The 71336-nt window shown below is 44.5% G+C and overlaps 1 protein-coding gene across 3 annotated transcripts; it reads right to left on the bottom strand.

Annotated features, from left to right (window-relative positions):
* Positions 1-12568: 12568 nt before the first annotated feature.
* Positions 12569-54156, bottom strand: USP44 (ubiquitin specific peptidase 44). Of its 3 annotated transcripts, none has more exons than XM_075600391.1 (6): positions 53937-54156; positions 49235-50731; positions 19577-19775; positions 16847-16955; positions 14953-15158; positions 12569-13344 (listed from the first exon to the last, which is right to left on the bottom strand). In XM_075600391.1, the coding sequence occupies exons 2-6, from the start codon at positions 50666-50668 to the stop codon at positions 13223-13225; spliced, it is 2070 nt and encodes a 689-aa protein (XP_075456506.1). In that variant the 5' UTR covers positions 50669-50731; positions 53937-54156; the 3' UTR covers positions 12569-13222. The 3 variants fall into 3 exon arrangements, with proteins under 3 accessions (XP_075456506.1, XP_075456507.1, XP_075456508.1); XM_075600392.1 differs by having other exon boundaries at positions 16847-16925; XM_075600393.1 differs by having other exon boundaries at positions 16847-16913.
* Positions 54157-71336: the final 17180 nt, after the last annotated feature.

Raw genomic sequence — 71336 nt, 5'->3', positions numbered from 1 at the left:
TGAAAGATATTGCAGGCTCTGAAACGCTCAGGGACGAACACTCAAAACCACTATTGCAAGTTGGCTCTTTCAGAAGAAAGAGGACCCACACCTTGCACATGAGTCAGTCATTACAATAAGCTTCTAAAAGCATTCATCAGCTCACCTGGCAAACGAAGCCGATAGAGCAAACCTCTCCCCCGACACACTTGTTAGGACATGTTTCCTGCTTTCAATTACTGTTGCATGGGGTAGAAGAGTTCTTTGTTACACGCAGGTTAAAGCAGTGTAAGTAAAGTATACAATCTGTACTACTTTGGGCTTTTCCCCAAGTTTAATGTAAGCACACAATAATAATTAAAAAAAATAACATCTTTAAAAACCTGATCTTCCTGATCTGTTTTGATACTTCAGTATTTCTATTTAGCTCTGGTCACGATTTCTACGATACATCTGGAAATACTTCCATAATGGTAGCAGTGGTAAGGTAAGATGAGTTTTCAAAAGGTTTCAGTTCCAATTGAAACTTAAAGTTCTGATACAGCAAAGCGTGAAAATTATTTTAAAATTGCCTGACACATTATATTAGCGTCTCAACAAAGTGATCTTCCAAATTTTTGGGGGAACTAAACTCCCATGCGCCAGTTCCACTTATCTGGGGCTACACTAGAGCAATAAGAACTAATATTATAAAATAAAGTCAACCAATCAAAGCAGCGATCAAGGTTGCATTTCTTGGTTTTCTTTTTGGTTATACAGTAGGCTAGAAGCCGGGGGTCTCTGGAGCTGAACCCCATTCATTTCAGCTTCGGGGACCCACTGCGCCGATATCTCTGAAGTTTAAATGTCCAGGTCACGCCAGCCAACATGAGGCCGCACCGGATGACGTCGCGGTTTCCTATTGGCACGCGGGACATTTAACCGCTGCCATTATGGTGGGCACACAAGTTCCCTGGCTTCAGCGATACCTCTGTACGGGGTGCCAGTATCTCTGGAAGCAGGGAATTTGCAGATCTGAAATTAATGGGGTTCAGCTCCAGAGAGACCCCCTGCTTCAATCCTGAAAACAAACGAAAAACCAATGCAACTTGGGATTGCTGCTTTAAATGGGGATTTTAATTATATACACATTTCCCACCCCCACCCATCTCCACTAAGCAGACCCGATTAACACAGCCCATAGCCCACTGAAACAAGTATCTGAGAGATGTGTCCGTCAAGATAAAAATAAAACACAGTACAGTCCCAGAACATACTTGAAAACAAGCGGTAAATGAATAACATACACCAGAGGCGTGCAATCTTTCCCCCCTGCGCCCCCCTGCTCTCGGCGCGCCTCCCTCCCCCTTACCGTGGTTCTGGGCGTCATGACGTCACATTGCCATAGCAACGCGACATTTGACGTCTTGTTGCCATAGCGACTCGTCTCCAGATGCCGGCTGAACCACGGTAAGTAAGGTTTAGAGGCCTTCGCCGCTTCCCCGGCAATTAATTTAAGTGTCTTCGGGAAGCGCGCTGGGCCTCTAAACCCTGCGCTCCCGCAGTTATTCTCGCACCCCGTTGACATACAATAGCAAGAGATTGTGCTTCACTAATCTCTGATCATACCGGGAAAATACTAGGCTCTCCTGAGACCTTCAGTGCCTGGCAGGAAAGGGAGGGCAGACCCACCTTCCAGACGAATTCATATGGTTGTTACATGCCTGAAGAGGAATAAAAACCAAACTGGCTTCTGAACGGTTTGCACATAAATGACCTAATGCTGCTTGAAAATGAAGACCGCTATACATTCTGCATCAGAAGCCTAATATCCAGCACCCTCTTACATAACCACGTGTAAGGTAGTGCACACGTAGAAGCAAGAACAGTGACCAGCAAGAAGAAACATACCCTCATAATAGAATATAGGGGGAGATGTATTTTAACCCTCTTAGAGCTGAAGAAAGTTTTTGGCATTAACGTTCAAGCCTCGGTAACATTATTATTATAATAAACCTAGATAAAATAGTTTTCTGCACACCTGTAGATTACAAATCTATCCACGGTTTGAATGTTATTTCATCATTACAGAAATTTGAATACAAATACTAAAAAAATGCAATCAAGTGAATATGAATTTGCATAAATCCTTGATGTGATGTTCCCCACAGCAGGGAAGAGAGGCACAGCTCACAACAAAAGCGTCAGCGAACACAAGTAACGAGGGCAACTCCAGATCTGGGTAAAAATATAGATCAAGCTTTAATGGTCAGTACAGAGATAGGACCATGCACCAACGCGTTTCGTCCGCTTAGGACTTTCTCAAAACGAAGCGAAACGTGTTGGTGCATGGTCCTATCTCTGTACTGACCATTAAAGCTTGATATATATTTTTACCCATATCTGGAGTTGCCCTCGTTACTTGCGTTCGCTGACGCTTTTGTTGTGAGCTGTGCCTCTCTTCTCCTCTGCTGTTCTGAATCTACCCATTGAGGGCTGCACGGCGGAGAATCCTCTCACCTGGATACCATGGAAGGAAGGTAAAGGGCATAGCCCATTGTTTTTACCTCCATTGCTGGACTGTTCTTTGTTATTGCCCCAGGGGTGAATTTATACCTTTTGGAGACGTGGTTTGGTTAGCCGTGTGGGCACCAACAAGTCCTGGTCATCACCCTGGGAGGTCAATTTAGTTCATTTTATACACATTGATCCTGGACATTGGATTCACTTATTAAAGGAGATTATACTATTGGAGTCTGTGGAGGTGATGCACCAATATACCACACAGTCTATGTGATGTTCCCCAGCCTTAAAGTAACGAGAAAACCGAAGCATATAATTTGTACGTTAGTGCCTCAGCTGCATACTGTACAAGCCCGGGAAATAGCGACAAACACATTTAACAGTAAAAACTAAAAATATGCCTTCCTGACCACAACATGGTGTACTAATTTAATTAAATATGACATTAATACATATATTTTATAAAACTATAGATTAACCGGGCTCATATTTCACTGGTGTTCACCTATCTTCAAAGTCATAAACATTTGTAGGATGTGTCCCCAGCCCCCCCCCCCGCAGCCATGTTTTATGTCCATGGAGGAATACAATATACCCCGAACCAGAGTAACCAAGGTTTTTTTGCGCCCGTGGCAAGTTACTCCAACTGCGGCCCCTGCACAGCGCCACACTGACAGTATAGCTAGATACCCTAAAACACGGCACACTTCCCCACACTGCCAATTACATAATGGAGGAGGGGTCAGGCAGGTCTCCTCTTCCCGCTCTCTGCTCCCCCCCAGATGGGCACTGTGTTGATTAAGACTTGGTCCCCGCTGGCTACTGCAGCACTCGCTATGGCAGGTGCTACGGGGACAAGAGCCGCCCCTCAATGGGGCCGGGTCCGCTGCGAGGGGCGGCCGCCGCGCTGCGAGTTTTTCAAGCAGACATTAAAATTCCGATCACCTCTAGCGACAGAGCGCTAGGCCACACCCCCGACGGTTCAGCCAATGAGGGCGAACCTGCCGAGTGATGTCATGGTCGTGCCACCCTCCCCGCCTTTTCTCCTGCAGCTCACTGCAGACCAGGGGAAATCGGCTGCACGCGCCGCCAGCCTGGCAGACGCGCGTGCAGCGCAGGCACTAGGTCCGTAGCCTAAGCCGACAGCGATGCAACCACCCGCCCTCCCCTCACTGACTGGCGCTAGTGAAGCAGAGTCGGATGGACGGGTGCTGTAACCGGCTGCTCTACCGACAGCTTAATCAATACAGCACCGCAACACAGGCACCAGCTAGGCTGAGCCCGGGAAGCTTCCCTGCTCGCCCTCCTCTAGTTCCACCTCTGCCAGATTTAGGTATTTTATGAGGGCAAACTCCCCCCCCCCCCCAAGACAGGAAAAAAAAAGAGGACTCCACATCTCAACTTCAGGTAAGGATGACTCTCTCCAAATTACCCAGGACCCAAGAGTCCTCAATGGTTAGTGCCACCTCCCTCCCACGGTGGCTGCCATAGATTTATAAACCCCAGGACTCCTGGGATTTCACAGAGGGAATCCATGACCTAGTATCAAATGGCTGCAGGGGCAGATCGTCCATATAGGCAAATTGGCGGTTACCTAGGGCGCCAAGTTAAGGGGCGCCAAAATTTTAGGACACATAAAATAACGAAGGTGTCATTTCAATTCCCGTGTGCGTACAATAAGAATTAGAATGAATGTTTCAACATTTTCTGAGAATTTATTCATGTAAAATCTTTTATTTACCGCACAAAATAAATACCGTAAATCGGGGCCCAGTCGACCTCAATTTTTTCTACTAAAAATTAGTCAAAGATGTAAAATATTACGGTATTAAAGGAATTTTCACAGTAATATATATATATACTAGCTGAGAGCCCCCGGCGTTGCCCGGGATGTTGTGGTGTGGGTGTGGCATTTGGGTGGGGAGTGGTCCACGCGGCCCATGTGCGGTGGTAGTGCTGCTGTGGCTGTACTTATGGTGATTGTATCGGTGTGCTGATTTGGGAGGGTTTGGTGCGGATTGTGGGTGTGCCGATGGGGGAGGTGCAAAGGTGGCGATGTGTGAGTGCTGATGGTGTTGATGGGGGCTGGGAATGGCGGGGAGCCGAGAATGCCAGTGTGCTGGGGGGGCATGGGATACCGGTGTGCTGATGTGGTGGTGCTGGGGATAGTGTGTGTGTGTGTGGTGTGTGTGTGTATACGTGTGTGTGTGTATACATTGTATGTGTGTGTGTGTGTGTGTGTATACATGTGTGTGTATGTGTACGTGTGTGTATACATGTGTGTGTACTGTGTACGTGTGGTATACATGTGTGTGTGTTTACATGTTTGTGGGTGTATACATTGTATGTGGTGTGTGGGTATGTGTACGTGGTGTGTATATACATGTGTGTGTGTGTATACACTGTGTGTGTGTATACATTGTGTGTGTGTATACAATGGTGTGTGTGTATACATTGTGTGTGTGTATACATGTGTGTGTGTATACATGTGTGTATACACGTGTATACATGTTTGTGTGTGTGTATACATGTTTGTGTGTATACATTGTGTGTGTGTGTGTGTGTGTGTGTATACATGTGTGTGTATAGCGTGTGTGGGTTATACGTGTGTGTGTGTACATTATGTGTGTGTATACCTGTGTGTATACGTGTGTGAGTGTATACGTGTGTGTGTGTGAATGTCCTCCATATGTGTGTGTGTATGTCTCCATGGCTGTGTGTGTACGTGTACATGTGTGTGTGTTGTACGTGACCATGTGTGTGTGTGTGTGTGGGGGGGGGGGTGGTGTGAAGGTGGGGGGGGTGGTGTGAAGGTGGGGGGAGGTGGTGTGAAGGTGGGGGGAGGTGGTGTGAAGGTGGGGGGAGGTGGTGGGAGGTTGTAAGGGGGGAGTGAAGGGAAGGTGAAGGGGGGGGGTGGAGGGGAGGGGAAGGTGGGGGTGGAGGGGAGGGGAAGGTGGGGGTGGAGGGGAGGTGAAGGGGGGGTGGAGGGGAGGTGAAGGGGGGGTGGAGGGGAGGTGAAGGGGAGGTGAAGGGGGGGGTGGAGGGGAGGTGGAGGGGAGGTGAAGGGGGGTGGAGGGGAGGTGAAGGGGGGGGTGGAGGAGAGGTGAAGGGGGGGTGGAGGAGAGGTGAAGGGGGGGGGTTGAGGGGAGGTGAAGGGGGGGGTGGAGGGGAGGTGAAGGGGAGGTGAAGGGGAGGTGGAGGGGGGTGAAGGGGAGGTGGAGGGGGGTGAAGGGGAGGTGGAGGGGGGGTGAAGGGGAGGTGGAGGGGGGGTGAAGGGGAGGTGGAGGGGGGGTGAAGGGGAGGTGAAGGGAGGTGGAGGTGGAAGGGAGGTGAGGGGGTGGGTGAAGGGAGGTGGAGGTGGAAGGGAGGTGAGGGGAGGTGAAGGGGGGTGAGGGTAGGTGAAGGCCGCTCACTCACCCGTCCGGCAGCTCCCTCACCCGTCCGGCAGCTCCCACGTGGATCTGAGGCAGCGTGTTGTGGCCGCTCCCCCGCTGTGTCCCGGGCGCTCGCTCCCCCACTGACTGTAGCGGCGCCGGGGGAGGGGAGGTGAAGGGGGGTGAGGGGAGGTGAAGGGGGGGTGAGGGGTGGGTGAGGGGAGGTGAAGGGGGGGTGAGGGTTGGGTGAAGGGGGGTGAGGGGAGGTGAAGGCCGCTTACTCACTCGTCCGGCCGCTCCCTGAGGCAGGAGGCCCGCGCTTCCCCTATCCGGGAGCGGCGCACGTGAGGGGGAGAGCAGGAGGCCCGGGCCGCGCTTCCCCTCTCCGGGAGCGGCGCACGTGAGGGGGAGAGCAGGAGGCCCGGGCCGCGAGGGGGGAGGAGGCTGGAGTTTGCTGCTCTCCGCGGCGCACGGTGAGGGTGATGGTGCGGCTGGGGATGTTGCGGAGCGTGGGGATTTGGGTGAGGTGGGGAGGGGGGGAGAGAGTGAGGGGCACCGGGAGAGGAGGGGGGGGGGGGTGTGTGTGTGTGGAAGGTGAGCTGCGGTCCAACTGACGGGGGAGAGTGATATATGTGTGTGTGTGTGTGTGTGTGTTTTTAATTTTTTTTTGTTTGGCCCGTCACTCTGCCTCAGGCCAATGAGAGGTGCGGGGGCGGCCAGGCCAAGGGACCAATGAGATTGCCGCTAGGGACGCAGACATACAGTGAACTCAGAAATATATAGTAGATATATATAGTAGATATATATATATATATATATATATTGTTTATAATCTACTGAATACCATGGCCGCCCACAGGAATTTAAGTAGGATAGCTTTAAACCTGTTGTAATATTCATTTACAATATAACCCAGTGCCAGGTCACCTGTAGTTCGAGTCATGTCATGTTCTCTGGTCGAACGACAAGTTAACCACAGTTGTTGTACTAAGATGATTATTACAGCACAGGCTATGCAATAATGACAAATCTGAACATTCATTATAAATCCAAAATGTGAGTATCTTTAAGCGTGATTCAACTTTAGCGTTATTATCGCGCTGTATTATGAACTTTTCTTATAACTGGGTCACATTTAATAAATAAAGATCCATAAGAGACAAGTAACAGCGTTAACACTTGGTAGACTACAAAAGTGATGACGTCGGACTCCAAGCGGCCGGGAAACAGTGAGGAAGAGGACTACTTTCCAAACAACCGGTGTCAGGTAATAAAGTTGAAAAAGGTAATTTTGTTTCAGTGCAAACGCTGTAACTAACCGTTTTTAAAAAGGTGAGTGTATGTTACTAATCATTGAACCTTTAAGCAGTGAAAAGATGTGTTGGGATGGCTGCAAATCTGCAATGTGGTTTAAATCGCCAAGCATGTGGTGTTTCAGCTTTTTTTAATGCCCTGTAAATAGAGTTACATTTGATATCGAAATCTCAGGCATTAAAAAAAAAAAAAAACACCTTTCTTCACTGTGTATCTTGGCTGAAAAGGATGTAGCGATTCATTTTTTTCTGTTTCATTACAGAAGATTGGCCCATGGCAGAAGGAGGAGAAAGAAAGCCCTCAAGAGCTGAGAATCGTAAACGAAAGGCTGAGAAGGAAAAGGACCAAGCAAAACAGCACGGATCCTTCCTGAGGTTAGCCCACATCCGCATGTAGGCAGTTTGGAACAAGATGAAGGAATATTACTTCGAGATCAGGGTACCCTCAAATCCACAAAGTAAAACGGGTTGGAAACTCAAGATAATGGAAACTTACTCCTAGAAGAAAGCAGCTCACAGTATTAGACTGAAATGGAAGTGGAAAAAATGTATTCACCTTCAGAGACAAATGCAGAAATCTAAGTAAAAGAAGTGGAAAGAAGAAAGGACGAGCAAGTTACAGTATGGGGGACCCAGCTTCATGGCCCAGGTGTGACAACAGTGGGCGGCAAGTTCATGAATTTCCCTTCCCTAAAGAAAGAAATAAAATAAAACTCTCTGCTGAGCATAATGGGGAAGAAATTAATCGAAACTCGTTACAATATTCTGTGTCAAAGGACAGTGTTTTGCTTTTGCTGCAAGTTGTTTAGAAATCAAGCAATTGGTCCATCACTTACTGATAATGGTTCGAAGGACTGGGAAAAAGCATATCTTCAATTCTCTCTCCACATAAAAGAAGCGTAGAACATTTTTTAGGTTTTCAAAATTGGAAAGAACTTGAATAAAGATTGAAAAAAAGGAGAGAAAAAAAAAACGAGCATTGAAGAAAATCAAGGGAAAAGAAGAATATTGACAACAAATATTAGAGCGTCTGTGCTTTAGTGAGTTCTTGGTGAGTAACATTTAGCATTTCGCAGCCATGGTACAAATGATCATGAAACACAAGTTCATTACTTAGGAACAAATATGCAGAATGAACCGATTCAAATCCTAGCAAATGCCATTAAACAGAAAATGTTAGAAGCTGCCCTTTCTCTGCTAAATATTTTCAATCATACTGGACTGTACACCAGATGTGAGTCATGTTGAACAAATGACGATTAGCATTCATTTTGTGGATATGGAAAAGTGTGCAGATGAAGATAATGTTGAAGTGCTCAAAGGACATTTTTTAGGTTTCGTACTACTGAAGGAGATGACTAGAGCATTTATGACAAACTATTCTACAAGAGCTTGTCATTATCTATTGGGGAAGGAGTGGCTCAGTGAGCAAGAACAGAGTTTGAATCAGGGGAGCCTGTTTCAAATCCCAGTGCCGGATCCTTGTGACCTTGGGCAAGTCACTTTATCTCTGTGCTCTGTGTCTACATGCCCTGAATAAGGGCACTATATAAAAAAATATAAATAAATAACTTACGTGGCCAAGGATATGATAATGGGAGTAATTTGAAGGGTAAAAACAATGGTGTGCATTGAGAATCATGGAAAGCAATCCTAGTGCCTTTTTCGTTCCTTGCGCATTCTCTGAATGCGGTTATCAATGATGCTGTTTGGAGGCAAGCAGTTTCTTTGACCGGTGCAACGTGTTTGTGTTTTTCCCAGGCTCAACACGCTGTTGGGAGATTCTGACACGCCATGTGAATTCTGTAACTGCGAAGCCAGTTAGGCTGCAGCCATAGTGCGCGCGCGACGGAGCGCAAGCAGGCACACGCGCCTGTCGCCTGAGCGATTTGTGGACTTTGATGACGTGCGTGGTGGGGAGGCGTGGCGTCACCAGGCTGGTTCACCCTCATTGGTTGAGACGCTCACGTGATACGGCCGTCGCGCAAAAAAATCTGAATTTTTTTGTCTCCAAATCCTGCCGTGTCGTCGCGCATCATGGCCGGACTGGTGCACTTAAATGCATTTGTTTGTGCGACACGCACTATTTCCGTAGCCTTAGGCTGCGCTTATAGTGCTGGTGACAGCGACGTCCGTCGTGCAGCGCCTTAGCAAGTACATGCAGTCTGTTGCGGGTGCCCAGTGGGCGCAACCGCGATGGCGCTGCAGAGCGTAGGAGCAGTCGCCGGTAGTCGAAGGATTTTTACCTTTTCGGCGATCACCATGTGACTATTTATTTATAAAATGTTTTACCAGGAAGTAATACGTTTTCAAGTATGTCCTTGGTATAAAGTTCAGCCAATGAGGGCGAATTACTCACAGCCACGCCTCTGCCACGCCCCCTTCGTGTCCTGCACGAGCGCAGGAATCGCAATAGCAACGGCTGACGTCACGCGGCCGTGTACCCAGTCACATAGCCAGCACTATAAGCACAGCCTAAGGGCTGGGTCCCGCTGCGCGCGCGGCCGCGTGAGCGCTACTCACCATTTCCTTGTAGCCTCCCGAGCCGGTCACAGTCCCTCCTCACTGCACAGCTGACTACTTGCTGTGACGCGTCAGCCAGCAGGGGATCCACGAGGATCGTGTTCCCGTGCGGAGACGCGTCACATGCTGCGCGAGGGAGCCAATCACAGACTGGCTCCCATCAACCATCACAGACTGGCTCCCATCAACCAATGGCAAGCCAGCTAGTGATAGCCAATGGGAGGACATCATTTTAAAACCAGGAAGAGGGAAAACTTCAAACTTGCAAACAGCAGTTACAACACACACACAACCGCCGCCCCCCCCCCCCCCCCCCCCTTGGGCTGCTGCAGTGCTGTGAGCTCTATTGTTGTGCCCCGTCATAGCCGCACACCCCCCCGACCCGTTTGGCCACTCCCCCCCCCCCCCCCCACTCGCAAAAATGCTCCCTACGGACCGCAAATAGTTTCAAGTGCCTCTCCACGCGCCGCCTGTCTGCAGTGCGGGCGCGTGGTCTGAGGCAGCGGGGCCTTAGCCTTAGACAAGATGGGAGCGTCGCATTGATGCTTTGAGGCCTCTTCGCTGTGAAGTTGGAAACATTTATGATGCCCATATTGAAATTTCTGATACTACCTTTACTGGATCATCTGGCAATACGGCACATTCAGATGCACAAGCTCTTGCAAATGGCCTTTCCAAGTTCAAACTTGTGACTTCACTCATTTTGTGGTATAATATCCTTTTCGAGATTAACCTCACTAGTAAGCAGCTTCAGGAAAAGAACGTGAACATACATTCTGCTATTCAAAAACTGCAGCAAACTAAAAATATTCCGGAGGAATTCAGAAGTGATGGAGGGTTCGAAAGAAGACTTCCCCACAGAATTTGAACCAGAGCCAGTATGTATTTGGCAAAAGAAAAAGCAGTTTTCGTATGAAGTAAACACACCCATTCAGAACCCAAAACAAAGGTTCAAACTGTATTTCTACTTCGCAGTGCTTGATCCTGCTATTTACTCGGTTGACAAAAGATTTCAAAAGATGGACTAGCTCGAGTCAGTATTTCGCTTTCTATATGATATCCACGGCTTGCAGAAAACCCCAGCAAAACAGATAAGAGAATTTTGTATAAAACTGGGGTTGGCACTGTCTTGTGAAAATTGAAAACACATTTATACATATTTATGTAGTGAGATTCAGGCTTTTTCAAGACAACTTAAGAAACTCCTGAAGTAATGAAGTTTATTTGTGAAAATGAACTCCGTTTTCAAAACATAGCTCTACGCTCAATAGCTCTACGGATTCTTTCAACTTTGCCAGTTTCCATAGCTAGTGGGGGACGTAGCTTCTCAAAGTAAAAATTGATAAAAACATATCTGCGTTCAACAAGGGTGCAAGAGGGATTTGTTGGACTTGCCACAATGTCACCAGAACATGAAATCTCTGGAAAACTGGATCTAAAAGAACTTGTAACTGAATTTTCAAAACTTAAAGAAAAGTCGTGTTTTTAGAGCACAGAGTGTTTTCTTCCCCCTGAGTATTTTTTAATTACAGATTAAAGTTCATTGAAGAGTTTTCTTAATTCTTTCTATATTGGATGTGGTGGTAATGGCAGTAAAAGCAGCATAGCGTAATGGATGATTTTGGATTTGTAATAATAAAATTATAATTAACATTTTTTCATGCATTTTTATTTTAAGTCGGACTGAAATATCGTCTAGCCGTCGTGTACAAGTCTATTCTGAAAATGGTGTCTGGTATCTGATCTCAGAAACATTGATTGGACGGACCGAATAATTTTGCCTCTGTTTAAATAAATACGCTTAAAAGACATTAAATGGGAAATAGAGACAAAATGTTTCCCAGTTTACAAAAAACCTCAGCCTAGATCTTCCCCTGGGGTTTGAGGTGGGGGTGCCGATTGCATGGTTCGCCTAGGGTGCCAGTTGCTGGGAGCTAGTCTCTGGCCGTCCCTGAATGGCTGACGTGTCCCTATTAAATTTCAGAACGATACATCTCTAATTTTTCCATTTTTGGGGGAGATGCGGCTAAAGAGGCCACTTCCTATGATGTAACTTGGTTATGCTGCTCCCACCACGTGACGGGTCAGAAACTGTAGATTTTGATGTTTCAATCAGGTTTACAATATTTCCTTTTTTTAAATTATTTAGATCAGTTTTTATGCATACAGAAATATCGTAGAACCATCATGAGATTTTACAAAACATATCTCCGCCCTGTATTGCAAGTTTCCTGCTACTTATACTGTGCATGCATTTATTTGTGGTAACATGTATTGAGTTTGGAGTGCTTTTTCAGGCTCTTGTTTCAGCTGCCAGACTTTTTCCTGAAGTTTTCTTTGTGGCGTAGAATAAAAACATAAATTGGGTATTTCCACCAATACCATTCAATCTGTTTTATTTCTGTTCTTTTATTTTCTGTGCGCGAAACGAACACCTAAATTGCAACCTTGGCATAAACTCGTTACCGGTTGGTCTCAGTCAATTACATTGATTGTAGTAACCACTGGATAGTATTGGTTTGGTAAAAGGCTTGTTCAAATCAGAAAGACATTCTATTAGCCATGTTTTCAATATAGCAATGAAGTGAAATTTACAGCACAACATTGTGACTGTATGCATTACTTTTCAGTTAAGTATCTCAGATAAATGATACTCTGCATTTGGAAGAGATGACTGCAAGTTGGTGTATTACATTCTATTATTTTCTACTTGTAGCCTGTAGCTCAATTTCTGTTGAAATCTAAAACCACAGTAATCCATACAGTGCAATGTACACGCAGGCCTATTCAACACAGACTCCTGGTCCACTTGAGACCTCAAGCTACAATAAGGTGTGTGAAATGTAGAAGGTACAAACAGACAGGTGCACAGTAAACTTGAAAAACAATACAGGATGTATTAAAAACAAAAAAACTCAGAACATTTCATCAATATATCACAAAGCCAAAATTCAGCCTGAGGTAAAAACTAGAAAAATCACATAGCAACAGTAAAAAAATAGCTTGGTAGAAACTTTTTAAAGTTATCCATCGCCAATATACAAATGTTAAAAAAAAAAAAAAAAAAAATAGAATAAAATGACTTTGAGTGCTTAATTTCATACAAAAATGTATAAACATATTGTACATTAATGGATGAGAAACAAAGAGCCACATTTCCTTACAATCTCAAAGTGTACGTAAAAGCCTTCTTTTACTGCTACTTAAAGTACGGTTAATCCTGATGAAATTAAAATGTGTTGTGCAGATTAACTCCGGCCTGCACAGAGCAGCCAAACTAGCATGTGCTGTTCTGGCCTGCCAGAGCTGCTTTGTGCTGCACCTTTTAATGTGTCTCCTTTTGTTTCTCTCGAAGTGAAGGGGTAAAGAGAATGTATATACACCTACAAGGGAAATAGCAATCTTCTCTTGTTTGACACAGACCGTAAAATGCCTATACATTAGGTACTTCTATCTTCCATGGGGTCGTAGGTAGCTGTGCGTGGTTTGGACGGTGGTCTGCGTGGTGGAGACCCATGAACAGAAAGCCGGTTAGACATGTCCATTCTCCTGAGTGACTCGTTGGGTGTAGAATAGGATGTATGCTTGGGCCTTGCACACCTCTTCCACGGTGCAAGTATGAAGCTTGGAGTCATTGCAGTGCACCCAGAATCCTGTAAGGAAGGCAACATTTGGACAGTGCAGAGAAAAATCACTACATAGAAAAAGCAGAAAGCACTTATTTTTCTAGATGTTAAGGTCAGCCATGGTCAGTGGAACTTTTCACTCGTGTGATAATAGTGTTTCATGATTAACACTTCCAGAACAGAATCATGACTTTTTACTTTTAGTAATTCCGATTGTAAATCAAGGTCGAGGCAACAAACAATTTATGAAGATGAACCCCTTCCAGAAGGTGTGCTTTAAATAGCATTTCCTGTTCCGGGGAAAATATCCCCGCCTCCACACTTGGTCCATGAACATGCACGGAGTAATAACACCTTTGTTTTTATAAATGGCTGCCGTCACAAAGCAATTATTATACAAAATATAATTAAAAGCAACCTTTGCAAGTCCTGATATATATATATATATATATATATATATATATATATATATATATATATACATATCTCTCTCTATATATATATATATATATATATATATATATATATTAGGAGAGACAGAGAGAGATATAGATATATATCGTGTGATGCCTTCATCCTGCTGTCCTCTAGCCCAGTGATTCCCAACTTCAGTCCCCAAGTACCCCCAACAGGTGAGGATTTTAAGGCTATCCCTGTTTCAGTGATTGAGCCACCTGTGCTGAAGCAGAGATATCTTTAAAACGTGACCTGTTTGGGGTACTGGAGGACTGGAGTTGGGAAACGCTGGTCTAGACTATAGTATTAACCCCGTTGCTGCCCAAGCAGCACAACAGAAAACAAAACCCCCCAATGTACACCCAACATAACGAAATATTGAATTGATATATTTGCTTCTAATAAGTATGGATCATTTTGCCCAAAACATGTTGCGCCTGCCCACCACGTCAAGATCGACCCTGTCAGCAGGTTCCTACTCTATCAATTTGACACTGTCGTCTTTGAATTTCCAGCACTACGGAGAGGGGAAAAAAATAAACAAAAGAATGATGTAGCACGGCACGCGTGGCGTCTGCAGTGCCTAAGGGGTTAAAACACAGAAGAAGTGCCATGTGTCCTTTACGCGAGCTGCAGTGTTAAAAATGGTTAACTGCCCTGAAAAATTATGGGGGGAAAATGTAAAGAATAAAGGGTCACAAAAAATATACTTCCCAAGCCGAATTACGTGCAGCAGGGCACGGAAAGTAACGCGTTTATAAATATTCCTCACCAGTTCAGCGTTTTTTCTATTCCTGTGTGGAGGGCGTTAGGACCAATAAGGTATATATAAAAAATATATATAAAAAATACACCCTTGATTAAACTGCAAGTCCTCTACAGACTCTCCTTATATTGATCTATCCCACACAGATTGTTATTAGAATAAAATAACAAAATGGTTATCACGCTGCTCACTTACAATGCCCCTTTGCTCTCCAATTATAAGCTGGGCTCTTCCGGGTGGCGCGGATGGAGATCAGCAAGGAGAAAGGCAATGCATCTGTCTCCCCAGTTCCTACCCTGTGCTCTTAGCATGTGAGACTATATGATTGATGAGGTTCATGTATTGAGGGCAATTTCAGATTTTTTGTTCAGGTATATAAGATCAGTCATATCAAATCCCAAGCAAGTCCCTACCTCCTTCCGGGTTGTAGCAGAAGGCCGTGTAATGCCCTGAACCAAATCCTTTTCCATGATGCATCACTACAGCAGAAAGGTCATAAATAAAGCAGTCAGCTCGTAGGGCTGCAGTAGACTCTCTACAGCAATAAGGCTCCATGTTCAGCTTCTGGTCAAATCGCACATGCACACCAATTTTCTCACGATGATTGCGACCAGACCACCTGAAACACAAAATCAAAGCCGTCTTGTTTGATGCCACCAGGATGTGCTGTGGATATAGTGATCTGACTGCCAGGCATTGGGGTTAAATTACATACTAAAATATATTTTATAGACAATTCAACAAGATGAGATTTCCACAGAACATGCAAGTTTTGCACACTGTTGTAATGCTGGGTATTGTTCATAGCTTGCTTACAGTGACCCTACAAGATTACCATCTACCTTCCACTAGGCAAACCCTGTTAAAAAGCCAATAAGGGCAATGTCCCCCAGGAAACGGTCTAGGACACTTGGCCGCTGCCGTTTAGCTGCCCCTCAGCTCGCCACAGTGGCATCTCTTCGCGGCGAGACGCCTGCGACCAAATGTCCGATTCTGCCAGTGAATGCAAGCATACAGTACTAATCCTTAACATCGCAGGACATTATATCAGTTATGTGCTGGTGGTGAAAAAAATGGAGAGTTCCTACTTAAAGCAACATTATCTTCAAAATCCTGTGTGGTTTTTTCCCCCTTGTATTTAATTTTTTTTTTAATAAATCAGTTGTGTAGTGTTAGATAATACGGATTGCATTTTTTTAAAATCCTCCCCCCCCCTCTCTTCATGCCATTTTTAATGAGTTTTAATGTATTAAGCGTCCCTGGGTTGCAAACATTTAGGAAGCCACAGCACTTCCTCTTTTTGAAACAGCCATATTGCATGCCCTGTGAAGCAGGATCTTTGCCGACCGATCACGGGAGAACAGATCGAGCAGCAGCTTAGATAATCACATTGCATTAAAGGCAAGAATTTGCTGCATTTATTCAAAACAAAAACATGGCACGCGCCAACGCCACTTTAACAGGACTTCACCAATTAAATAAAAAAAATGTACAAATACTTTGGCGGCATGGAATTACGGCTTTACATTTCTACAATAAATTACTGATACAAGGCTGCACACTGACAACCCCATCACTGCAGAACAATAAGTGGACTGTGCGCCTCTGTACTGTTTATTGCAATCCAGTGAGCACAATATTCCAGGAACCAGCATTTTCCTGCAAGTCCCACACAGCGAAAAGTAGGAGAGATCAAGGTGGGTGACTGCCAGTTTAAAGAATAAATTAAATGGTTAAAAGCTCACTCCGTGGCATCTCCCACTATCAGGGGAACTTGCCTGCATGCAGTGTGATTGTGACAACTCTAATACAGAGTGCTTTTCATGGTAATGTACAGGTTAATAAAAGCTTCAATCAGACTTAGAACTATGCAACTAATATTGACAGATTTATTATAAATCATTCTTCCTGGCAATGCACAGGTTATGAAGAATTTATATTAGTGTAGGGACCCTTGAAACGTGGTCTGCCGTGAAGTTTGGCTCAAGGGCTTACAACAATTTGGCCAAAATGTTAAGCTAAAAGACCATTTTATTTATTAGTTATTTATACATGTATATTTAGGCACTGTACCGTATATAAGTTTTTCTGGATGTGCACTGAGCTTTGTCTGTGTTTTATGTTATGTCTCTGGTTTTAAATTATATTGCCATGCTCAGTAGCACTCCTTTGTGAAACTTATATGCTTATATATATGTTGTGGGTATTTTGGGGGTTCAATTTGAGCTTGTAGGTGTTCTGTATGACTGCCAAACCTGGACACACAGTGATACATAAAAAGTCCCAGCCCTGTGAGGATCCCATTACCTGAATCTCTTCAGGTGGAGTCGCAGAACCTGAGGTAATCGACACACCATCAGCTGTTTCTGGGCTTCTGTAAGGACAACTGGTTTGGATGAGAACTTCCTGCGCTTAGCTGCAGCACGGCAAGAACAACATTGTTAGCTGCTAACTAGATTATCCAGGGAAATCAGCACGGAGTCAACCATAAGACTCAGGTAAAGCAAAGGCATTGTAAATGCAAAACACCGACATTCAGTGTAGACTTATCACTTCGCTCGTAAAGTACATATATATTGTATTTCTCATCTGACCAAAACAATACTAAACGAAAATCACACGGCTCAAATCCTTACTGCATAAATAGCTATTCCATATTGTTTAAGCTCCTTACTGATCTGGAGAACAGTATTTGTATCTGTATGTGTAAGGTAATGTTATATGTATTGAAGTTTTAGGCAGTCTGCGATATTGTGTCTAATTACCTTCATGTCATTATGCATCACTCTCCATTATTAGTTTGGCCTTCAGAATTGCAAAACTGAAGTATAGCACAGATTTAGTGCAGCGCTTTTGCAGGGTTTCACCACTAGGGGGTCACATAAATCCGGGATTTATCAGACATGCGATCCGAGATATCGCGCCTGTTCTGGCGGTAACTGCAATGCAAGTCAATTGCAGATACTGCCACAACAGGCCCAATATTCTGCATCATGCTTTGATAAATCTCGGCAAAGGTATGCAAGTGTGGATTCCACCTGCTGTGTTGCATCACTGTTTCTGTTCTCCATTCATACCTTTAATGGTAAAATATTTTGTAAGAAAATAATTTAGATTTGTTTTATAACACCAATGTTTTTCTATTTAACCATGTCATTTTTTTAAATAAATGTAATACATTTTTGAAGCACACAGCTTGGAGTCAATCATGGGCACATGTTGTACCTCTTTCCACATTCTATAGGTGTTAAAAATAAAATATATTAAAAACACCTGTGTGTATTTGGAAGACATTCAATGGGGACGCAGCAAAATTGTAATATCACCAAAGAAGAATGTGAGCGAAAGGCACAGGGTTAAATGGAGTCAGGAGTGAAGGAGCGGCTCAGTGAGTAAAGACACTGACTGGCACTGAGTTTGACACAGGGCAGCCTGGTTCAATTCCTGGTATCGGCTCCTTGTGACCTTGGGCAAGTCATTTTATCTCCCTGTGCCTCAGGCACCAAAAACATAGATTGTAATCTCTACAGGGCAGGGACTGTGCCTGCAAAATGTCTCTGTAAAGTGCTACGTAAAACTAGCAGCGCTATACAAGAACATGCTATTATTATTATTATTAGTCACACACAGTACAAGTGCAGACCCACCTGTTTAGAAAGGCTAGAGATATCATAAAGCCAGTGTGTGTGGCTGTGTGCTGTCATGAGAAACACGGTTACCAGCAGCTTGCTTACCCCACAGCTATAAATTACAACCTTCCAGATGCGTATAACCTTGCATGCAACTTAACCCCATCCCTGCCAGAGGGGCCTGCTACGCGTCGTATAGCAATGAATTCCAGAGAAGCACCAACGTTAAACCAGCAAGCCATGCTAGCTTGCAAGAAGACTGACCCAAATACACTGGAAATGAAACAACTAAAACGAAGCCTTTTCCCCCCCCGGTGTGCTCTTGGTTATGTGAGAGTTTGTGAGCACCACTCTGCCACTGTCATACAGGAAACTTTATTTGTGTCGTACTCTCACCCCCTCCTGGGCCAGCTAAATCCCTTCAATGACTCTGTTTTGTGGTGATGACTAGGCACAGCGTTAAAGAAACAGGCAAATGTGGCAAGAGGTGTCCTCTTTCACCAATGAGAAGCTGCCTCTTTGCGCTCCCATGTTTAGCACGGCTCGTCCCTCGGCCCTGTAATCGTCTGTGATAGTAACTGTACAGACGGCTTCCCCCGCCGTGTGCTCCGTTTGTATGAAGATGGTTAGAAGGCCAGTGACGGCCTTCTTTAAAAATAGCCTTTTTATTTATTATCCCTATTCTTTAAACTGGGGGTGGCAGGTGCAGGCAGGCGGCCACTAGAGCTCCTAGAAACCATGGCCAAAATGTCTGCTGGGCATTTTATTTCTGGTGAGGGAATTGATATAACACCAATTACGTGGTGTATTGCCCCCAAAATCACTTCAATGCCACAATGTGCTGCTGGCATCTGTGGCTGTGAAGAGGTGTACGAGTCCTCCTCACAGGTGCTGGAAGGGCCGTGCACATCCACATCTAGGTGATCAACTAATCAGTAAGCCACTTTTTTTACTTCGTCAATTTATTGGAGATGCATATTTTGAAAACGTTTTTTCATTCAAATAAGAATACATTAAAAAATTACCCCAATCCAATACAAATCTAAAATGGGCACAGGGAAGGTGTCAATGTAGCAGGTTTCACTGTCCACTCAGGTGGAATATACCGGGGCACAACACGGCCATTGAAACCTGTGGAAACCCTGCGACATTCTGATTTATGGATATGTGGTGTTATCTGGGAGAACAATCACACACTACAGCTGTAAATGTCTATATCCAACAAGAATAAGCTTTGATGCACTTAAAATGGAAACCACATTGAAGCTTTAGCGAGAGGTCATACACCCCATAAACATGCGTTCAAACCCACTTCAATATCGCCCTGCAATAGTTGCACAGCGATTCTGTAAGCATCGCATGTTTGGAGAGCAGAATGTATGTGTGAATACATACTGCCTCTACTCACTGTTGCACTGATCGCAGGCATAGATCTTCCCCTCTAAGGCCTCGGTCTCTGTGAATTTGGCCAACATCTCAGTCAGCAGGCAGGGCCGCTGGGAAACCGTCTCTTTGCCGTTGCAGTGATACCTCTCAGGAAACTCCAGAGATAAGTCCCAGAATGGTTCTATCGTATTCGACTTGTTGTCACAGGCAAGACAGGTAACCTAGAATGAAACGACATTTCTTTGACCTTTGTCAGTGTTCTAAACGACCATCTGCAGTCCCTGTTTGTGCCGATATGTAGAGGAATGTCTAAAGATGATGGCACAAGATTCCATACCTCAGTGAACTCAGCAATAACTGCAATCACTTAAAATGGCTTCAGATTATGCCGGAAATTTTACTGGAATGGTTTAATAATAAAAACATATGGACTTAATTTATGCAGTGGTTTTAATTCCAAAAGTATACGGAAGTGATCCATCTGGCCACACTTAAGTCTTTCATATCAAGACAGTATTGAAAACTGTTATGGATAAATTATTTTTGTTCTCATCACTAAACTACATGAGTATTTTGAGACACAGGGAGATTAAAGCTGTAATCCTAAAAAGTAGCACACACTTTATTTTTATTTTTTACATGCGGTATTCAGGCATCGCCACAATGCCAAGATATGATAGTTATCTTGCAGGGGAAAGCATGGTCATTACCAGACATGTATTGTTGTCTGGTGGATGCAAACTGACATATTTAGATTGTAAGCTCCTCGGAGCAGGGACTCCTTCCTTAATGTTACTTTTAAGTATGAAGCACTTATTCCCATGACTTGTTATTTATATGTCTACCCCGTGTATTCCTACTGTGAAGCACTATGTACATTAATGGCACTATATAAAGACATACAATACAATACAATACAATATTACAGTTCAGGTAATGAAATAAAAGAAAGCAGGAGCAGGGATGGCTCTCTATACATGGAAGGACCAACACGGCTACCCACCATGCTTTGCTCCCTAATGATAACCCCCCCTCCCCCTGCCTTTCTCCAGAGGCAGAAAGTTGTTGTTGACCATTTGAAATGCTGGTAAAATATTATCCTGTATGTAGTTCCTGGTGTGAAAATGAAGCAGAAGGTGGTTTACATACACAAACCTAAAAGGATTTTCTAAATCATATTAATGTTGCTCCATTGCCATAAAACTGCCCATTTTCTGAAGACTGAAGAAATGCAAATGAGTCATTTTTAGAAGTAAAGATTTCTAGAGGACTAGCATGAAAATGACATATGGAATATGGTAGTTGGCATATTAGTGATGGATACTTCAAAAACATTTCTAAATATTTAGTTCAGGCTGGTCCATTCAACTATATAGCTCCACAAGCATAAGTAAATGACTGATTGTTACAAAATCACTGCATATGGCACGATTATGTGCCTTATCAAACCTTCAATAAAATAAATAATAAATAAAAGATATTATAAAGTTGCCAAGACAGTTTTACGTTGATTAAATAGGACATGGACATCTCTTCCAGAGTATGAAGCCCTTTCTAGGTCTTAAACTCAGCCCACACGATGAAGCCTTTGTGCGGGAGTAGAGATGTGGTCTAGGGAACAAACGGACCAATGACAAAGCTCTGCGCACAAGGATTTCGGGATCATGTCTCCCAAGGTCTCGGGTAGCGCAATGACAAATAAAACTCTTCCCACATTTTCTGTCTTATTCAAAATGGTGAGGAGGACGATAAACCCCACTTCTCTTCATATTCACTACGGGTCATGGTTTGCTACTATACTGTAGCTTAAATCACCACCTTACTACCAATCTTGATATTATACAAAAATGGAAGCGCTAAGAAAATGCTTCAGTGAATATTAGTGACAACTATTTATATACATTTATAAAGTGTGAACACATCTAAAAAATAAACACAACCACCACTGGAGGATATGCTGCTCTGGAAAATTTGATGTTTCCCAACATCAAAAAGGAAATATTCCCCTGGGGAAGAGCTTCAAAGAGAGAAACGCGTAGGGTGACATAAGCGTAATGGAGATCCTACGGCTGAGCAACCAACCCCGTCTTCCTGTATCCGTTGGGACGCTTCTCCCTCTACGGCTCCCGCCCCTGCTAGTGACGTCATCTTCCAGCAGCAGGACTGCAGACACCAGCAAAACCGGCGAGCAAACGGTGGTTTTGAAGTAAGATCGTGCGCCTGTTACCGTAACTCTGTTGACTGTTGAAATGCGCACATTATCTGTGAATTTGTGGGTGTATTTCCACTTTATTATACAACTTGATTGTACCCGCTCTGTATCCATCTGAAGTTCCTCTATCCATCATTGAAGCATTTACCATCAGAGAATTTCTCCACAAGCCTGATTATATCCTACACCATGTGAGTGGGATACCCCATAGTTTTGACTTAAAGCTGCAGTTCAGGCAATATCCTGCATGTGTGGTTTTTTTTAATAAATCACTTCTGTAGTAAGAAAAAATACTTTTAGTATTTTCTGTTTTTTTTAAAAAAAAAACAACTTTGAAAGACCAATTTTCTTGTATTCTATTTTAACAAGCATGTTTGTTCCTATAGCAACCATTTACATTCCCCATATTTAAAGATGTTGCCAAACTTTGCCGATCAAAAGACGGAGAACGAATTGACCGCCAGCTATGCAGTTCTTTAGGCAAGTAAAGATTGCCCACATGAAAATATTGAAGTAAAAAAAAAAAAAAAAAAAAAAAAACGGGAGCTTGAACTGCAGCTTTAAAGACACATTTTTCACCCTGCCATATTGCACGGTGTGTGTCTTATTTCTTAGATACCATGGCAGTTCTGTGATTTGATTTTTGAGGCTATTACCTATCTTGGTAGTTGGATATAAAAATGGGGTGGGAGTAGGTGTTGCCATTGCAGTACACCTGGCAATTTAGGTTTAGTCATCAACTGGAGCACATTCAATACCAAAGCACCTGATCTCTTAAATGATTTTCAGAATGAATCATAGCACATTGTAAAAGTCTGACGCAGATAACATATTCTGTTCTTAGCCCAGATTACTCAGGAGGGAAATCGCTAGAAACGACACAATATGCAACGCCTTTAGAGAGCTAGAAAGTCTTGCACTTTGAGATACCTGCGAGTTTTCCATGGATGCAGCTTGTAAACAAACGTTTTATGTCATAATAAATACAGCTACAACTACTGCATTGATTACAGTCGGGTGCTATTATAAATGGGCCTCGTGCTTTATGCATTGCAGGCTCTTTGGAGTTCATTGTTTCGGTATCTCTTCTATGACGCCCAAAATGACCATGCTGCTGAATCAGAGTGTATTGTTTTAAATTGTCTCAGTCAGCAATCCTCTTCACGTTAGATATACATTTATTACTGCCTCTACTCTCAGACCCATTCCTTTTGATCACTGTCCAATTCCATCACCCTCTAACCCTGTCTTTTTCATCAGGGGTTCCTGGGAAGCTTTGGGTTCCCCAGGCCTTCCTTAAGGGTTCCCTGCAATTTTCAGGCTATTTGAAAATTTTACCAAATACAGAACAATTTACAATGCATCTGATATCAGACGCACTATTAGAGAGAGTTGGAGTTCCTCAGAATTTCTCAATATAATTATAAGGTTCCTTAACCAAACTGGGTGGTGCGGTGGTTACAGAGGCGCCGTGCTCTTCTCCAAGGCATTTAAATTAAATGCCGGGGACCACGCGAGGCCTCTGTAACTCACGTAGGCTATGGCCCCCGTGTCAGCTCCTGCACACCTGGCAGCGCCGTGCATGGGTGCGAGCCGCGATCTGCAGTCAGTGCTTGAGCTGCAGAGGGAAAGAAAAGATCACGATTTGGGCCCCCGCACCACAGGACAAATTTCTTGTCTTTTGGCAAAGGCGGTCGCACATCGTGCTTCCCGCAGGCAGCCACTGGGGCCGTACCTTCTGTGCGCCGAGCACGCCGTCGCGGATACCGGGGACTCGGCCTTACCTTGATTCAGCCTGCTTCAGGAGACGCGTCGCCATGGCAACATGACCCCGCTGTGTCATTTGATGCTGGCACAAAGGTACGGTGGGGGCGCGAGCAGTGGGGGAGAGCGGGCAGGGGCACTCCTGCCTTAACAAAAAAAAAAAAAAAAAGGAGTTGAAAACCACTGCTCTTCTAACCGATGGCAAGAACTACCAGGGAAGTTGCACCCAGAGGGAGTAATTTGGGAGCCAGAAAGGACAGGTGGTTGTTGAACTTTTCAAATAAAGATTTGAGTCTTCAGGACAGGAAGTGTAGAGTGAAACTCCTTACTAAATATGCAGATACAGCTCCCTGAATGGTGGATCATCTTTTTGCTTTGCAGGATGTGGTACAGCCACTCACAAGTGGCCAAATGTGTCTACATCAAACAAAATCTGCTTTAGTCTACTACTTTAATACAAGGAATCCTATAACATAACAAACACTTAAAATTGTGAAACAAACTTTAAAGACAGTAAAGGAATATTTAGAGCAACATTTTCTTTCATTAGCAGATGCATTTAAAACATTAACACTTTTGTATCATTTACTGTGTTTGGTGTATTATTTATATTGTTAAAACAATTATCTTCAGGGGGCGAAAGGGATAGGTTCAGAGCCTCTGACTTATTGATTTTGTAACATAAAACACAGACAAAGCTCAGTGCACATCCAGAAAAAGTTATATACGGTACAGTGCCTAAATATACATGTATAAATAACTAATAAATAAAATGGTCTTTTAGTTTAACATTTTGGCCAAATTGTTGTAAGCCCTTGAGCCAAACTTCACGGCAGACCACGTTCAAGGGTCCCTACACTAATATAAATTCTTAATAACCTGTGCATTGCCAGGAAGAATGATTTATAATAAATCTGTCAATATGAGTTGCAAAAGTTCTAAGTCTGATTGAAGCTTTTATTAACCTGTACATTACCAGGAAAAGCACTCTGTAATAGATTTGTCACAATCACACTGCATGCAGGCAAGTTCCCCTGATAGTTGGAGATGCCATGAAACTTATATGCTTATATATATGTTGTGGGTATTTTGGGGGTTCAATTTGAGCTTGTAGGTGTTCTGTATGTTTTATAATTCTTGTGCAGCTAGTCTTGGCTGCTTTGGAGGGTGGCAACCTCCTATCCAATTGAAGCTCACTCCCTCCCACATTTAAATGGTTAAAAGCTCACTCCATGGCATCTCCAACTATCAGGGGAACTTGCCTGCATGCAGTGTGATTGTGACAAATCTATTACAGAGTGCTTTTCCTGGTAATGTACAGGTTAATAAAAGCTTCAATCAGACTTAGAACTTTTGCAACTCATATTGACAGATTTATTATAAATCATTCTTCCTGGCAATGCACAGGTTATTAAGAATTTATATTAGTGTAGGGACCCTTGAACGTGGTCTGCCGTGAAGTTTGGCTCAAGGGCTTACAACAATTTGGCCAAAATGTTAAACTAAAAGACCATTTTATTTATTAGTTATGTATACATGTATATTTAGGCACTGTACCGTATATAAGTTTTTCTGGATGTGCACTGAGCGTTGTCTGTGTTTTATGTTATGTCTCTGGTTTTAAATATAAATTGCCATGCTCAGTAGCACTCCTCTGTGAAACTTATATGCTTATATATATGTTGTGGGTATTTTGGGGGTTCAATTTGAGCTTGTAGGTGTTCTGTATGTTTTATAATTCTTGTGCAGCTAGTCTTGGCTGCTTTGGAGGGTGGCAACCTCCTATCCAATTGAAGCTCACTCCCTCCCACATTTAAATGGTTAAAAGCTCACTCCATGGCATCTCCAACTATCAGGGGAACTTGCCTGCTTGCAGTGTGATTGTGACAAATCTATTACAGAGTGCTTTTCCTGGTAATGTACAGGTTAATAAAAGCTTCAATCAGACTTAGAACTTTTGCAAATCATATTGACAGATTTATTATAAATCATTCTTCCTGGCAATGCACAGGTTATTAAGAATTTATATTAGTGTAGGGACCCTTGAACGTGGTCTGCCGTGAAGTTTGGCTCAAGGGCTTACAACAATTTGGCCAAAATGTTAAACTAAAAGACCATTTTATTTATTAGTTATTTATACATGTATATTTAGGCACTGTACCGTATATAAGTTTTTCTGGATGTGCACTGAGCTTTGTCTGTGTTTTATGTTATGTCTCTGGTTTTAAATATAAATTGCCATGCTCAGTAGCACTCCTCTGTGAAACTTATATGCTTATATATATGTTGTGGGTATTTTGGGGGTTCAATTTGAGCTTGTAGGTGTTCTGTATGTTTTATAATTCTTGTGCAGCTAGTCTTGGCTGCTTTGGAGGGTGGCAACCTCCTATCCAATTGAAGCTCACTCCCTCCCACATTTAAATGGTTAAAAGCTCACTCCATGGCATCTCCAACTATCAGGGGAACTTGCCTGCATGCAGTGTGATTGTGACAAATCTATTACAGAGTGCTTTTCCTGGTAATGTACAGGTTAATAAAAGCTTCAATCAGACTTAGAACTTTTGCAACTCATATTGACAGATTTATTATAAATCATTCTTCCTGGCAATGCACAGGTTATTAAGAATTTATATTAGTGTAGGGACCCTTGAACGTGGTCTGCCGTGAAGTTTGGCTCAAGGGCTTACAACAATTTGGCCAAAATGTTAAACTAAAAGACCATTTTATTTATTAGTTATTTATACATGTATATTTAGGCACTGTACCGTATATAAGTTTTTCTGGATGTGCACTGAGCTTTGTCTGTGTTTTATGTTATGTCTCTGGTTTTAAATATAAATTGCCATGCTCAGTAGCACTCCTCTGTGAAACTTATATGCTTATATATATGTTGTGGGTATTTTGGGGGTTCAATTTGAGCTTGTAGGTGTTCTGTATGTTTTATAATTCTTGTGCAGCTAGTCTTGGCTGCTTTGGAGGGTGGCAACCTCCTATCCAATTGAAGCTCACTCCCTCCCACATTTAAATGGTTAAAAGCTCACTCCATGGCATCTCCAACTATCAGGGGAACTTGCCTGCATGCAGTGTGATTGTGACAAATCTATTACAGAGTGCTTTTCCTGGTAATGTACAGGTTAATAAAAGCTTCAATCAGACTTAGAACTTTTGCAACTCATATTGACAGATTTATTATAAATCATTCTTCCTGGCAATGCACAGGTTATTAAGAATTTATATTAGTGTAGGGACCCTTGAACGTGGTCTGCCGTGAAGTTTGGCTCAAGGGCTTACAACAATTTGGCCAAAATGTTAAACTAAAAGACCATTTTATTTATTAGTTATTTATACATGTATATTTAGGCACTGTACCGTATATAAGTTTTTCTGGATGTGCACTGAGCTTTGTCTGTGTTTTATGTTATGTCTCTGGTTTTAAATATAAATTGCCATGCTCAGTAGCACTCCTCTGTGAAACTTATATGCTTATATATATGTTGTGGGTATTTTGGGGGTTCAATTTGAGCTTGTAGGTGTTCTGTATGTTTTATAATTCTTGTGCAGCTAGTCTTGGCTGCTTTGGAGGGTGGCAACCTCCTATCCAATTGAAGCTCACTCCCTCCCACATTTAAATGGTTAAAAGCTCACTCCATGGCATCTCCAACTATCAGGGGAACTTGCCTGCATGCAGTGTGATTGTGACAAATCTATTACAGAGTGCTTTTCCTGGTAATGTACAGGTTAATAAAAGCTTCAATCAGACTTAGAACTTTTGCAACTCATATTGACAGATTTATTATAAATCATTCTTCCTGGCAATGCACAGGTTATTAAGAATTTATATTAGTGTAGGGACCCTTGAACGTGGTCTGCCGTGAAGTTTGGCTCAAGGGCTTACAACAATTTGGCCAAAATGTTAAACTAAAAGACCATTTTATTTATTAGTTATTTATACATGTATATTTAGGCACTGTACCGTATATAAGTTTTTCTGGATGTGCACTGAGCTTTGTCTGTGTTTTATGTTATGTCTCTGGTTTTAAATATAAATTGCCATGCTCAGTAGCACTCCTCTGTGAAACTTATATGCTTATATATATGTTGTGGGTATTTTGGGGGTTCAATTTGAGCTTGTAGGTGTTCTGTATGTTTTATAATTCTTGTGCAGCTAGTCTTGGCTGCTTTGGAGGGTGGCAACCTCCTATCCAATTGAAGCTCACTCCCTCCCACATTTAAATGGTTAAAAGCTCACTCCATGGCATCTCGAACTATCAGGGGAACTTGCCTGCATGCAGTGTGATTGTGACAAATCTATTACAGAGTGCTTTTCCTGGTAATGTACAGGTTAATAAAAGCTTCAATCAGACTTAGAACTTTTGCAACTCATATTGACAGATTTATTATAAATCATTCTTCCTGGCAATGCACAGGTTATTAAGAATTTATATTAGTGTAGGGACCCTTGAACGTGGTCTGCCGTGAAGTTTGGCTCAAGGGCTTACAACAATTTGGCCAAAATGTTAAACTAAAAGACCATTTTATTTATTAGTTATTTATACATGTATATTTAGGCACTGTACCGTATATAAGTTTTTCTGGATGTGCACTGAGCTTTGTCTGTGTTTTATGTTATGTCTCTGGTTTTAAATATAAATTGCCATGCTCAGTAGCACTCCTCTGTGAAACTTATATGCTTATATATATGTTGTGGGTATTTTGGGGGTTCAATTTGAGCTTGTAGGTGTTCTGTATGTTTTATTGATTTTGTAACCTGAAACCTTACCAAATTTTTCTAATTGGAATTGTAAATTCGGGAGGGATGTCAGAGGAGAGGACAGAGAAAGAATCACATTGTCGGCGAATAGAGAAATGTTGTACTCCGTGTCTCCAATTTTGATGCCTTTTATATTTATATCGTTCCTGATTGTCGCCGAGGTTCGATCGACAGAGCGAAAAGGAGTGGGGACAAGGGGCAACCCTGTCTCGTACCATTCTTGATTTTTATGGGATTTGAGTCTCCTCCCGGGAGTTTCACAAATGCTGTTGGTGTTTTATATAGGGCTCTAACCCTTTCCAAATATGAGCCCTTAAAACGAAATGTAATCATTGTTTGATCTAGAAAGGACCATTAATCCTGTCGAATGCTTTTTCTGCATCTAGACTTAGCAGGATGGTCTTTGTTCCCGAGAGGTGAACGTGGTCGATAATATTTATAATTTTACGAGTATTGTCCGAAGCTTGTCTTCCGGATATGAAACCCACCTGATCTTTGTGAATCAAGCTGGGTAATATTGGGTTTAGCCTATGTGCTAGGATTTTGCTGCCAATTTTTTAACCCCGAGTAGGCTGAGCCAGATCTCCCCCGGCCTACCTGACCCTCTGCTGGAGAGGATGTGGCCAGAAAGGAGATCTGGTACATATATGGTGGGTGGTTTTGTCCCCAGATCTTTTGGAACATGATTAGAAATATGATCCAAGATGTTCCTGGGGAGAGCATAGAGATGGACCCGCTGTCCTTTCTACTAGCCAAACCCATTGAAGGACTCATGACCCCTCAAAGGAAATTGGCGGCATTCATGCTCACCGCAGCACGTTGCTCAATAGCAGCTGCATGGAAAAAAACTAAAAGCCCCATCAAAGCAAACGGTTATCCGTAGAATTAAGGAGGTCAAAATGATGGAGCTCCTCTCAGCACTCCTAAGCCAGAAAAAAGACCAGCATTATAAGGTCTGGGACGCATGGCCTGAGTACTAGAAAAATAGAGCCTAGGAATCTATCTCAACCAAAGGTAAAACCTAATACCAGAGCCGACGCTGGGGAGATAAAGGGACGAGCTCCTTACCTTGTCTCCCTTCCCCCCCTCCCTTCTTACCCCTCTTTCTTCTTCTATTCTTTTTCACATCTTTCAAGTAATAAAGCACTTAAAAACTGTGAAGGTAGTAGCCTCCCGATTGGAGGCCCAGAAGTATTTAAATGTTCTAAAGATAAGATGGAGCTGGCAGAGGGGATTCACGGAGGAAGAAGCGGAGCACAGCAAACAACTTGGGGGCTAAACACTGGTAAGTAAGAGGTTAAAACAAGATGGAGTTGGTGTTGGCTTTAATGAAAGGTCTTAAGACCTTATGGTCAGAATATATGTTTAAATACCAAAAAAGATAGTTCTATTGTTCAGATGAAATTTATGTACATTGTTCTTCCTGTTTCAAAGTCTTGATGTGATACCATAAAAAACGTTTGAAAAAAAACAAAAAAAAACAATTATCAACATGTCAAATCACAATGGATTGTTAAACGCAGACGTTACATGCTGGACTGCTCACTTTACGGCAAGTCCAATCCACAGCACCAAGCGGAAAAACGGCAAATTGTGCAAGTTCAACCCTGCTCCAGTGTAGGTAACCGGAAAAGTTTCCCCAGGCTGTCTGCAGACTGGGATCTCGTGCAGGGGTGGCCAACTCCAGCCCTCAGGGGCCACCCTCAATCATCTTGATTGAGCCACCTGTGCTGAAGCAGGGATATCTTTAAAACCTGACCTGCTGGTGGCCCTTGAGAACTGGAGTTGGCCACTCCTGATATACCGTAGTGCATCTAGTTTGGAGTTACATTTTTTTTTTAGCAGCAGTAACCAAATCAGAACAGAGTGAGAGTGAGACATGTGGTGGAAATGTGAAGGGGCGTACATTAACACATTCAGTGCCAGGTGTGCTCAACCGGCACTAAAGGGGTTAACTTTCTAATAGAACGTATCCTACAAAACCATTTACTACATAAGTCAGGACATGAGCCCAGTGAAAACGTAGTCAATGCACACTACGAAGAATTATAAAAGCTGCGCACATATCTTATTATTTAAGTGGTGTGTCCCCATTCCCAGATATGCCTTTTAGCATTTCACATTTTGCACAGAAAGCCAAACTATGAATAATACATACTGTATAGGACAGACTGGTTTATTTATAGATTATGTATTTTGTGCTGTATTGACATTGATTTATCACGGAATGTGTCATGCTGATAAAATGGCGCGTATGTTTTGTATTTAGAGAGAAATATTTACACATGTATGTGTATTCACTGTGGAATATGTCCAGAGACGCTGGCTGAGCAGGGAGGCCAGTCCGAGAGCTTCTCTATGAAAACACTTCAGCTGCCAAATCAAACCTGCTTGCTTTGAACGTCACTTCATTAAAGGGTGCACAACCTCGTGCCAAAGCTTTTATTCAAAGAATCCTAAAGGTGCCAGGACATTTTACTCTTTTGCGGTGCCCAATGCATATTTCCAGGCCCCTCAGCTCCACATAATGTTTTACAACACAGTCCGAGTGATTAGTCTGCAAAATGTTTAAACTTTGTTGTGGAGAATTCAAATTGTCACAACACCAACAGACCTATGTTTAGGCAAAACAATACAATCCTACCCCAAAACAACTTGTATATGCAGCATACAAAAGGAAAGCAATTACAAGTACTTACCTGCATTACATTTTAACCTAACAAAATCCCACATCTTTTGAGATTTCCCCCTGAATCAGGGAAACTCAACAGTTGTCATTTCCTTTCCCAGAATCCCCAGCTCGCCTTATTGTTTATTGGTCCTCTCTCCACAGTGACGGCACCAATGTCAGCTTGATATGGATTATATAAGCAAGCGGGGGGCGCGACCCCCAGGGGGGGCGATTGTGCTGGGTGGGGGGAGGCGCGCGCACCGGCAGTTGCAGAGGCCCCATGCTCGTCCCCCAGGCATTTAAATTAAATGCCGGGGGATCGCGTGAGGCCTCTGCAACTGTTTACTTACTGGGATTAAACGCTCTATGACGCGTCGCCATGGCAACGCGGCGTCATCTGACGCGGATGAAGGTAGACGGGGATGGGCACGAGAGCCGGGGGGAGAGAGACAGGGGGGTGCAGCACTAAAAGTTTGCGCTCCCCTGATACAAGCCATCTTATTCTACCCCTAACTGTATGGATTTAGAGAGGGACTTTCTCCTCTTAACGACAGTCCAACAAAACATCTGAATGTGTTAACCATGCATTCAATATTAGTCATCATCAAAACCCAATCGCATAAAAGAATCCTTCCAATGAAAACTCCTTCAGCAACTCCCATGTTTTACCAGTGGAGCTCGAGGAACATTTATGGTGGATAATAGGGCATCATATTCAGTACGAAGTGTTACAATTAAAATGAAGAAATGGTAAAGTGCCTGATTATAAAAGACGTGCCTCATTATTATGGTCCCACGTAATTATGCAAGTTGCATAAACCAACAACCGAGCTGCAGACTAAAAGGTCTAATAAAACACACGCCAAGTAGACTACGTTAGCACATCACGTTTGTTTGTTTTTTTAACCTTTTCAGTGACCGGATAACGAACCTGGGACCTCTCAGGCCCCATTGATGTACCAGGTATGTCATGTGGGGGCGGGGAGGGGAGGGGGTGCAATGCTAGTTTTCCAGAGGCTGATTGGGGCCGAACGGAAGTGGAGCCCCCATGTGGCTGACGTTATTGTCGCTGAAGTGATCACATGACCGCACATGCCTGGGAGGTGGGGGACACCTCTTATAAGATTGGCATTATACTCTACTGAACGATCAGCAGGAAAAGGGCTGATGACGTGTTCAGATATTGTGAAAACCATGACCGGATCCTTACTTTGCCTTTTTCTACACTAGTAAATAATCACCCTCCTCGAATCCTGCATTTTCCCAACGTATACCATCTCAGATGCGCTTCTTTTTGTTGTTGTTGCCGACTGACAGGAATGAGCAGATTTTTCGAGACTTTCATGATTGAAAGTGTAGGTGCGGCGTCTCTGTGCAGGAGATGGGGGGCACGGAGCTGTCTGGATATACTGCGCAGATAGCAGTAATTCCCTATGAAGAAGCATTGTGTATGGGGCTCTCCTGGGTCAGCTTCCTCCATCAATTCCCTTTGCTGCTGGAGGGGCCAGCAATACAGACTACAAGGCTCACAGCGAGGGGGCTAAATGGAAAAGGACTTCTAATACAGTTTTAGTTGCTAGAGACTTAGCAGGTTAAGCTACCAAATGTGGTTATAAACGGGCAGCTCCCCTTGATAGTTTGAAAGCAAAATGCGATTCCGTTCCAAGAAGATTACAAACCTTATTTAATTTAAATCCGACAGTAGCACGCGTACATGGGAACGCCTGACGTGTTCTCATTCTCTCCGCTCCACCAGGAAGCACACAGCTGGTTTCCATGCAGATTACAAAAGTACATCAGGGGAAAAAAAAAACTAGGTTATCCTAATCTTCTCAAATAAGGTTCTTTGATGTCTATGGTCCCTAAGGGAGAGGGGCAGACATTTGAATGATGTTTATTTAGGAATAAAATGCACCGGGAGCACAGGAAACGCTAGTGGGATGTAAGGCAGAAATCCCACGTACAGTACAACACAAACATGCGCGGGGAACTTTCCCTTTAAGCCTGCCATTGAAAGTAGCCAGGAAATGTTTGCACGTTACTGGAGCAAGTAGAAAGATGTAGGTGTAATTAAATCTAGGCAAACAAAGGTGACACTGACTTGGCAGTCAGATAACGCAATTGCCACCAACGGGCACAAGAAAGCCTACGCCAGCTCCTGTCCCTGTGTCAGCGTGTCCTGCTCTGCACCACATCCTGCGTGGTATTCCAGGGAATACACACTGATACTTTGTATGGTTATCTAAAAGGGACAACCCCACAAAACTTTTGGAAGCACTGTAACCTACACTTACCCAAATTAACCCCTTCTTGGCCAATTAAGCACAGAAGGGGAGATTATCTAGCAATTAAGATTTGTCTAGAAATCCTTTATCCCCCCCCCCCCCCCATATAATAATAATAATAATAATAATAAAATCAACTGACTCCTGTGAATACTCTGGGTCTGTGTGTTTGATGCGGTCTTGATAAAAAAAAACGTTGAAGGAGAAGTACCATTTATGCTCATGTTCTAAGCAAATAAAGGAAGTGGCACAAAGCAAATGTACACATAATGGCGGGTTGTGCAATAGTGGGGATACGTTGCATCACTATCAATTTAACATTTGTGGCCATGTATACAGTCTCTCCCTTTTCATCTGCCACATTACAGATTGTCCAAGTCACTGACTGTCCTGTGCAAATGCATTCCCCTCCCCCCCCCCCCCCCCCCAATCAGGCCCCCAAAAAAGAAGGCAACGGAAAGGCAATCCCAGTGTGTCTCTCACTTCCAGGTACCAATTCCTGGAGTCTCCCACCATTCCTGGAAGCCCAACACATATTGCAGTAACGTTACCTCGTGTCCTGGTTTCTACAGCTCTGCAGATCAGCACAAGTAGGTCAAAGAGGACGGGTGATTTGAACAAGGATTTTCACATCTGTAAACGGGCTTTCAAATAAAAATACCCCACACTAGATTTTCAGAGCAGCACCCTATTCTACCTTCAACATTGTGGTGGCTCGTGAACCTGTTCAAGTTCAGCCTTCTAGACACTTGACAACTTTATCCAGCAGCCAAAAGAACAGAAAGTGCAAAGCTCTGTATAACATCAGATATTAAGAGCAGAGATTGTTGCTCTTATGCCCATATTCACCAATTAGATTGTAAGCTCTTCTGAGCAGGGACTCCTTTTCCTAAATTTTACTTTTATGTCTGAAGCGCTTCTCCCCTTTATGTGTTATTTATATTATTTGTTATTTATATGATTGTCACGTATATTACTGCTGTGAAGCGCTATGTACATTAATGGCGCTATATAAATACATATATACATATATATTCAGTGCGCTATGAAACGGTTTTCCAGTGCTGAAGAAATTCTCAACTCTATTCAAAATTAATGGAACAAAACCTTCTCTAGCATGGGAAAACAGCTTCACAGCATATGGAAGGTGGTCACTGGAGTCTTCTTTGTAGGTATTTGCAGTGTCTGTCACCTACCAGGGCCTCCTGCTTCACTCCTTCCCTATACCCTTGTAAACACCTCTAACATGACCAGGGCCAAAGTGCTCACCCCTTCACTTTCTCCGTATCTGGCAGCTTGTGCTGCCAATACTATTTCCAGGAACTGTACTGAAACCCTGCACAGCTCGGCACTTGCATAGCCGTGGCTTCCAAAGATGTATAACATATGGTTCTTTGATTACAGCAATAATTTAACGTCAAACCTTATGCCTAAATACGGCTGCTCCTTTCCAGCGTAAAGCTCAAAACACACAGCCCGTTTAGATTTTCCCTGCAGACCGCTGCAGGGATGTTATGCATTCCACAAGTAATCTTCAATGTAGAAAGTACATTTTATTAGGTCTAGCTAAGAAATGCTACACATATGGTTGGCTAGGGCTGTCCATGTCTGCTTCCAAGTTTAATAAAAGTAGCTGTAGAATGGCAGCTTGTTGGAGCTTGGGGGTCGTTTTTCACATATAGGCGGCAGATTCATTAAGCACTGGTATGGGTTAGCAAATCTTATCTGGCGTAACCTCCCATTCAAGTCAATTGGAGTTCTGCCAGATCCAGTGCGCTAATATGCACCAGTGCCTTGTGAATCTTTCCCAAAGAATCCCAAAATAATGACAATTTTTATTAATTAGACTCTGTTTCATTTTGTGGGGTATTAAGGGATAGGTCAAAAACTGATGAGTAGATTTTATTTATTATCAGCAAAACTATGGTAAAAAAATGTTTCTGCATCCTACTATTTTTGCAGTGTGAAAGGACAAATAAATGTTATTCGTCAATCCAACAGATGGCAATCCAAGGTCAGATTTTTTATTTTATTGTCAAGTGGTGGTTGGACATATTGAAGGTTAAAATACCCCTTCTGTGTATGCATAGTGTGCACTTAACACATACAGCAATGGCAACCAATGGGAAAGGATGCTGCTGTAATGATGCGTAGCCGGCACTGGGACTCGGAGCAGTCTCCAATGTCAAAACTACTACAAATAATCCTCTGAAAAATAGAAAAACCAGGGAGTAGGAGAATTGTGCTAAAAAATATGGGGCCTTTTCCCCCTTTTTCTTCAAGGGACCATAAATGGCACTAATGGGCTTCTTCATATAGTCGCTATGCGAGCTGTGCCCCAGGTAATAATGCGACTTCCCTTCTATGCCAGAATCCGGTCATTACATCTCGGAATAAATTGCTGCAGGTGCAACGGTTCCAGGAGGCGTTTTGGTACGAGAGACATGTACATATGGCATATGTTGTGGTACCTTTTAACCCTTTGAGTGCTGCCCTCATGCCGTGGTGCTGCATAACGTAACAGTTATGCCATAGGAAAAGGGGTGGGGGATCTTTATCAGCATCTTCAAAACATTAAGAGCTTACAAAGGGGCACAAACACAATCTGCGCCAACTCCCATTGATCAACGGTGAAAAAATGCTAGGTTATAGATGTTGCGGCCTCATCGTTGCCCTCACAATACGGCTTGTTTATGGGCGTTACGTTTTCTTCTACTTGCCGGTTTCGCCGTGACCATTTACCTTACCCTACAGGCAAAATATGCTAGGACATTGATAATGTGGATATGTTACCTTTCTAGACTTACTGCTTAAACCTCATGGAGGCATTTGACATTACTACATGCCAATGTATATTTAGACCTATAGTGATTTAACACATATATGTTAGCTCACGCTAAGCGATACACAGGACCATGTCTGCAGACTTTTCTGCCATTATTTCAAGTGAATTGTTACACCTCTGTCTATTTGAAATTGCTTAAGAATGATATACTCTATAATTGTGGTTTCTACAACAATCTACATAGAGATACATTGTATGAGCATTCCTGGACACAAAGCTGGAACTTAAACTACAACGTTCTACGGCTTTGAGTTAAGGGAATTTAACCCTCCTGTTTAAACCCCATGGAGATATCAGATATAACTACTGTACATGCTATTGTGCGCTCAGGCATATGCTGCTTTAACACACATGCTAACTCAGGGGAACACAATCTTTTCCCCCTGCGCCCCCGTCGTCTGTCCCCCCCTCCACGCTTACCACGTCCTGGCGTCACGTCGCCACGGCAATGCGACGTCACATGACCCGCGGCGTCATTTGACACTGCATTGCCATGGCGACGCATGACCAGGAGCATCTGAAACAAGTAAGTAGAAGTTTACAGAGGCCCTGCAGTTCCCCCGGCATTAATTTAAATTGAAATGTATTCTGTTAACCCCGCCCCCCCGCGTAGCGAGTCTCGTGCCCCCTTTGCGCACCGCTGTGCTAACTCACGCTAAGGCTGCGTCCATAGATGGACCAGCCGTGCTGAGGCGTGCGGACGCTCCGCGCTGAGCCCCTGCATCCTCAATGAGGATGCCTTGAGAGGGGGCTCACACGTGCGTCCGCAGGCATGCTCAGGCTTTGGAGTTTTCAGCCGAGCGCCAAGCTGTTTTTCAGCGCTCTGTCGGCTGAAAACCTCCAATCACTGCACAGCAGCGTCAACGTCACGGCGCTGTGACATTGACGTCAGTGCGTCGCGGGCGATTGGCCCAGCGACGTCACTGCCCCGCCTCCAACCACCTCCCCCCGGCTCCCTTCGCGCACGCTGGCTCGCCTGCAAGTCCGTGCAATCGCGCTGACTGGAGCAGGCGAGCCTCAGCGTTGGCGCGCCTCCGCTCTCCCCACCCTTCTATGGCCCGGGCCTGAGAGATACACAGGTTGAAGTCTGCAGTCTATTTTTGTTACCATTTCAAGTGAACTGCTACATTTGGTTCAATTTAAACTGCATAAGAGCTACATACTCCATTACTATTGGTTCTGCTACAAAAGAGGTATAGTGTATGAGCACATTAGATACAAGGCTGGAACCTATAACGTTTTACTGCCTTGATTGGTTAAGGGAATTTAACCCCTCCCTGATATGTATATTTATTGAAATATCTTCATTTTGTAATGCCTATGCAGAGAGGAGTCATATACAGGCATACCCCGCATTAACGTACGCAATGGGACCGGAGCATGTATGTAAAGCGAAAATGTACTTAAAGTGAAGCACTACCTTTTTCCCACTTATCGATGCATATACTGTACTGCAATCATCATATACGTGCATAACTGATGTAAATAACGCATGTGTAACAGGCTCTACAGTCTCCCCGCTTGCGCTCAGCTTCGGTACAGGTAGGGAGCCGGTATTGCTGTTCAGTACGTGCCGACAGGCGCATGCGTGAGCTGCTGTTTGCCTGTTGAGCGATATGTACTTACTCGCGAGTGTACTTAAAGTGAGTGTCCTTAAACCGGGGTATGCCTGTACCCATATATCCTTTCCTCTACAGGATATTCAGCATACGTACACACCCACTCAATCGACGATGTCTGAGTAGAAATTCTGTGCATCTGGTATTATAGGACACACATATTAATGCGTATATGACAAGTCCCATACTACTAATAACAGCACAGTTCCACGTCTACTCTGCACTCCTCTACAGGGATTTTACTTGAGTCACATATTATCTATTTGATGTAAAAAAATGTTAGTGTTTTATTTTAATTACTGATTCTTAGTCTACCAGACAGCCTATACAGAAGATTATCTGTTGGAGCATAGGATTTCTATCTATCTCTCTATAGCAAACCCTGAGTGCAATTTTGGAGGATCTTTTGTTACCCATTCTGGATCATTTCTGTGTATTCTGTATTCTCCTCCTATGCACCGCGTTTAATTATTACACATATTTATTTGGTGAGCGGTTTGATTTACTCTTTTTATGATGTGTGAAATATACATAAAAATGTTTGACAAATTCTCTATTTTTGTCAGTTCAACAAAAATGTAGTAAGTACACCCCCCCCCCCCACTGGTTTACCATGGCCTTTTAGGGGTTAATCGTGAGGACCCACATAGGTAGTGATACTTCTCCTATTACACAGGATTGGAGGCGAGTCAGCAGATGCCATGCATGGCAGAGGGGGTGTATATATAGGAAGGAGAAGGTTCATCTAGGAGGTTAGGTCCTTGGAGGAGTGAGAGTGGAGGAGTCTCAGTGTATATAGTTAAGAGGTATTTTCCAGAGTATATAGGACAGACAAGTCCCTGTTTATTATGTTCTAGTTAGGGACAGTGCCCCTTCAGATAAGGTCACGAGAGATGGTCAAGGTGAACCCAGCAGTTCACAGACGATGAGGCATGCACGCTACAGGAGGTCCCCATATTGGGGACCCCAGGGTGCCATAGGATTATCTCTATAAGCAGATCCACACACGCCTCAGTTACAGTCTGTCTAGGAGCAGCAGTTCAGAGACAGAAGTGGGGTGTAGATCCCTTTATCTATATTGAGTCAGCCAAAGCCAGAGAAGGGACCCATAGGGACAGAGTATAATGGACGTTATGAGGAACAGGGAAAAAGTCAATTAAGTATAATCCAGTGAAGCATTCGCAACACCCCAAGGTGTTAAGTGAGGGACCCTGGGGGCCAACCGTCAAGAGTACATATGCACCATATGAAAACTGATGACACCTATACTTATGTGTCCATGTGAATGGATGAAAGGAGTCCTAGTAAAAGGGGGCCTAAATAAAGAATGTTTGTGCTACAAAAGCTCCTGGCGCCAATCATTTCCATCTTTGCTATCTCATCGAACAGCCGCACGAACCCTACACCCCGAGTAGCCACTATAGAGAGACTAATGTAAACTCCCTAGGAGCCGGGCAGGCAGAGTTACAAAATTTTTTGAAGAAGAAATGTGTAAAACAATTAAATAAGAGTGCGTCCTATAAAAAGTGTCCCTAGATAAGGAGGGGGGGGGGGTTGGGGGGGATATCTATAGTTCCAATATGAGATCCAAAGTGGGGAATTTTCAAAACATTCTATGGAGAGATAGACCTCCTTCAAACAAGGATCTCGGGATATAGCTGAAGGTCCAAATTAGTACATAACAAACAAAGCAAAGAAGAGCAGGCTCCCATAGTGCTATCTATCAGTACCCATCATATTAAGTCATACACTTGTGTTTTATATTTTGCTTGCCCAGTATTCACTCATACTGCATGGCCTCATTTTTAGAGATCTAGATAGATCTATATAAAATACTATAGGAGCTTGTGCTCATGTTTTTGTTGTTTGTAGGTTACACAGAGGCGCCTGCTTTTCAAACTTAAAAGGGAGGGCATCGTTTGGATATTGGGTCAGGGATTCCCTCTGAAATCCCAGAATTCCCTTGGGTCTGTTTATCCAGTGGTGTATAAATTCCTACTTATAGCAGCAACGGTGGGGGTGGCACCAACATTAGGGGAGGGGAATTCTCAGATCATTATGTTCACCTGGACTTGCAATGGTGGGGGAGGGGGTTCCCTCATTTAATCTTGGGAGGGGTTTGCGCCCCCACACAATCTCACATTTTTACTGGGGTTTCTGCCATGAACATTTAATATGACTGCTGCTGGAAGTGGAGCTTTGGCATGATCCTATAAAGCTTTATAACTCTGGGAGATAGGAGAACAAGAAATAAGTCTAGTTAATCCTGGTTTTCCAAAATATATACCTCAATAAAAAACAAATGAATATATGCCATGCTGCATGTAGGAAGGCATCTTTTTATTATTACCGTTAGCTGCGTTTACGGTTTCCTGTGCGCGTATGCTGCAGAGGCGCTTTATTACAAATAACATGCTTAGATGTTCTGGTAGCTTTAGGGTGTAAAACAAGGATATATCGACTGTGGAAATGTGACAGAATGAAGGATTTATACAAGTTTATATTTACTTGACATTTGGACCGACATGTCTAATATGTGAGACATGAAACCATGGGATCGATTTACAATCTACAGGTTCTGCTGGGGAAAAAAAGGCATATATGATTTGTTCAGGTGTATAATAAATACAAATACCACTTGTGGTGCATCTGCATGTCTCAGACAGGTCTGCAACCCTGTCTCTCTCCATTATCGCTTAGCATACAGTGCTTCCACTGCAGCCAGGGATTCTGGGTAATGACATGCAAATGAGCACTGTGAGTCACTCTTTACTTCTTATCCACTTTAACATAGAGACCTATAAGCTTGTGCCTGACATTACCCAGCTTTTCAGCACAGCCTGGGTTAAAGAAGTGCAGAGACAGTAAACCTACTCACAGACACTTTTGGGTCTCAGTGTGATGTTGGATGCTGGCTATGCAATGTGAAGCTGGTACGTGGGTATAACCAGACATAAAAAAAATTATGGTTGTCCAAAAAACCCCCACCGTACATGAAGATTATTGTTATTGTAATTTGAGCATTACTGGCTTTAAAAACAGAAAAAACAGATAAGTGACCAAAGACTGGCACTAAAAGTCCCTAGAAATTGCACTCATTATCGATTGTAATCTAATATACATAAAGTACCAGTTGAATAACTAGTACCACTAGTATGAAAATATTACAGACAAAATGGGAAATACCCACACAACCAAAACTATAATACAACAAAGAAATATACACTTTTATTACATACTAAAATATGACGAAATGCATAAAATGACAACTAATTTACTATAAACTAAAAAGTTTGACTGTAAAATCTAGAAGGGTTCGTTTTGACTTGTTATAGGCGGACCCGAGAGTGTAGTACATTCCTACACTAGTACACCTTTCCCACTGACCCTTTTATATAGTTCATTTTTCTATTTTCACAATTTAATTTATTTCATTTTATATTAATTTATGTTTTCCTCATTTATTAATATTTCGTTGATTATATATACTTGTGAATCCAATTGCTACTCACATTGCCTATTCATTGCAATACTCAGGATTTATTACGTTGTTGCCTTGCATGTTTTGGCTTGCCTCTCAGCACTGAGCATTTCCTGCCAGCATTACCTCACTCGGGTTGGATAGTGTTTTTGTGCTGTTCATCAAGTGCTACATAATAGCAACATGTCACGTTCTGAATATTCATGTATTGGAGAATATACCCCTCCCTTTTACATATTCCAGCGCAACCATTGGTTGCTGAGGGACCAATGGGCTTAGCCCTTAGGGTATTTAGTACCACACTCCCACTAGGCATTACACACCCCCTCCCCCTGAGAAGAAGCGCGTTGATCACGCGAAACGATCGTCGGGTTTAATGACGTCACTATACGTGGGAACGCGACGGAACACACATGCAGCTTCCTCTATTGATTTGCACTGAAGATACGCGAGATACACAGGACGTCTACCCTATTGCTGTCCTTCCAGTATTACATATCAGGTTGTAGATTTCCTGCTTCATTGTAGGTTACTCAGTTTCTAACAGCAGGCTAAATTTATTTATGTCTATGTTTAGCCTATTATACATTTAACCCACTGTATCCACTCTGTACCATCATAATGATGGTTACCAACTCAGGTGTGACATATTAATGTTTCTTTTGGGCATGCTTTAATTTGAGCTCTATGGAACTATTCTGTGTTGTAATGCTGTTATTCTGCATTGTGCTATGGTGAAGCTACTTAAGCTGTGTTAGTGTCTTTTGGGACACTGGCTCCTTATATTTTGATGAGGCATTTTGCATAGGTTCATACTAGCACCTTTAGTCACCTTATATTTTTTCCGTCTCGCCCACGGGGATCTTTTTAGTTTATAGTAAATTAGTTGTCATTTTTTGCATTTCGTCATATTTTAGTATGTAATAAAAGTGTATATTTGTTTGTTGTGTTATAGTTTTGGTTGTGTGGGTATTTCCCATTTGGTCTGTAATATTTTCATACTAGTGGTACTACTTATTCAACTGGTACTTTATGTATATTAGATTACAATCGACAATGTGTGCAATTTCTAGGGACTTTTAGTGACAGTCTTTGGTCACTTATCTGTGTTATTTCTATTATTTTCCCTATGCACCGTTGATAATATCTTCTCTAGTTGGTGAGCAAGGTGTGTTCTTATGGCATTAAAAACAGCAGCATTTCTTTAGTACTCAGGGGTACATACTCGCTGAGCTTGCAAAGGGTTAATAAACTAAAGTTCTGCATTATCAGACTGAGCTTTCGAAAACCTCACAGGTCTCTTCTTCATGTTTAGTGGCAGGTGTCGTTTGTATCGCCGAGATGTGCAAACATTTTCATTAAGGTTCGTGAACCAGGCAAAAATGTGGCATATTTTCCTCACACGCAAGAGGCATTTGCGCAAGGTCTGGTAGCTTTTCACACTGCCATTTTAGCAAAATGTGGCGAGAGTCTGGCACGGTATCAAGCTACTAAAAATATCACAACGATTTCGCGAAAAAAAAGGGGAAATGCAAGGAAACGCCGTGAAACATTGCGCAAAGCCAGTGTCAAGGCTTTCACACATCTCTACTACCGACAGTACAGAGGGAACAAAAAGACCTGCACCAACTTATTTCATAAGTTGAATGATATATGCACCACGTGTGGGCAACTCCAGTCCTTAAGGGCCACCAACAGGTCAAGTTTTCAGGATATCCCTGCTTCAGCACAGGTGGCTCAGTCTTTGAGAACTGGAGTTGGCCACCAATGATATACACACACTGCTTTAACAAAACTAACGTTCATTTTGCCTGGGACATCATCTCTCTAACAGTGACTTCCCAAGCTGCAGGTATAATAATGCAGCTGCACTCAGTCCAAGAACCTGCAGGGATTGTTTTACAATTGGAGTTATTTGAAAAGCTTTTACATTTAGACCCGGACAGGAATTGGCAAAAAAAAAAAAAGACAACTCGCAATTCGCTTGGAGCTAAACAGAAAACTACTGGATGATGAAGTGTGTGATAGATGACAAAGCCAAAAGTAACAGCACTTTGTAAACAGAAATATTTTTGCTGTACATCTTAAAGCTGCAGTTCAGGCAATATCCTGCATGTGTGTTTTTTTTAATAAATCAGTTCTGTAGTAAGAAAAAATACTTTTAGCATTTTCTGTTTAAAAAAAACAACTTTGAAAGACCAATTTTCTTGTATTCTATTTTAACAAGCATGTTTGTTCATATAGCAACCATTTGCTAAGGCACTGCCCCTTCATGTCCTGTCACAAACCCTGGCACACCCCTTTGTGAGCCCTGCCCGCCCTCTTGCACATGTCAGTGGAGAGCTCATGAATATTCATAAGCATTTCACTCAAACGGAAAAAGGGGGCGTTTATCAGATACCAACTTGTAATGACGTCACCAATCTTCACTGATCAATCAAACGAGAACGGATTGACCTGCAGCTTTGATCTTCAGTAGGTAAGTTGGTATTACACACATTTAACTATTGAAGTAAAAAAAACACTTAAAAAAACCGGCAGCTTGAACTGCAGCTTTAAAGCAGCAAAACATCTGTTTTGTTGCTGAAGCGGAGGTCTCCGGAGCAGAACCCCATTAATTCCAGCTCCGGAACCCCCTGCTTCCAGAGATACTTGCCTCCGTAGGGGGTGCTGGTATCTCTATTCAGGCAGGGAGCTTGTGTGGCTAAAGAAATGGCGGTGTTTAAATGTTCAGCGTCATGCAGGCCAATAGGAAGCCGTGATGTCATCCGGTGCAGCTTCCTATTGGCCAGTGTGACCAGGACATTTAAGCTTTACAGAGATACCGACACCCCCAAAAGAAGTAAGTATCGCTGGAAGCAGGGGGTCCCTGGAGCAGAATGGAACATTTGATCTCAACCAAAACGTCGCCGGCGTTCTGCTACCAGGACACTTCGCCACAGGGGAGCTCGCCGCAAGATGCCATGGTGTCCAGTCCGCCGCGCACCAAACCCAACAAGCAAAGCCAGGTCTGCCTCTCCGACAACTGCATGTTTAAATGTCCCGCGCTGGACCGCTACGCTGCCTAGACAGGCTGGTCTGACGCGCTATCTTTAGATGTCCTGCGGGACATTTAAATATGATGTGTCATAGCGGCTGTCTAGGCAGTGTAACCGTCCCATGCGGGACACTTAAACATGCAGTTGTCGGAGTGGGCGGTCGGACGCAGGAGCGGAAATTGCGGCGAAGTGTCCCGCACCGAAATGTACATGTGGCGAAGCGTCCCGGCTGCAGAACGCCAGCGGCATTTTGGTTGCGGCCAAGCGGCCGTGGCGAAATGTCTTAGACCGTCCCTGGAGCTGAAATGAATGGGGTTCAGCTCCAAAGACGCCCCTCTCCTCCCCCGGCATTAATCTTAGAATTCTAAAAAGAGGAAAAAATAATTAAAAAAGCAGAGCAGGATTGCTGCTTTAGGCTACGGCCCAGCTGTGTGCGCTGCACGCACGCCAGGCTTGCGGTGCGTGCAGCCGAGTTCCCTGAGCTGCAGTGAGCTGCAGGGGGAAACAGAGGGGGGGGGAGGGGGGCATGACTCCGGTTCGCCCTCATTGGCTGAACCGCCGGGGGTCGTGGCCTAGCGCTCCGGCGCTACTACTAATCACAAAATGCAGTAGTCAGCAGGGACCTGGACTTATGTAGGACAGGGGCTTTGGCAAATGAAATGCAGCAGATCACCATCACCTTACCAAGCTGATGTTATTTTCACAGGAAGGCATAACGGCCGTCACATTTAATGGTGCAGGGAGACATGGATTAAACGGATGTCCATTCTCTAAGCATTGTATCCAAAGAAGAAAACAAGGAAAGTTAAATAGATTTTCTTCATCTTATGTCTGAAAGCACCACAAAGACACACCACAAAAATATAACACACCGTTTTTACATGACTGCGGAACAATGACACAGCCATCTCAAAACCTCACCATAATAATAGGATGTGACATTTTTTCAAATTACGGTTTCAATTTACTCAGTACAAGTGTCATTTTATCATCAATTTAGTTTATTTTTATGTTGCAATTTCTGTTATTTCTAATGTTTTGCTTGTTTAATAAATATATGTTGATTTTATTTATCTTGTATATCTTATCTTTCAAAATTGAACCAAGTGAAACTGCACCTATTAACTCGCCACCTACAATCTGGATTAAAAACATTTTTCACGGAACGCACGTGCATTTTTGGGGCACAGCTACAATCTTGCTTGGCTCGATTTGTCTCTTCAATTAATCTGAAAATTTTAAAAGGTTGCGGACACCTTCAACGAATCTAAGACGTGGGAGAAAAACCCAGCTGTGTCCAGCACAGGTAGTGTGGGATATTACCAAGCCTTGTATTTCACTTTCTATATTGCGAAGCAGGGATTTCCACCTGGCAGGTTTAGGGGGGATATTTGTGGCTTGTTCGCTTTTCTTTGATTAAAGGTAGTTTCACTTCGCAACACGCATTAGATGAGCAATTAAGTGAGAGCACACATACATATACAGTCGAAACGGCTGTCTGTGGGTAGGTTTAATGGCTATGCATCTTAACCCAGGCTGTGCTCAAAGCTGTGCAATGCAGCAAGCATAAGCTTATAGGGGACCATGTGATAGGGTTTTGAAGCAAAAGGTGGCACTGTGTGCTCATTTGCACGTCATTTCCCAGAATCCCTTGCTGTAGTGGAAGCACTGTATGCTGGGTGATAATGGTGAAAGGCGGGGTTGCAGACCTGTCTAAGACATGCAAATGAGCACACAGTAATATTTCCATTTGAGAATATATATATATTATATATACAAACACACACACACACACACACACATTTTTATATGTTTAAACCAGATATGCCAACTCAAATATCACAGCAGCAAAGAGTACAGAATACACAATTTATATTCCGTGAATTAGGAGCGAGTTGGTGCCTCTTGCGTTGCTGAAAAATACTGCAGCGATTGCAGAGGGAAGATGGCACAGCCATAAAGGGTTAAAAATAAAAATCACCATATTTAAGAATAAAGTATTCTACACAATTTATCCGAATCGTAGACGGTCAGGATCTTAATGCAAAATGTGTGCCCTGGAGGAAAAATACAGGCAATCTGCAAATGACACATTTAAACATGATAAAGAGGAAGTGAAATAGATCTGTGCAGACTAGGCTGTCGCTCGGCGAAGGACAAGCTATCGCATCTCACCGATACAGCACTCGGTCCCAAACACCTGCCCCCTGGTCCATAGCTAAGTGTCAATCTCTAGCACAAAAGTTACTCCATATAATGCATTGCTGGCCCACCTGGCAGCACTAGGGTTAGTGAGCAACATCATATATCTCTGCTCCTTGAAGAATACTATAGTACAGGGGTGGCCAACTCCAGTCCTCAAGGGCTACCAACAGGTCAGGTTTTCAGGATATCCCCGCTTCTACAGGTGGCTCAATTGAAGACTGCACCACCTGTGCGGAAGCAGGGATGACATGAAAACCTGCCCTGTTGGTGGCCTTGAGGACTCGAGTTGGCCACCCATGTACTGTAGTACTAGAGAGCGTAAAGCCACAAGCTCTGTGTTTGTGTGGTCGTCGTATGTGTGCACGAGTGTATTTCGAGAGGGGGGGGGGGGGGGATCTTGTGGTTTGAGCGGTGCTTTCAAGGGCTTTGCATGCACCAGAGAGTTAGGGGGCTTTGTCTGTGTGCATTAACGCTTTTGTAACCAGTGGTACCCCCTATGTGAGGGTTAGTTTCCATGTTCATTTCAGGACACGAGTACAGAGCAAGGTTAACCGGAGTAAAAACAATGATTTGCATGCAGATAGCAATGCTGTTTAATTCATGTTTGCTGGCAGCACAGGCTTTGATGAACAAACAGGACAGTTCTGCAACTAAGCTACAGGTGCTGGTAATGTCATTAAAACATATACCACAGTAACAAACCTCACTGTGAATGGGTTAAAAGATGCATTTTTTCATTATACAAGTGCAGTCTAATCTCCTGCTAATTCCAATGCTGAGAAAGACAACACAAGATGACGTTCTCATTCATTCATTTTTCTTCTTAAAGGAATCTGGCTGAGGTTCATGCAGCTAACTGATGGATTGCTACAGTCAAACAATGAAGCGACGGCACACACCGGTATATTACCCTTCTCAGCGCCCTAATTACATACCTGGCAAGCCAGAGGCCTGATTGGCGTAGCAGGTGCATCGCGGGGACATGTTTCATTTTTATGGGGCTGATCAGGCAGAAGGAGAAGTTGGCCCGATCAAAACATAAGTGGTGCCCTGTTACCGTTGAAGCGATCACAAGCACAAACGCCGGAGGTCTGTGGTGCCACCGAACTACAGTACTCACCAGTAATAATCAAAATATATTATGCAAATGGAAAGTACAGAGAGCCGGTCAATGATCAGAATGTGCAAACTGCGATTCAAAAAGCACAGTAGCATGTACCGTGGGATTCATTAAACACACTGCTGTGGTTTTAAGGGACAGTTATGGCGCACACAAAAGCCCATTGGGAGCCTGCAAAGCAGCGCAGTCCTCATGCAGCGAATGAGGGAAGAACGCTGCAGTGATTGCAGATCATGGAAAAATCATAAAGCAGCAGACGTTTTTACAGTCAGGAATAAACCAAATTTACAGCAATATTTCACCAAAACCAAAACACTGCTGGAAAGTTTTCAATCAAAATGATGTGATTAGAATGAAAAGTACAAGACATACGCGGTTATTTAACTATTCCTTTAGCAGGGCTTCAAAACACGTGAAAAGAAAAGGTTCTGGACGCTTGACAGAGCCCAAGCACGCTGTTCATAAGCGCAGTACTGATTCTGCTTACTCACAGTGGGTTTGGGTGGTTATGCTTGACTATGCGTGGATAGGCTTCTCTCCCCATGTCCACCCCACGCAGGCAGAAGGCATTGCTCACGGCTCCATCAGTGAAGAGGTTAAACAATGACAATATTCTAACCTAGTATAAACAATTATAAGATATGTCCTCTGAACCTGGAGTGATGAACCTCAACATGCAAGGCCGGATTCACCAAATGGTGCTGTGATGTTACCCTGCGGAGCAAGAAGACAGAAAGCACCCCTTGAATGCTGTAAGGTGTCTTCTAGCGCTGGAATGTGGAGTTAAGGCATAGCACCGTTTAGTAAATATGGCCCGTAATGTATAAACGTTTCGCCTTCAGGAGGTGGGGGAAAAAAAAGGACAGGCTACAATTAAACTACTCATTCTCTATGCTATAACTCAACCTCAAAGTACAGCAGCAACCTCAGCTCCCTATATCACACAAAACGGACCCAAACAATTCCGATGTGATATTTTGTTGGTTCTATTCCACGTCGCGCGCAGATTATTCAGACACAGATTGCTCTCCATTACCAACGCACACAGTGTCTGTTTTCTATGCGATGGCAGCAAACCGCATCTTACCTCCTCTTTGCATTCACACACATTCTGCCAGAGCCCTGCACTTTTCAAACCACTGTGACATGAAATGCCGTTTGACACATTTACCAGGATGTGATTGAAAGTAACCCGACCTCACACTAAAGACAGCTCACCAGACATTCATCTCATCACTGACAAGTGTACAAAAAAACAGTAAAAAAAAAAAAGGTAGTGCATTCCTACTTGTCAGCAATGTGGCAAATACATCCCCGAACATAAGCATGCAAATTATTCCCTCCCTCAAGATGTTCTCCTTTTGTTTCCCTTCAGCCAATCTATTGCGAACACATATAACACACAGATGTAGCACGTGAATGGTTAGAAGGCCCATCTGGCTATATCTTCTAACTCTAGAACTTGTACACTACTTAATCTATGGTATTGTTCCTATTTCAGGTGTCCTCAAACCTAACATCAGTGACCAAAAGCCACAGGAGGTTTTAATATATTTTCAAACAGATCTAATTAATTGTACGCAATTAGAGTATGACTACGTAAAAATGTAAAATAGTATCCGGTACAACAGTAGGAATTTGCCAGTTATGACGTGATCAAGCAACATACCTGGCTGAGAAGCTGTCCATGAAAAATGTTGTTGACCACATTCAGGACTTGTTTGATGAGTTTCTTTTGGGAGCTGGGAATCAGGGCGGGATACCTGGTACCAGTTGTCTCCAGTTCCTGTTGTACTTTGTCCAAAAGTTCACAGAGGAATTCCTGAGCATCTTGCTGGGCGTACCCACGGAAGGCTGGGATCAGCCTCCAAACTGAGTGAAGCATGGCAAAGGGGGATACCAGAGCCCACTTACCAGACCACATGACTTGGAAGAGGGTATGCAACTCATGGCATAGGGAAATGTGCTTTGAACTAGGCTCCTTGGGCTGAATAAGCTCCATGTTTCTACTATTTGATGCCCCACCACTAAGGCCAGATGACAAACTTGGTCGCCTTGCTAAAGACCTTTCAACTTTAGTGTGCGTTTGTTTTACATTAATAAGGTCCGTCGCTGGTGGGTGTTTGCTGGATGACCTGGTTTTTCCATTGGCTGCAGCTGCCAACAGTTCCTGAGTTTGATTGAGATCGAGCTGCAGAAAACATTCCCTGAAAACGTGCAAATGACTCAAGATCTGAAGTATGGAGTTCATATAGCAAGTGTTGCCCAGGTTTCTAAGTCCCGTTACCCCGGGGGTCATAGTGGGCCGCCTTTTTATTGGGGAATCACCTATTTTTTTCAAACGCACTTCATCCGAGGTAGATGCTGATGGTGTTTGTTTTGTGTTGGGGGCAAGTTTTTGGTTTGGTTTTTCCATGGTTGGCAATACCACTTTTGGGGCTGCGTGCGTTTGCTGTTGCAGGCGAAAACTCTTTCTCGGGGGAGTGCTTTCCATCTCTTCTTTCAATTTTCGCTTAAGCTGCTGCCGCCTTTTTCTCGCTACCTCCCTCTTCTGTTCGGTCTCCTCCCTCACGCGTTCCTCTTCAAACTTTTGCTTGCCCTTCGGTGTCAAAGCAAACCATGATCGAAAGACCTTGCCCATCAGAGCGTGCCTCCGGTGCCAAAGAGCGGTGAACATGCGGTCTTCATTTTGAAGAAGGGCTTGAGCACCACCGTGAGAAAGGTACGAGTCATCAGCAGTTCCCATGGACCGCACGGTCCTTCCACTACGTGTTGTGCAATCATAGTTTTGACTTTTGATTGCACTCAGCGTGCTGCGTAAGAGCTTAAGGTCACCAGTGGCATTGTCATTGAGGACATAATCGTCACAGAGGTAACAGAAGACATAGAGTTCATTCACCTCCAGTGCCACGGGATGTTTACTTTCCTGAAAGTGTCGCAGTGCATGCTCTTCAATATATCGACCACAAGCCACATGTGCACAGCTCAGGCAGGCCCACACGGACTCTGTAGTGTTGCAGTCCACGCAGTGCCACTTCTGAGGGTTCAGAATTGAGTGGTCCTGGGCGAGCCGTAAGCGGCCAACGTGTTTACATTTATCCATCTTCAGTTCCGGTGGTCAACTGTGCTGCACTTGGTTTGTACCATCTTGCACATACATTTTGACCTGCAAAATAAATATAATCAGTAGGATGTCAACTTGGCAGCCTATGTTTTATTGCACTATAAAGACTTTACATCTCGGCCCTCGGTTTAGATTTTAAGGATTAGGATTACACACAACTGGTGTAAAAAAATAAATAAAACACACACACATACATACGTGTGTGTGTGTGTGTAAACCAAATGTTAAATCTTAAACTCCTGTATACAGACATAAAAACATAGGCAGAAGGTACAGGTGGCTAAATCTTCTAGGAGACTACAAAATCATGTCCATCTATAGCAGAGTAATTACTGAAAACGTACTCTTATGCTGATGAATCAACACCCAAACCAAACCAGGAAATTAAAAGGAGCACTCGCTCCTAGGACAAAATGAACTGGTGGCAGAAGGTTGTGATATACGTTAAAAATAAACAAAAAGACATGTATAAGTATTGTAAAATATTTTTAAAATAAACACACACATTTAAGGTCTCCACAGTAACCAAACGCTTGGGACATTTTTACTATCTTTCCTAATCTCTTCTGTGATAAAACTGTTAGTACAATATTGTTCTCTCTCAGGATCTTTAACTAATGTTGCTGGCAGGAAAGATGAACATCTAGACTTCTTCCCCTTTGTTGCTTTGTTTGGCCAATGATGGCAGCAAAATTAGTTTAACGAGATCCTGAGAAAACAAAAACAGCAACAATTACAAGATCAGATTAAACTAAAACAGCGCTGACGAGAACAGAAGCCGACTCATTTTAAAACATGAACCAACATTAGTGAAACTTTTAATTTAGGTGGATTTAATATTTTTAAAGAAGCCGATTACATATATAAAAAGCCTGATGTTTGTATCCACTACGTGGAACTGCCCCTTTAAATGCTGTTTAATCATTTCTTAGTCTGGAGGCATTTCTAGAATAGAAACCAGGGTCACACACACACCTAACCTTTTTAAATCCATGCAGGTCTGCAGGGAAAACAAATGAGCTTAGCCCTCTGGGCCACTAGTGAATATGCTATGAAGCACACCTTTCCCTTGCTCAGAAAGATCTCAGAACCATACATTCTAATTAATACTGTGGGAATCTTCCCAGGTAACCGGAAAGCAGCTTCACAGCATACAAAAGAGAGGCCTTCGAAGTGTAAAGGAAGTAACGACCCTTGTGAAGGTTCTGCCAATTAAGTTTTCGTTTTGCCAATTACCATTGTCTTTTAGTCTGACTTTTTAGTTTGACATTTTCCCATGGAAAAAAAACCGCAGCCTGAAAATTTAAATGATTTGCAAAACTGTTACAAGCTACTTTATAAGCAAACATTTACACTTATAAAATTCAATGCAAACACTAAATACCGGTATATCAAACATGTCGACAAAGCAGCTCTCTAAAAAGGGGAAAAAAAAGGCAGACCGGGGTGAAATACACCACTAATCCTTCAGACTTCATCGCAACCTCAGGCACCATTTACAGCAGCAAATGTTCTAATTCAGGAAGGTTCTACTATACAAGAAATCTTCTGTTTTGTTTTAACGTGATTCGCTTCTTATGCAACACAGCTGCCTCGAATGCATGTAAGAATCCTCACCGTGCCCTGCTCCAATGTGCAGAAGAAGAAAGGGACTAAGAAGACTGGCAGCGATTATCCACATCAGCGACTACATTAGGGTTGGACAAGTAAAAATTGACTAACACTGGGGTGCGAGTGGAACAACATTTTGGAAGTCTTTCACTCATATTTTACAACACATTTGGTGTGTGGTGTCCAGTTTACAAGGCATATACAGGAGCGAAACAGTGGCATGCTCTGGCATTTTGCCGTTTTGTTATATTACGTATTAGCTGGGTAATTTATCTTGTGTATTTGTTCCACCAAACTAAAAACAGGCAAAAAAAAGAACGTTTCAGGACGGGTTTGTGAACTGACTGAATCAGTACGGTACAAATATTCATCAAGAGGGAAGTGAACATGAAATCTGAATTTTAAAAAAAAGGTAGCCGTCACATTTTTCCAATGCCTGGGTTTTATTCTTTTTTTGGGGGGAGGATTGCAAATGTTATATATTTTAAAGACAAAGGGAGACACAAGGTGTGTAAAAATCAACATTGTTTCAATGTTCTCCTCCGAGCAATATTTTAAGGTTCTGGGCCTATTTCCACGCTTCTCCTAACAGGTCACTATGCGGATGCAGTGGGACTTGGTAACGGGTGTGAATTAAGATAAAGGCGGGGGAGGGGAGACAGACTGTGATATTACTATTGATCTGGAAATCTTAAGATTTAGTCAACGCAGTAAAAAAAATAGCCAACATTTTCAAACATTTAGAGTGAGATGAGGGATTTCAACAGATTAAAACCCTTACTTAGTTGAGGTGCCCAGCAAAAACTCCTGCAGTACCCAGGATAAAATACGTACACATACATTTCTACTTCTTTCAACAAGACATATTTAAGAAATATTAAGGCATGTGGCAAACTGCTGAAATGCAATAGTATCATTACGTTTGAGTAATGTTTGTGTCCATTCAGCTGCGACCTAAAGAACACCCTAATGGACAATCATTTCTCATCATTAAACCGCTAACCTTATTAAGAAAAAGCAGCCACTGAGTGTGTTGACAGCCTTACTGCTTAAAATAAATGTTAGCCAACAAATGTGCACAATTTAAATACTCAAAAGGACACTGAAAATATTTTGTTGGTGCAAGGCTGGGACTGTGACAAGCACTGCAGGAGTGGGGTTATCATTAGCTTACCACCCAGACACCCAAATCAGTGCTGGGCATGGTTTTCCCCTTTTCTGATAAGGGCAGGTTTGGGAACAACACGCTGTAGAAGTTTGGTCACCATCAAAGTCTCAGATCACTTGATAGTGGCCAACGTCCTACAGGTCAGGGAAGGATAGCCTAGCACGAGGGGGCTCAGGGAGGAAGCCTTTTGTGTCAGTGCTCGCCGAACAAGAAGCCTGCCACATAGTCTGGTAGAGGGGTGCAAATGCTTGGCCACTAGTCATTACGCTCTTGCCAATAACCGCACATTATTGCAGTGAGGGGCACAGAGATGCTATAGCAGCCACTGGCACTTGCAGGCGGTCAGAGCGGCGGCTCACAGCCCGGCCTGGCTGCACCCGGGGCTCAGCGCAAGGTCACGAGGGAAGGAGAGCAGCGCGAGGACATGTCCCATTGTCCGGGCAGGTCACGTCACAATGAGGCACTCACCGCGCGGACGTGTGCTTCCCCGGGGAGCGCGAGGCCACCCGCGCGGATCCCGCACGCGACACGGGGGGGGAGGAGGACAAACAATAACAACAACAAGCAAAACAAAGTGGCTTTTTTCCGCTGAGCCCGTGCGGCTATCTCTCGACGAGGATGACGTCTGGGGACGGCCGCGGGTGATCCGGGGAGAGGAGGAGGAGGAAGCTTCGGCCGCCGGGGGGCTGGGCGGGGGCAGCAGAGTTGCGCAACCGGGCGGCTCGTTTCCCATTGGACCGCGGGGCAGAAGGAGGGCGGGGCTGGAGGGGAGGAGTGCGCCATCTTTGGTGCTGGCAAATGACCCCACGCGGTGGAGAGCGCAGGGATTTAAACTCGGAGCAGCACCGGGCATGTTATTATGCTGCATGTAACCATGAATGAGGACACACGGTGTCAATGGTCGAACTGCGATGATACAGGATTGGTGTACACAGCAGCGCTCCTTTTTGTGTGTACAGCCCCAGGGTGGTAATAATAATAGGTTTTTCTTGTATAGCTGACAGTGTATGCGGGGCTGTACAGATCATTTTTTTTGCAGACACAGTCCCTGTAAAGTTTACAATCTTTAGTTTTTGCTGCCTGAGGCACAGGGAGATAAAGTGACTTTTCCAAGGTCACAGGGAGCTGATTTGAACCAGGCTCTGCTGCTTCAGTGTCAGTGTTTTCAGACTGTGCCTTTACTCACTGAGCTGCTTCTCTTTTATGTGCATCCTCACGGTACCATTACTTTTTCGTTACACACTTAGGGGTAGGTGCACAGAAGTGCGTTACATTTTTAGCATTGCGTTAGTGCCATTTTCTGTATCGACAGCTGTAATGCGTATCCCCAAAGGCGCTTAGCGTTGCGATGTACTCGCAACCACATGAAAATTAGCCGATCCATCGTTTTTACCGAATGTTTTGATTACTTTCAAGTCATCATATTGTAATGAGCAGTTTACCCGTTGGCGCATTGGCAATAACGCTACGAGATTTAAGTGCTTCCAAAAGCTGGCGTTGCCTACAGCCAGACCCTGCTTATCATGGAGTTATTTCTGGGAATAGCTTAAAAGCAATGTGATGAGTATAGGACTTGACCCCCTCATTCCAAAAAGTTACACGTTATACAAACGTATATTAGGGATCATATAAATGTCTGAAAAACCTCAAACTATATTATGGTTTTTAGCGATTAAAGTGATATGTTTGTGTGAGCTAATATGGTATATACTGTAATGTAATACTGACTGTATTAAGTATGGGTGTACAGTAATGTATTATTTATTTATAAAATATTTTACCAGGAAGTACATTGAGAGTTACCTCTCGTTTTCAAGTATGTCATGGGCATAGAGTTAAAATGACAAATAATACATGGTTACAAATACAGTTACGTAAGAAAACAGGGTATACATTATATACAATACATTGCATGCACAGACAGATTTTTTTTTTTGTCGGGTACAGTACCACTTTTTTTTTTTTTTTTTAAAGGTACCTTTAACCACTGCACAACAATGGTGTGAGGGGTCTGCAGCAAAACAACATGTTTTAATTCATAGGAAGCAGCAGTGTTCAAAGTGTGATGGTACATGGGGGGAGGGGGAGGGGAGGCAGGGGTACAGAATACCACAGCAGTTTTATTATCATGGTTGCTTTTCAAAGAAAAGGGAATTTAGTTGCGAAATCCTCACCCTTACCTATTGTTACAGCTTATATTGTTAAATACAGTCCAAAAGAGCCTTGTTTGAAATTGAACACATGTAGATCTCTTTTTCAAGTAGCCATCCAAGCTGCCGGGTTTTTATTTTTTATTTCTTTTACATTTCCCCTTTAATATGTGCATCAATACAATCCACATAATAAGTAATTAGCTAAGTTGCCGATCGATTGGTGAATATTCGGCTTGGGGGTTCACTAAATGGCTGTCAGTGAAGCAGAAGAGGACCAAAGATGCAAAGTTCTGTGGGGAAGATCTAGGCAGTCACTAGATACAATTGGTGCACTGCTGGAGAGAGGGCAGGGCTCAAAGAGGGGTGTGCCAGAGACTGTTTCAGAAGAGGAAGGGGATGTGACTTTGTAAATTGTTGTTATAGAAACAAAAAATGCTTGTTACATTATTGTCAGTGTTGTTGTTTTTTTTTTTTTTTTTAAATGTTACAAGTATTTTCTTATAGTACAGAACTGCTTCACTGTATTAAAAAAAAACCACATAGGATATTGCTTGGTCTGCAGCTTTAAAATGTTGCATGATACAACTACTTTTTAAGCCACTGCAGTCACTGGGAAGCAATGAGTACATGTAAGGCCTGGGACATAGTGGTGTGAGCAAGGCTGAGCCGTGCTCACACTCGGCACTGAGCCCCTGCAGCCGCAATGAGAGCGGCTTTAGCAGGGGCTCGCGCACACGCCCGCACGCTTGGGGAAGCGTGTGTCTCAAGATGTTTTCAAATTTGGCGCTCGCCGGAGCGCAGGGCCGGTCACGTAAGCGGTTCGCCCAATGAGGGCGAACCAGCTCTGTGACGTCACTGGCCCGTCCCCAGACCCCTGTGTAAGGCCAGGGAAAGCACCGCTTTCCCTGAGCCTCAGCGCGCCTCCGCCCGGATAAAATCACTATGTCCCAGGCCTAATGCTCAAATGTTCTTTTTGTAATGCAGGCTCCACAGGCTTTTTGCATGTCCACAGATCTAGGCCCATATTTACTCGGCGGTGCTATTCCAGCACCAGAAGATACACATTCACTTAATAGCACCACTTTGTACTTATGGGCCTCAGTGCTTCATGAATGTATATATCTGTCAACTAACTTCCTAATTGAGAGCTGCCCAGTGTTTTTTTGTTGTTGTTTTTTTTAATTGTAATATTTTGAAAACTTGTTCTTCACTTTTATGGTTTAATTTAATATACCCCGACGCAGCCGATCGCAGAAAACACGTTACTAAGGGGTTTTCCGACAATCAGTTTGGCACATATTGAATGAGCCTCTTTAGAGAGGCGGTACGACATACGTTTTGGATAGATGTGTGCTTGGTTATTGTCAGTGGGTGTTTCCTTTTTGAGATTTACAAATCAAAGTGGGTTTTATCCCTCACAATGTTTAAAAAAAAAAAAATGAGTGGTTATCTCAAAAATAAGTCTGGATAGGAGTAACGCCAAGGCATAAATATGGTCATGTTTTTTAAGATGGCTGCTTTTTTCCTGAAATAACAAGATATTAACCCTATGCTAATGAGCTCAATTCTGCCCGTTTGCTTTTACTCAGGGAAAATCACATCTGTTCCTGTTTTAGGTAACGTCCTGTTATTTTCCCTTATTTAAAGCAGCAGAACTGGTGACACTTTTTTTTTTTTTTTTTTTTTTTTTTTTTTAAAATAGGTTTGAACCAGGGGGTCTCCGGAGCTGAACCGCGCTAATTTTAACTCCGGGGACCCCCTGCTTCCCGAGATACTTACTTCAGAAAGGGGTGCTGGTATCTCTTTGCATTTTAAATGTCCCACCTCATGTGGGCCAATAGGAAAGCCACGAGGGATGATGTCATGGCTTCCTATTGGCCCGTGGGACATTTAAGCCGCCATTTCGATAACGCCAACTATCCCAGCCAGAGTTGGTGTCGGTACCACTTCCGAGGTAAGTATGTCGGGAATGTAAGGAGAGGTACCTGCTCGAACCTATTCAGCTGGTTGCGCTCACTGTCACATCTGGTGATGTCAGAATGACCCAACGCATTTCATCCACTGTGGACTTCTTCGGAGGCAATGAACGCGACCAGCTCACAGTTCGGGCAGCGTGAGGATTTCCTCAACGCACCGGCATTGGCTCTATATTGAGACCGATGGAGGGTATTAACCACCCTACGTCTGATTGACACCAGCACTGTTTGGCACTTCCGTTTGCACTACCCACATATCTACTCTCTTGTAGATATTATATGTTATCGCCTATTTTACACTCCAATACATACAGACCTCTCTTCCGTACGGTTCACTGCTCACTATTGGTATTTACTTTGGGAGTTCATAGCTCACGTCCTGAGGGACCTTTTCTTTGTATAGTACAGCACACAAGATTTTGCTAAGCACATTACACAGCATCCAGGGGACCAAGGTGGTCCCACAGTATTATCAGAGGTTGCCTCCGGCTGAGAAATGCTCATGTCTCTTTTTCTAACATTTCAGGGGGGGGGGGGGGTTTCTGTATCGTTTTAGATGTATATTCATTGACTGAAGAACCTCTTAATAAAACTTAACAGAGTGCATAAATAGGGATCCTTTGTATATACGTATGGTTAAGTATTTCGGGACGCAGGGGGTCCCCGGAGCTGAAATTAACGCGGTTCAGCTCCCGAGACCCCCAGCTTCAAACATATTAATAAATAAAAAAAACACAAAGTGTTACCAGTTCTGCTGAATTTAACACAGTTTAGTAATCTGAGCCTACGTGTAAATGAAAAAGAAAAGCAGAACTATTCAGTATTACCACTCACCGTACTATTTGAACTGTAGCCATTTGTACTATCATATGGTTTTACTGATCCCTTCATAATTATTAGTCTAATGGGATGCTGTAATTGCTCCCCTGGCTTGTAATAGAGACACTTAAAAAAACACTGCAGTATTTGTAACGCCTGCTTTGTTCTGCAACGGCTGAAAGTCACTCGGCAGCGGGAGTAAAATAGCATTATTGAAGTCTCACTCTGCGATGTGGACTGAAATGTGGTTCTCTGCCAGCTCACTACATAATGAGACACGATGCAGTGAGAGGCAGCTCTATACCATACAAATCATAGGAGGATGTATAGAACAGGATGGTGAACACTCTATATGTGCTGCAATCTTTAACATAAACAGCCACTCGTGTTATGATGGATATAAAAAAAAAAAAAAAAAATCACCATTTTTTGTATGTTCTTTATTGCATTTGTTACATGACTGTGTGTTGGTCCCATTATTGTACAATAAGGCCCTAAATCGCACAAGTTGCCGCACAAATCGCTCACGTTTGTAACCCACGGCTCCATTTGTTTGAATGGAGCCACTGCAAATCATAAAACATGTGGCAGTAACACGTTGTTGTGCGATAGGGGGGGTGAAGTAACACGTTGTGCGATAGGGGGGGGGCAGTAACACGTTGTGTGATAGGGGGGGCAGTAATACGTTGTGCGATAGGGGGTGCAGTAACACGTGCGATAGGGGGTGCAGTAACACGTTGTGCGATAGGGGGGTGAAGTAACACGTTGTGCGATAGGGGGGTGAAGTAACACGTTGTGCGATAGGGGGGGGGGCAGTAACACGTTGTGTGATGGGGGGGCAGTAATACGTTGTGCGATAGGGGGTGCAGTAACACGTGCGATAGGGGGTGCAGTAACACGTTGTGCGATAGGGGGTGCAGTAACACGTTGTGCGATAGGGGGGGCAGTAACACGTTGTGCGATAGGGGGTGCAGTAACACGTTGTGCGATAGGGGGGTGCAGTAACACGTTGTGCGATAGTGGGGTGCAGTAACACGTTGTGCGATAGGGGGGTGCAGTAACACGTTGTGGGATAGGGGGTGCAGTAACACATTGTGCGATAGGGGGGTGCAGTAACACATTGTGCGATAGGGGGGTGCAGTAACACGTTGTGCGATAGGGGGGTGCAGTAACACGTTGTGCGATAGAGGGGTGCAGTAACACGTTGTGGGATAGGGGGTGCAGTAACACATTGTGCGATAGGGGGGTGCAGTAACACGTTGTGGGATAGGGGGTGCAGTAACACGTTGTGGGATAGGGGGTGCAGTAACACATAGTGCGATAGGGGGGGCAGTAACACATTGTGCGATAGGGGGGTGCAGTAACATATGTGTATGTTCAAATATAAAGCTTTTGTTCAGGTTTTGTAAGGGATCGGGGGACACGCGCCTCTCAGCGGGTCCCCGTCACCTCAGCTCCCAGTGCGGCTGTCAGCTCCGGTTCCCCGCGGCTCCTTACCTCTCCTGCCCCCACGCCGTGCCGCTCCTCCGCGGCGCACGTTGCATCCACCCGCACGCGGCCGTGGAGCGCGCATGGCAAGCTTACAGTGCGCGCGCACCCGATCCTCTTACTCGTCCTCCCATGCCGCTGGCTCCGCCCCCCATCGGCTGCAGGCGATTTCAACTACTCACCTCTCTGAATCCCACCCTGCTCACCTGGACCTATCCCTGGGATCTCTCAGACAGGCCTCTGCTCCACCCCTTGCTACCATTGGTCCTCCTGCATTTATAACCCCTGTCTGCCCTCTCCTTCCTCGCTCTGCATAGTTCTCCTGTGACTCCTGTGTGCAGCTTTCTATGCCAAGCTCTGTTCTCTGTTACAGCTCTTGTTCCTGCCTCTGCCCCTGTTGGATACCTTTGAATTTGATCTCGGCTCTTGTTTGACTACGTGTACCTCGCAACCCCTGGACTCGGCTTTGGACCTCACTACGCTGCTTTCTCCTGCCCCTTACCCATGGCTCTTGGATATTGACCCTCTGTCTTCTGGAACCCCGGACTCAGCAAGTGTCACGTTAACCCTTTCTCACCAGGCCCGGCAACGCACCTTACCACACTCCGGGCACTCTGTTTTAGGGGATGTGGCTGGCTGGGGTCCATGTTCCTCATCTGGTGGACTTGCCCTCAGATGACCAATATGTGGCATCATGTCAATCTACTGGTGAACATCCCCTTGGGAAGCGCTTCTTAGCAGACCAATAGCGGATAGCAAGAATTGATAGCACAGATCTTAGGCACGTTCTATAGTGCCGGGCGCGTGCTGCGCCGTGCGCGGGCGCGGAATTTTAGTTGGCTGACGTCAGTCAGCCTTTCTATACAAGTGCCGCGTGCGCGCGTACGGCAGGGAGAGGGGAGCCGACAGACAGCGGTGAAGATGAGGAAAATCATATTTTCGTGCCACTGCCTGCGCTCAAATGTGCGTGCGTACGTGCGTGTGTCAAGGATTGCAAAACAAAACAAAAATATTTATTAAACTTTTTTTTTTTCTTTAAAAAAAATCTTATTTAGGACTTACTTTCACTCACACAACCCATGCACACACATATACTCACACATACTCACACACACATACACATTACCTGCAGCTCCCGGCTCTATAGACAGGAAAAGCATGCGGCACTTGCACGTGCGTTCGCATAGGAACGCACGGCTGCATGCTGTATATAACATACAGCATATTTATCATAATGTCCATGATAAAGTTGACCATCTTCCTTAACGATAGAATGGAAAAGTTCATCACAACATGGGACCCATGGCTGAACAGAATAGGTCCGGCGGGAGGGGTGGGGGGTTTGAGAGCGGACAAATCGCTTCTGACAATATAGCCGGGTCATGGTCTTGGATGTATGCTCAAAAATCTATACAATACAATGTTTAAAACCATCTAAAGGTATGATGAATGGATGTACGTATACTCCCTCAAATGCTTACCCACGCCCTCCCTATCACCCCTTATCCTCCCTTTCATTTGTGTATTAATTTGTAAAAAAACTAAATAAAAGATAGTTGGAAAAAAAAAGTGCTTTTCGGTGTCAACTGCACTTTCAATAGCTAAGCACCCAAGATATTATCAGGAGCAGAGAGTCTGAGTGCCACAACAACTTGCTGCGCGGCCAACCAGTTGGACCATGTCTGCATATAGCAGTTTAATACCTCAAAAATAGGGGCGCAAAGAAATAGCATAAAATCCTTCATGTATTATAAAATGAAAAACATTGAATAAGATTACTCATAAATGTAAAAAAAAAGTTATAAGCGCCTGGTTGGTGGAGTAAAGGACTTGCTTCCTGAGGAGATGGGCACATCTGGTGACACAGTCGCCAAGGACGCCATCCCACGAGACCAGTCGCAGTGAGGGACGCAGCGGACTACAACCCAGGGGTCGTCCACACAGCTTGAGGTCCGTAACAGCAGTGGATTTCCCAAGCTGCGAACCTATCCAGTCTCCGTCAATCGGGGGCAGTAGGGCTACGCTTATAGTGCCGGCGACGGTGACGTCAGGCTGCGGTTGCTGGAAAAATCTAATTGAGATGACTTCCAGCGATCGCGACCAAGCCGTCGCGTCGTGCTTATCATACGCGCACGTGACGGCGGCGATGCATTTGTTTTGACGCAATGTCGCGTCGCTGTCGCCGGCACTATAAGCGCAGCCTAAGGAGGACGCAACCAGCGGCTGGGTCCATGTTGGAGTGTTTACTCCACCAACCAGGCGACTATAACTTGTTTGTTTTTTTTAATTTGTGAGTGCAATGTTTTTAGTTTTATACTGTAATATGTAAAGGATTTTATGCTATATTTTTGAGTGGTTATCCTGACGTTTGGGGCAGCAGAAGTGGCACCCTATTTAACTCTATATCAGCAATTCTGACTAATTGTGAAAATTATACTCCATCAGCTCACCCATCATTCTAAATATTTTGTATTGCTTATGTTATGTATATATCTGGCACCAGCAGGTATACATTTCTATCAGTGCTTTGTTCATTATTTTTATTTTTTGTTGATTTTATATAAACAAATATCCCTATCCCTATATCTAAAGGTGATCTAAAATTATCCAATAGCTTTTAACTTGAAGGTTGGATTTTCAGATAGGAATATTGCGTTTAGATAGGCATAGTGCGTCCATCTCAGAAAGTTTAACGTCCCTACAGATCTCTCATCACACATTGTGAAGGTAGAGGCTCAAATCTTGTGTGTGTGTGTGTGTGTGTGTGTGTATATATATATATATGTAAATATATATATATTTCAATACACATTTGTATTTTAACTTGGTGTAAGATACACCATGCTGAGCCCACCTTATTTTTTGTATTGTCCATATAGCAGTTTAAACCTATCATGATTTGAACATTTATTGTGTAATAAATTGTTGTGTGGTATTCTGCAGTGAATGATCAATCGAAATACAGATACATATTATACTTAATTTTTTACTTTTTCCATACACTACATACACCTACATTGATGTCAGATGATTGTGAATAATGATATACTAAATGACTTGCCTAGGCGCCACAGCTGTCTAATAAATTATAAAGTATAATTCAGTGAATAAAATGATGTTACCCGACAGGGTACTTCTCAAACCTTCCAGGGAAATATGCTCGGATTTCCCACAAGTACAGTCGTGATTGGTTGTGGAAAGTGAGCGACCCAGTCAGGAAAAACACATGTGAATAAAAAACATATATAAAAAACAAATTAATGTGCAGTATTGTGATTCATTACTAAATAAATGTGCAAAGATCTTGGCTCTAAGGGAGAACCTACTTACAACACAGTGAAGGGTAAGTTAGCTTATTTCAGATACTTATAGACGATGAAATGATTTGTGAGGTTTTCTTTGTGTAGGACTTTTTCTCCCCTCTTGAACTTCCCTTCAGAGGGTTACTCCAGGAAAGGTGTAGCTCAATTTCCCATGGTATGCATGTAAGAGAGGAGCAGAAAAAACGGCCAATAGTATAGGTTGCAGAGAACAAAGTTTTATAGGCAATGAGATCGTAGGACATGTACTCACATTCAGTACACTGATATCATGCACATAAAGGTTTCTTTTGCGCTGTGTGCGCCCGCTGTGATGTCTCCCTGTCCTCCTCTGTTCTTAGTGCTGCCGTCGCCAATGGCGTCTGACGTCACTTCCGGATGGTATCTGGTCGCATCCGTTGGTAGTGGACTGCGAGGCGCCGAACGGGGAATCACTGGGGAGTGCAGACGTCTAGGGTCTTTTGGTCTTCGCTTACAGTCAGCTGCAGCTTTGACTGGATAAGCTCTGGATCAGGCTCTACGCGTTTCGCTGCGTCATACAGCTTCGTGACGAAGCTGTATGACGCAGCGAAACGCGTAGAGCCTGATCCAGAGCTTATCCAGTCAAAGCTGCAGCTGACTGTAAGCGAAGACCAAAAGACCCTAGACGTCTGCACTCCCCAGTGATTCCCCGTTCGGCGCCTCGCAGTCCACTACCAACGGATGCGACCAGATACCATCCGGAAGTGACGTCAGACGCCATTGGCGACGGCAGCACTAAGAACAGAGGAGGACAGGGAGACATCACAGCGGGCGCACACAGCGCAAAAGAAACCTTTATGTGCATGATATCAGTGTACTGAATGTGAGTACATGTCCTACGATCTCATTGCCTATAAAACTTTGTTCTCTGCAACCTATACTATTGGCCGTTTTTTCTGCTCCTCTCTTACATGCATACCATGGGAAATTGAGCTACACCTTTCCTGGAGTAACCCTCTGAAGGGAAGTTCAAGAGGGGAGAAAAAGTCCTACACAAAGAAAACCTCACAAATCATTTCATCGTCTATAAGTATCTGAAATAAGCTAACTTACCCTTCACTGTGTTGTAAGTAGGTTCTCCCTTAGAGCCAAGATCTTTGCACATTTATTTAGTAATGAATCACAATACTGCACATTAATTTGTTTTTTATATATGTTTTTTATTCACATGTGTTTTTCCTGACTGGGTCGCTCACTTTCCACAACCAATCACGATTGTGAATAATGAGCCTGTTATAGACATTGAAGGATTCTTGTCACATGATGGACTGTAGCACATGTAGGGCCATATTTACTACGTGGTGCTAAACAATAAGGCACCCTATGACCCATTCACATCATAAAACTACTGACTAGCGTATACTACACAAGAAGACTACGTACAGAAAAGGGCGTGCTATTTTCCTGCACTTTGAAATGCAGTGAATGTATGCTGAGGTGCCTTATGGCTTGGCTGTGCTTAGTATTTATTTATTTATAAAATATTTTACCAGGAAGTAATACATTGAGAGTTACCTCTCGTTTTCAAGTATGTCCTGGGCACAGAGTTAAGACAAATAATACATGGTTACAAATACAGTTACATAAATGAACAGGGTATACATTATATACAAGACATTGCGTGCACAGTTAAAGAAGATATATATTATGGGCGTATGAAACAGTTACAGACCAGATTAAAATGTGAGACAGCCTTAGTTTTGAAAGAATTTAAACTGGTGGAGGATGTGAGAGTCTCCGGTAGGTTGTTCCAGTTTTGGGGTGCACGGTAAGCCTTTGGTCCCGCTGCGTCCGGCGGCGCGGGCGGCCGCGCTACGCACCATCTGATGTTATTTTCCCGAGCAGGTCCCGGTCCCCCCTCGCTGCACAGCTCACTACACGCTGTGACGCGTGAGCCGCCAGGGGATTCAAGAGAATTGTAATCCCAAGCTGCGACGCGTCACGTGGTGTGGCTGTGAGCCAATGAGGAGGGGAGGCTTCGGGGAGCGGGGAGGAGAGGGGAGCGGGGAGGAGAGGGTGGGGGGAAAGCAGCGATTTTAAATAAACTCTGCAGCACCAAGGGAGCCCCCCCTGCTCCCTCCCACAGACTCCTCTTCGCCACGGGAGGTGTGTGTGTGTGCCTGAGTGCGTGAGTGCCTGTCTGTGTGTGTGCCTGAGTGCGTGAGTGCCTGTCTGTGTGTGTGAGGGGCTGAACGGCTGAGGAGTTGAGGGGCTGAACGGCTGAGGGGCTCAGCGGTTGATGGGCTGAACGGCTGAGGGGTTCAGCAGTTGAGGTGTGAGGGGCTGAACGGCTGAGGGGCTCAGTGATTGAGGGGTTGAGGAGTTGAGGGGCTGAACGGCTGAGGGGCGGTCCCGCCCCCTCACGTCATGGCCACGCCCCCCACGTCATGACCACGCCCCCCACGCCGGAAAAGTTTCCTGCAGAACGCAGATCGCGGTGCAGTGAGTTGCACGCGCCGCCGGCAAGCAAGACAGCCGTGCGGACGCGTGCAATGGGCCCTTAGCCTAAGAGAAGGAGGAGCGGCCGGATACTTTGTTGAGCCTTGGAACCATGAATAGTCTTTTGGAGTCTGATCTCAGATGATAAGTGCTGTATGTGGTAGGGGTGAGGAGCTTGTTCAGGTAGCTGGGTAGCTTGCCCAGAAAGAATTTGAAGGCAAGACAGGAAAGGTGAACTTTGCGCCTAGACTCGAGTGATGACCAATCTAGTTCTTTGAGCATTTCGCAATGATGTGTGTTGTAGTTGCATTGGAGAACAAAACGACAAATTGAATTGTAGAGGGTGTCAAGTTTGCAAAGGTGGGTTTGGGGTGCCGAGCCATATACTATGTCTCCATAGTCCATAATTGGCATTAGCATCTGCTGTGCAATACGCTTTCTGACCAGCAGGCTTAGGGAGGAGTTGTTCCTGTAAAGTACACCTAGTTTGGCATAGGTTTTGGATGTCAGGGCATCAATGTGCATTCCGAATGTTAAGTGGGAGTCAAACCATAAGCCCAGGTATTTAAAACTAGTAACAAGAGTTAGGGTGGTGTTAGCGTTGGTTCTGATCTGGAGCTCAGTCACCGGAAGCTTTAAAAATGTAGTCTTGGTCCCAAATACCATTGTTACAGTCTTGTCAGTGTTTAAAAACAGTTTGTTTTGGGAAATCCAGTTTTCGAGTCTCAAAAAGTCAGTCTGAAGTATGTGTTCAAGGTCGGGGAGGCTATGGCTATGTGCATATAAGATTGTGTCATCTGCATACATGTGTATTGAAGCTTCCTTACAAGCTGTGGGAAGATCATTGATTAACACTGAGAAGAGTAGGGGCCCCAGAATCCTGTAATCTCTCATTCTGAAAACAGGCACACTATAGGCAGCGAAACAGGACCAAGCTGCAAAATGCACACCGCGACCTTTAGCACAACCTTTTAGCACTGCCGCTGCTCACGTAATTACTTGCAAAAACTCTAGAGGAGACCTGCATTCAAAAATGCCACACGCGCTGCAGCTAGTGTGTAGGTGTAAAGCTGAAATGCTGATTGAGCCTGTGGTGTAACAAGACTGTCTGCCTTAAGGTGGAAGCGAGATCGTTTCACTCACATTAGTTATCTTTAGACTGCTAACATGGAAGGGCACTAGTTTTATTGATTTTTCCTCATGGCAACATTAGAAAGAAAACATAGCTAAACTGTACCTAGAATTTTTTATATTCGTGTTGGGTAGGATGATAGTTTTATTGCGATGACTCAAGCAGTAAAATCTCACACGGCTCTCTGTTTCTGCAATACAAACTATATGACAAAGAAAGGTTATGCATTATTTTCGTCACACTGCTCCATATACATATTGTAAATTGTGCTGGAATGTCTTCAGTCTTTTCTCCCATATGTAGTGTATACTGGGAAGTAGATGTACAGTACAGCTAGGGTTGCCAGGTGGCTTCTCCAAAAATACTGGGCTCAATGGTGAAAGGTGCGTCAGGTCACTATGTCCAGGAAGGAAAATACCAGACACATACATGTCCAGTATTACAGTACCTCTCATTTTTTTTTTACTGGACAGAGTATCCAAATACAGGACAGTCCGGTTCAATACCGGACACCTGGCAACCCTATGCACAGCACTGCAGGTATTACAAAGGAGATACAGTAAGGTTGTGAGTGGGGTTGTTAAGGGCTTCCATCTGTACAGATGTATTATCACTCTCTCCACTATACTGCATGTTGATTCACAAATGAAACCTGGCCGAATACATTGCTAATGCGTTGGGGAGAATTCGCTAAGACAGTACTGCCCATGTAGTGTTTGGATTACAGAAGAGATTTCACCAACAAAGTACGGTCTATGCAATGTTTGGACTGCAGATGTGACCCTAATTCGCAGCTGGCATTAAAATACAGTCTCCAGATTATTCTTAAATGTTCTAATGAGCTGTCGCTGTTTCTTTTTACAGTTGGAAGACCAGATACTGATTGAGGAAGAATTCAAAGTGCATTCCCATATAAGAAAAAACAGAACTGATGACAGTGACTTTAAAAAAAATATATATATATATATATATTGTTTTCCTTTTGTTTGTTTAGATTGCAAGCATTATATATTGGTTTGCGCCTTTTTGTTTATTTTATATATATATATATATATATATATATATATATATATATATATATATATATATATATATATATATATACACAGTGTTCGACAAATCACCCAAAAATCTACTCGCCCAACCGAAAAAATCTACTCGCCACCTAGTCCCGCCCCCAACCCCGCCCCTAGTCCCGCCCCCAACCCCGCTTTAAAATAAAATATATAAATAAAATACATTTAATAAATTCCTAGTCAGAACAACATTCGTTTTTGACATAAATGTATTTATTGTATTACATTATACTACAATTAGTCCTTGTTACATGTGTGTGTGTAAATGTCGGATCTAGAAATAAAAGCCAGGTGTGAATGACTAGTTTCCTGAACCCCTTAACCAATGTCTGGATGTCCCCGCTTCACAATATCTAAAGCAGCAATCCCACCTGGGATCTTACCTGATCCGCAGTCCCTCAATGTCCAGGTACGCTCATTCCCGCAATGTTATACATTGGGGAGGTGTTCATTACCTGTCTTCTGGGTTAGGGGGGGTTCCGATGTCTTCCGTGTGAAGCTTGAGCCAGATCTGGAAGAAAGCAGTATAGGGTAGTTAAGATTTCGGTGTAGTATAGGGCAGTTAAGATATATAGGGTAAATAAGAGATCCAGAGTGTGAGTGACAGAGAGAGAGAGTGTGGGAGTGACAGAGAGAGAGAGTGTGGGGGAGAGAGAGAGAGAGAGTGTGGGGAAGAGGGAGAGAGCGTGTTGGGGAGAGGGAGAGAGAGTGTTGGGGAGAGAGGGAGAGAGAGTGTGGGGGAGAGAGGGAGAGAGAGTGTGGGGGAGAGAGGGAGAGAGAGTGTGGGGGAGAGAGGGAGAGAGAGTGTGGGGGAGAGAGGGAGAGAGAGTGTGGGGGAGAGAGGGAGAGAGAGTGTGGGGGAGAGAGGGAGAGAGAGTGGGGGGAGAGAGGGAGAGAGAGTGTGGGGGAGAGAGAGAGAGAGTGTGGGGGAGAGAGAGAGAGAGTGTGGGGGAGAGAGAGAGAGAGAGTGTGGGGGAGAGAGAGAGAGAGTGGGGGAGAGAGAGAGAGAGTCTGGGGGAGAGAGAGAGTGTGGGGGAGAGAGAGAGTGTGGGGGAGAGAGTGTGGGGGAGAGAGTGTGGGGGAGAGAGGGAGAGAGAGTGTGGGGGAGAGAGTGTGGGGGAGAGAGGGAGAGAGAGTGTGGGGGAGAGAGGGAGAGAGAGTGTGGGGGAGAGAGAGTGTGGGGGAGAGAGAGAGTGTGGCGGAGAGAGGGAGAGAGAGTGTGGGGGAGATAGAGAGAGTGTGGGGGGGGGAGAGAGAGTGTGGGGGGGAGAGAGAGAGAGTGGGGAGGAGAGAGAGAGTGTGGGGGAGAGAGAGAGTGTGTGGGGGAGAGAGAGTGTGTGGGGGAGAGAGGGAGAGAGAGTGTGGGGGAGAGAGGGAGAGAGAGTGTTGGGGAAAGAGAGAGTGTGGGGGGGAGAGAGAGAGTGGGGGGGAGAGAGAGAGAGAGAGTGTGGGGGAGAGAGAGAGAGTGTGGGGGGGAGAGAGAGAGTGTGGGGGGGAGAGAGAGAGTGTGGGGGGGAGAGAGAGAGAGTGGGGGGGAGAGAGAGTGTGGGGAGAGAGAGAGTGTGTGGGGGAGAGAGAGTGTGTGGGGGAGAGAGGGAGAGAGAGTGTGGGGGAGAGAGGGAGAGAGAGTGTTGGGAAAGAGAGAGTGTGGGGGGGAGAGAGAGAGAGAGTGGGGGGGAGAGAGAGAGAGAGAGTGGGGGGGAGAGAGAGAGAGAGAGAGAGTGTGGGGGAGAGAGAGAGAGAGAGTGTGGGGGAGAGAGAGAGAGTGTGTGGGAGAGAGAGAGTGTGGGGGGGAGAGAGAGCATGTCTGGGGGAGAGAGAGCGTGTGGGGGGGAGAGAGAGAGTGTGGGGGGGAGAGAGAGAGTGTGGGGGGAGAGAGAGAGTGTGGGGGGGAGAGAGAGAGTGTGGGGGGGGAGAGAGAGAGTGTGGGGGGGAGAGAGAGTGTGGGGGAGACAGAGGAGAGAAACGGTGGGTGACACACACAGAGGGTGGGTGATACACAGAGAGAGAGGCTGGGTGAGTGACTGGCTGGTTGAGTGGTTTGCTGGGTGAGTGGCTGGGTGGGGCAGGGGTGACTGGGTGGGTGAGTGACTGACACTGACTGGGGGTGGGGGATGACTGACACTGACTGGGGGGTGGGGGATGACTGACACTGACTGGGGGTGGGGGGGTGACTGACACTGACTGGGGGTGGGGGGGTGACTGACACTGACTGGGGGTGGGGGGGGTGACTGACACTGACTGGGGGTGGGGGGGTGACCGACACTGACAGGGGGTGGGGGGGTGACTGACACTGACTGGGGGTGGGGGGGTGACTGACACTGACTGGGGGTGGGGGGGTGACTGACACTGACAGGGGTTGGGGGGGTGACTGACACTGACTGGGGTTGGGGGGGTGACTGACACTGACTGGGGTTGGGGGGGTGACTGACACTGACTGGGGGTGGGGGGGGGGTGACTGACACTGACTGGGGGTGGGGGGGTGACTGACACTGACTGGGGGTGGGGGGGGTGACTGACACTGACTGGGGGTGGGGGGGTGACTGACACTGACTGGGGGTGGGGGGTGACTGACACTGACTGGGGGTGGGGGGTGACTGACACTGACTGGGGGTGGGGGGTGACTGACACTGACTGGGGGTGGGGGGTGACTGACACTGACTGGGGGTGGGGGGTGACTGACACTGACTGGGGTTGGGGGGTGGCTGACACTGACTGGGGGGTGACTGACAGGGGGGGGGGTGACTGACTGACTGGGGGAAGGTTACTGACTGGGGGGGGTTACTAACAGGGGGGGTGACTGACTGGGGGGGGGTTACTGACTGGGGGGGGGTTACTGACTGGGGGGGGACCTCTGGTGTCACACACATACTCCCATACACACATACATTCATTCACACACACACACATTCTCCCACACACATACACATTCTCACACACACACAGGGGAGGAAAGGCCGCGACCAGCACCACGCAAATCCCCCACCCACCCGCGCCCATCTCCCGCTCGTGTGGGGGGCAGGCCGACATCCCCCCCCCCCCAATCAGCAGGGTGGGTGGGAGGCACGTGGCGAGGTATCCCCCACTGGGCGCCCCAGGTGACAGTCAGCCCCGCCGTGGCCGCCACTGCCCTGCTCCCCTCGCTGGCATGTCACAGTGCCTGGCCAAGCTGCAGGCTGCATCTTCCCCCCCCAGCCCGCGGCGGCATGATGCTCGTGGCGGGGGGGGGGGGGGGGGGCAGGCCGACATCCCCCCACCTCATGCGGCGGCTGCGCCATCATGAAGGTAGGGGACGCATGGGAGGCACGTGGTGAGGGCCGAGCCCCCCCCCGCAAGCCAACCGGGCTGCAGCAGCGGGGACCTCCCGCCCCTGACATCGATCGGTGGATCGAGGGGAAGGGGACAGGAGGAGGGGAAGGGGACAGGAGCAGGAAGAGGGGAAGG

The sequence above is a fragment of the Ascaphus truei genome, chromosome 5 (genome assembly GCF_040206685.1).
Source record: "Ascaphus truei isolate aAscTru1 chromosome 5, aAscTru1.hap1, whole genome shotgun sequence".
Lineage (NCBI taxonomy): Eukaryota > Metazoa > Chordata > Amphibia > Anura > Ascaphidae > Ascaphus > Ascaphus truei.
Note: the sequence above shows the minus strand (reverse complement) of the source record. Positions and strands in the feature narration are given on the sequence as shown.

What these genes read in the sequence shown, in the direction of transcription:
- USP44 (XM_075600391.1), bottom strand. Translation starts at nt 50,668, where the DNA reads ATGGATAAATGTAAACACGTTGGCCGCTTACGGCTCGCCCAGGACCAC. An exon ending in ATGGACAGCTTCTCAGCCAG is followed by an intron (nt 19,776 to 49,234) that starts GTATGTTGCTTG and finishes GTTTCATTCTAG; the next exon opens with GTTACCTGTCTTGCCTGTGA. An exon ending in CTGCTACAACCCGGAAGGAG is followed by an intron (nt 13,345 to 14,952) that starts GTAGGGACTTGC and finishes CCTTCCTTACAG; the next exon opens with GATTCTGGGTGCACTGCAAT.